We start from the raw sequence: 56,765 nt of genomic DNA, 5'->3' as shown, positions 1-56,765 counted from the left end.
CGATTCATGATGCTCTGATTCATGATGCTCTGATTCATCAGAATCCTTATCATTTATTTCTTCCAAAATATTTTCTGCTATTTTGGGTGCATCATATATTTCAGCTTTCTTCTGTTTCCTAGGATTCTTATCCTTAGAACCAACAGGTCTACCACGCTTCAGGCGTGTTTTTGGCTCTCGTGTGCCATCCTCCTTTTCTTGTTCATTTGGCATTTTGATACGAGCAGGAGCATTTGCAGCTGGTATATGAGATTTAGTTACCGTCTTGGTATCTACAAATGCATCAGGTAGCTGGTTAGCTATACTCTGTAAATGCATATTTCGTCGAACTTCTAGTTCTGACTCTTTAGTAGGAGGATCAAGATATAACAATGATGGTACACTCCATTTTTTAACACTTTCAACATTTTTGTTTTCTCCCCCTAGAACTGGGAATACATTTTCGCCAAAATGACAATCAGCAAAACGTGCTGTAAAGACGTCACCAGTCTGTGGTTCTAGGTATCTTATAATTGATGGGGAATCAAAACCAACATATATTCCCAATCTTCTTTGTGGTCCCATCTTTGTACGTTGTGGTGGTGCTACATGCACATATACCGCACAACCAAAGATTCTAAAGTGGGAAATGTTTGGTTCTCGACCAAACGCTAACTGTAGTGGGGAATACTTATGGTATGCACTCGGTCTGATCCGAATGAGTGCTTCTGCACGTAAAATGGCATGTCCCCATACAGAGGTTGGAAGTTTTTATCTCATGATCAATGGTCTTGCAATCAATTGCAGACGCTTAATTAAAGATTCAGCCAAACCATTTTGCGTATGAACATGAGCAACCGAATGTTCAACTTCAATTCCCATTACCATACAATAGTCATTGAATGCTTGGAATGTGAATTCACCAGCGTTGTCTAGTCTAACTCTTTTAATAGTATAATCAGGAAACTGTGCTCGCAGTTTGATTATCTGAGTTAGAAATCTCGCAAATGCCACATTTCGAGATGATAATAGACAAACGTGTGACCATCTACTGGATGCGTCAATTAATACCATAAAATAGTGGAATGGTCCACAAGGTGGGTGTATAGGTCCACATATATCGCCTTGAATTCTTTCAAGGAACTTTGGTGATTCTTTATCGATTTTGGTTGGCGATGGCCTTACGATCAATTTTCCTAGAGAACATGCAACACATGTCATTTTATTCCCTTGAGAAATCTCCTGGATTTTCAGTGGATGACCACGTGAACTTTCTATGATTTTACGCATCATTGTAGTTCCTGGGTGGCCAAGGCGATCATGCCATAACGTGAACTCTTCTGGGTTCCGTTCTGCTACAAGATTTGATTCGATCTCATCGATATAAGTATGATGTAACCCCGAAGGAAGCTCTGGAAACTTTTCCAATATGTGTTTTCTGCCACATTTCTCAGAAGTTACATACATGTATTTCTTTCCATCCTCAGTTGCAGACTGAGTATCATATCCATGGAGATATATGTCTTTAAAACTCAACAAATTCCTTTTAGAACATGGAGAATATAGAGCATTATTTATGGAAAATTTTGTTCCATTCGGTAAAGGAAAGTTTGCTTTACCAGTTCCTTCAATCACGTCTGCAGGACCTGATATTGTATTGACGACAATTCTTGTCGGTTTTATATCAGAGAAATATCTCTTTTGTCTCAGAATAGTGTGCGTTGTTCCACTATCTGGTATGCATATTTCACGAATCCGTTTCTTGGATTTTGCTTCATTAGTATTCTGATCTATTTCTGAAATTGTCATAAATATTAATAAAAGAAAAACATAAAATTCATTCATATAAGGAAACACATAATAATTATACAATAAGATGACGTTAAAAACATCATTATTTGTTTAAAACATGAAATATAATAATTATACATGGTAATACTGAAAACTATTCAATACTCTTATCGTAGGCATTTCGATTCTCTTCAGGAGTAATCTAGTCCAGCTCATTAGCGAAGTCGGAGGATTCAAGGTATGAGGTCCCTTCAACATTTTCCGTGAGGTTCACCTCTTTAGCCTTTCCTTTTATGGACTCTTGATATAACTTGCACAAATGTGGGGGAGTACGACAGGTACGGGACCAATGTCCTTTACATCTACATCTGTAACATACAGTCTCACTTTTCTTTGTGGTATCCTCTTCGGTTTCTTTGCCTTTAGGAGGTTGTTCAGATCTAACTCATTTGTTAGATCTAATACTTTTAGGATAGTAAGGCTTTCCACGTTTGTTGTTGAAACGCCGACCACGACCTCGGTTGGTCTGGTTTCTCCTTCCCGAATATTCTACCGCCGTAGCATTCACTTCGGGAAATGCCTTGGCTCCCGTAGGTCGGGAATTATGGTTTTTGATTAGTAACTCATCGTTCTTTTCAGCCAACATGAGTGTTACCATCAATTCAGAAAATTTGGTGTACCCACATTTTCTGTAAATTCGGGATAAGACGTTGTGTTCTTTGTGGAAAGTATTGTATGTCTTGTCAAGCATTTCTGCTTCGGTGACAGGATTACCACAATATTTTAATTGTGCAACTATCCTCAAGATAGTGGAATTGTAATCTCTAACCCTTTAGAAATCCTGAAACCTCAGGGTTTTCCACTCTTCAAGAGCGTGAGGGAGATTGATTTCCTTTTGATTATCGAACCTATCTTTCAAGGCTTGCCATAGTACGGTTGGGTCCTCAACGTCTCCATAGTCGTGAGTTAGATTCTCATCTAAATGCTTCTTCAGGAAGATTATCGCTTCGGCTATATGCTCGGGTGGCGATTTGTTACCGACTTCTGTCGCTTCAGTTATCTTTTTTATTACAAGATAAGGTTTCACATTTGTGACCCATCTGACATAATTTTCGCCGGTTACTTTCAGAGCCGGGAACTGGAGTTTCTCGATGTTTGCCATTTGTATTTCTAAAACACAAAATAATAATTTTATTAGAACTTCATAATTTAAAAACCGTTTACATTAATCATGCAAGCAATTACAAGGAGAAGTGATGTAAAGAAAATTAAACCGATATTCATCTTAAATTCACTCGGAGTAAATTCTCCAACGAATAAACCATAAATAGAAACACAAATAAAAATGGCACATAAAAACAAAAGTGCGTGAATCATCTTTCTTGAAATGAAAAATCGGAGGAGAGCGATTTGAAATTTTTGAGAGAAGATGAAATGTTTTGGATGATGAAATGGAGTGAAAATGAGTTGTATTTATAGATAAAAATTACTGTTCATGACCGTTGGAGAAAAGAGAAAATTTTTGAAAAATTTTCTTTGTGACCGTTGGGGTCAAATCGAGTGCACTAAAAATCAGTCTGAAAATATCGTATTAAACAGTCAATCAAATCTATAAAATTTCATAAAAGTAAAAAATTATGGCAATGAAATATTTATGTTATGACAACAAATCATGTGACGGCTCAGCCGATCAATGCAGAGTAATAAATAAATTATACGGCGGCTCGGCCGACCAATTAGCAATAAACAAAATATAAGGCGGCTCAGCCGACCAGTTAACAACAAACAGAAAATAAAGGCGGCTCGGCCGTCCAGTTAACAATAAATAGAATATAACGCAGCTCGGCCGACCAATAAATTAATTAAAATATTAATAAATAATATAGGCGGTATTCCGGCCATTAAAACATAATATAAATAATAGTACAGGCGGTATACCGACCGTTATAGCAGGGTATATATGATACAATAAATTTTACCGAATTGCAGAACGATCGTGCTGATAACGTGTTATAAAAAGAACTGAAATTTTATTATATCGCAGGAATTTAAATAAGGAAATATTTTATACCCGTAGGAAGAAGATAACACTGATAACAAGAAAGGATGTGTTATTGAAGGAGAAGGATAGTGTGTAATACAATGAACGAAAAACGTTAGTATATATAGAAAGAAATTCATTGTGCAAATAGTGCAGCGGATCCCACATCTTTTATATTTTCTACAAACACGGCTGCTCCTTTTTCTTGACTTTCATAACAACTACTAGTTTATAAGAGAAAAAGCAGAGAGAAATCTCAGTTGTACGTTGACGGCTTCCACGTTCATAATGATATCAAATGAGATCATTTGTATGATTGTAGTGGAAAAGACATGACGAACTATACCGATATCCTAAGAAGATAAGGTTTTATAGTTCTTTTTATATGCGATATTGCTTATTCTTACAAACTCGCATGACTACATAAGTAATTAATAATGTATGCATTATAAAATCATGATGTAAACATATTTAGATGTAATATGTACGCATGAAAGAGCTACGTTGTTATTGTTTTTTTATCAACATATATAAGATTCGTGTGGTCTTTTTACAATTGGCGCTATATGACTAAAATTTGAGTGTACCTAAATTCTAACGACTATTTACTTCTTCTTTTTTTTTTTTTAACATTACTATTTACTATTTAGACCACCAAATAACACAAGCTTTAATATTAGTCCGTGGTCTCCGACTCTTTGATAAAAAAAAGGATAATTTTCTACGGCAACGCATATTCTTAAGGGTGAATTTGCTGAATATTCATAAGAGACAAAAGAATGAAGAATATAGCCATTATACAGTAATTTCAAGATGGATGGGACAATTTGCGCAAAACATGACCAAAATCTCCCTCCAGGCGCGTACGCTTGATGTTGAAATGCAGAAGATAAAATTATCATACTATACTACACACTATTTAGTATAGTCACACAAATAATTTCACTCTAACTATACTATATTTCATTTAGAATAGTACGGCAATTGATGTTGGTTACCAACATAATGAAACACAACCAAATAAACCTTAAACCAGCTACCTAAACCCAAGCTCTAAACACTAAACCCTAAACCCAAACTCTAAACTCTAAACCCAAACGGTAGACCCTTAAACCCTAAACCCAAACCGTATACCCTAAACCCAAACTCTAAACCCAAATTCTTAACCCAAACCGTAAACCATAACGGAGCTACCTAAACCCTAAACCAAAACTCTAAACCATAAACCCAAACCCTAAACACAAATTCTTAACCCAAACCATAGACCCAAACGGAGCTACCTAAACCCTAAACCCCCCTAAACCCAAATTCTAAACCCTAAACCCAAACCCTTAACCCAAACCGTAAACCCTTAACCCAAACCCTAAACCCAAATTGTAAAACCAAACCATCGCCCATAACAGAGCTACCTAAACCCAAACTGTAGACCCTAAACCCAAGCCCTAAACCCAAACCCTAAACCCAAACACTACAAGAAAACACGCCGAATTCCGACGGAGGTTCCGACAGACATCAATGTCGTCGGACGTTTGTGACGGATTACCGACCAATTTCCGACGAAATCCAAAAAATTGAAGTCGTCGGAATTCCGTCGGCCATTTCCGACGGAATTCCGACGAAACAAGGGTTGTCGAAATTTTCCGACGACTTTTCGACGACATTCCGATAAAAAATGTAACCGTTGTAGTCGTCGGAAGTTCGTCGGTATATTCTGACGAATTTCCGACGACATTCCGATTAACAGTAAAGTCGTCGGAATTCCATCGGAATTTTCTGCGAATTTCCGACGAACCATGTGACCGTTGCCGACAAATATATATGGCCGTTGTATAGCCGTTTGAGATTGGACAATACCGACGGAATTCCGACGGACTGCTTTACATCCGTCGGAATTTCGTCGGAAAGTCGTCGGAGGGCCGTAAGCAATTTCCTATAAATACAACCCCTCCTCATTCAACTCATTCACACTTCATTCTCTCTTCATTCTCTTTAGTCATAACAATTCCGTGAAAATCATGTCTTCAGAAGTTTATTATCGTTCGTGGATGGATAAACCTCATTTGGATCCGAACACCAATTTGCTTACGGAAGAATACGTTCAAGGGATTGGAGAATTCATGAGGCTTGTTCAACAGCAACCGGATGCAAAAAGTGGTATGTTAAGATGTCCCTGCTCTTCTTGCAATAATAATAAGGTTATAAAAGAATTTGATGTTTGGACTCATTTGTATATGAAAGGGTTTTCACGTAATTATAAAGTTTGGTACCTTCATGGGGAAACTGGTTATGAATATGGTAGTACTAGCGAACCTCAGCCTGTTAGTGAACTTCAGCCTGATATTAGGTTAGAAGAATCTAGAACGGATATAGATTATGGTGTAGGTACTGAGCAGATGGTACATGATCATTATAGAGGGGAAGAACAAATCCCGAATCTAGGAGATTTTTTGACATGTTGGATGCAGGAAAACAACCTTTGTATCAAAATTGTAGAGATGGTCATTCAGTCTTATCATCTGCAACTAGATTAATGGGTATTAAGACAGACTATAATTTGGCTGAAGAATGTATGGATGCGATTACTGATTTTGTCAAAGGTATTCTACCTGAGGATAACCTTGCACCGGGTTCATACTACGAGGTTCAGAAACTTGTTGCCGGTCTTCAACTACCGTATGAAGTGATAGATGTATGTATTGACAACTGCATGATCTACTGGAGAGCGGATGAGACACGGAATGTATGCAAATTTTGTGGGAAACCTCGTTATCAGGAGACGAGGGGAAGAGTTCCGATCCCATTCAAAAGAATGTGGTATTTGCCTTTGACGGAAAGATTGAAGAGGTTGTATCAGTGTGAGCGCACAGCAAAAGCAATGAGATGGCATGCAGAGCATTCCACAAATGGTGAGATTAGACATCCTTCAGATGCGAAGGCTTGGAAACATTTCCAGTCAACATATCCAGAATTTGCGGAAGAGAGAAGAAATGTTTATCTTGGATTATCTACTGATGGTTTCAGCCCATTTGGAAAGCATGGAAGACAGTATTCTCTATGGCCAGTTATTGTGACACCGTACAACTTACGGCCGAGCTTGTGCATGCGACGAGAGTTTTTGTTTCTCTCAATTCTCGTCCCCGGGCCAGATCATCCTAAAAGATCACTAGATGTGTTTCTTCAACCACTGATATATGAGTTGCAACAACTATGGGCGCATGGTTTTGAGACATACGATGTTTCGTGCAAAGAAAACTTTCAGATGCGGGCAGTACTTATGTGGACAATAAGTGACTTTCCAGCATATGGTATGTTATCTGGATGGACAACACATGGGAGGCTATCATGTCCATATTGTCAAGATGACACAGATGCTTTCCAACTAAAGAACGGAAGGAAAACGTGTTGGTTTGACTGTCACAGACGATTTCTACCACCTGATCATCCATACCGCAGGAGTAAGACTTCGTTTACGAAGAACAAGCAGGTGTTTGATGGTCCACCTGAGGAAGTTAGTGGGAAAGATTTGTTGAAGCAGTTTAGGTATTTTGATGCAGAAAGGACGCCAGATGTAGGTGGACATGAAAACATTCGAGTCAATGCGGTTGGAGAGCTACATAACTGGCACAAAAAGAGTATTTTCTGGGATCTGCCATATTGGGAGAGTCATCTATTGCGGCATAATTTAGATGTCATGCATATTGAGAAGAACTTCTTCGATAATCTGATGAACACAGTCCTTAACATCCAAGGTAAAACGAAGGATAATTTGAAGTCAAGGTTGGATTTAGTCGATATTTGTGATCGTTCTGAACTTCACGTTGATGAGAACGGTACGGCCCCTTTTCCCATTTATCGGCTGGATGGTGCTAGAAAAGAAGAGTTTTTTATTGGATTGCAGATAAAGTGAAATTTCCTGACGGATATGCATCAAATTTGGGGAACTGCGTTGATAGAAGCGAAGGAAAGTTTACTGGCTTGAAGAGTCATGATTGTCATGTAATTATGCAGCGCCTCCTTCCGTTTGCTTTTTCAGCATTATTGCCACGTAATGTTCATGAAGCAATTGCAGGTATATTATATTTTTACAATTTAATTTATTTTTATATTTAACAATTATGCTTATAAAAACTTAATACTTACGAAAATTATGTCTTTTATCTATGTAGGGATTAGTGTTTTCTTCCGCGACTTATGCAGCAGAGTAGTGACTGAAGAGGGTATTAATAATTTGAAGACAAACGCACCAGTCAGCATGTGCAACCTTGAGAAGATATTTCCTCCATCATTCTTTGATGTAATGGAACATCTTGCTATTCATCTCGCAAGAGAATTGGAACTTGGTGGTCCTGTGCAGTACAGATGGATGTATATTTTTGAGCGTTATATGCATCATCTGAAGAAGATGGTCAAAAATCAAAGCAGGGTGGAAGGATCTATAGTGGCACAGGTGATCAATGAAGAAACTGCAATCTTTGCTGAAAATTATTTTCCACCAGAAGTGCATACAAAACACCGAAGACCTGCTCGGCATGATGATAGAGGGGAGAGAGCAACATATCATGTTACTGTCCCAAGCATGTTCAAGGAAATAGGACGACTTAGTGGAAAATTCACGAAGCGGAGACTTACGGACACTGAGCACGCTCATTTGCAAACATATTTGCTCACCAACTGTGAAGATGTTCTACAATATGAGAGGTAAAAATATTTATTCATTTATTGTTAGATTAATATTCAATAAATTTATTTCATATTGATAATATTTTTGTATATAGTGTATATATGGCGGAGTTGCGTATGACTCACAGGCATGCAACAGAAGATGAGCTTCGACAACTTAGAGATAACGGATTTGCTGCGTGGCTTCGTAGTTATGTGAGTCATATATCATATTACCCTATGCAAATGATTAGTTTAAATTTAATATAAACTAATTAACTTTTCAATCATATATGTTTTTAATTTATAGGTGAATGATGGTTTGGCCAGAGGTCTTGTGTTCGATGATTGGATACGCGAATTTGTGCAGGAACCAAACTATGTGGTCAAATCATATCCTAAATTTTGTACGCGAGGATATGCATTCACAAGGAAAGGTCATTCTAAGACAACATATGATGCTGGTGTTTCATCTTCTTCCGGTGACGATGTCTACTACGGCAACATAAAAGAAATATTGGAAATCCAATTTCCTGGAATGGTTGGATTGCGTTGTGTAGTATTCTATTGTGATTGGTATGACACCACCCCAGATAGAGGAGTGAAGATTGATGCGTTTGGTGTTACATCAGTTCATTCGCGGCGGAAACTTCAATATTATGATCCCTTCATTCTTGGTTCGCAAGCTGATCAGGTATGTCAATCTATTCATAATTTTTTACCAATATAATTAATTAATGTTATATATTTTACTAATACTTGTATAATTGATATGTATAGGTGTGCTACATCAGTTACCCTCGGGTGACGTACAGAGACGATCCATGGGTTACTGTAACGCAAATCAACCCAAGAGGACGAGTGGATGGAACTTCTGATGATGATGAACCATTGCAACCAGAGTCTACCAGCAACGCCCAGGCAGTTGAAGATTTGGAAAATGTTCAACTCGTTGAGAATTTGACTGTGTTTGGACATGATGCTGTCGTACATTCGGAGCCAGAAGCCGAGGTTGGGGAGTTTGATGAAGATTCAGAAGATTCTGATTAGTTTTTTTTTTTTTTTTTTTATTGGTCCGTCGGAAATCCCTCGCAATATACCGACGACATAGCGACGACATTGGGTTTCATTGAAATTTGGAAAGGTCGTCGGTAATTCGTCGGAATATACCGACGACATGTGTTTCTAAAAAATTTCAATCATAAAAATCTATAAATTTAGATGCCAAAACTATGAAAATAACACATAATAAGTGTTTAGTATAGTATTAGATCGCAACCGTTCAAATATAACAACTCATTAAAATATTTATGTATGCATATCATTATTTTCATAACATCTCATCTTAACATTATATACTTATACAATTATATTCATATAAGCTTACACTACAAAAAATGTTGTTGTGTAAAATCGTGTTATAAAACATTTTTATTGTTAAATCTTTATGCAAATACTATATATATTATCAAAGATTTGGATTTTGCATTTAGAAACTTGAAATCAACACCCTAAACACTAAGTCGTCGGAATTCCGTCGGATTATACTGACGAACACATTCCATCGGAATATACTGACAGACACATTCCGTCGGAAATTCAATTTGCCCGGGAGAACCAAACCGCTTGAAAATTTTCGCGAATCGGCATTTGGTATATTTTAATTATACCGACGGAATACCGACGAACCCGTGTCCGTCGGAATCTTCAGATATAATAACCCTCCTTCTTCCTTCTTCGTTATTTCCGCCTCTCTCTCTCTAAATTCCTCTCTCTACACCGGCGATTCCTCCCTCTACACCGGCGATTCTCCCCCAAACCCTAAATCATGTAAGAATCATCCCAAACCTTCTTTAATCTCAATTGTTTAGGGTTTTGGAAGTTAGATCTCAGATTTTAGGTTGTTTAATTGATAGTTTAGGATATATAAGTTAGGATTGTTGTTTGGATTGTTGTTTTAGTTTTTTTTGGAACATTTTTTTGTTTTTAAAAACGTTTTTTGATTTTTAAAAACTTTTATTGATTTTTTAAAACGTTTTTTTGATTTTTAAAAACGTTTTTCAAGTTTCCACTAATGAAATATATATAATAAAACGTTTTTAAATTTTTTTTAAAATATTTAACAACATTTTTCTATATTTATAATTTTTTTATAATTTTGTATACATATATATATATATAAATCATGTATAATAAAAAAATTAAATTTTTTATAAGTTTTTATAATTTTCCACTAATAAACTATGTATAATAAAACGTTTTTTAAAAAAATTTATAAATATTTAACAACATTTTTCTTCATTTATAAATTTTTTGTAATTGTGTATACATATATATATATATATATATATATATATATATATATATAAATCATGTATAATAAAAAATTTTAATTTTTTTTATTATTTTTTATAAATTTCTAGTAATAAACTATGTATAATAAAAGGTTTAATAGTTTCTTTTAAAACGTTTATAAAACCTTTTATAAATATATAAATGAAAACATTAAAAATAGAAATGATTTGAAAATATGTTTTGATGTATTAATTTTTTTTTTTAGGGCCGAGGATGAACCCCGCCCCGCACCCCGTCTTCGACGTAGTTCGGTGAGCAGTTCCCGTGCATCGGGATCGTCTCATGACTCGGTTCCCGCATATATTCCCGCTCCAGCTCCCGCTGCCCCTCACGCTGCTGCTCAACAGGATCCGGGGGTCATGCCGGTTCATCTATTGGTTCAACAACCAGGTCGAGAGCATCTCCCGGTTCTCCAACCCAACCCACGACGAGGCCATAGCACTTGGTTAGTATTTTTTTTATTTGTACCGTTATGTTTTTTTCCTTTAATTAACTTGCTAACTTGTATTTTTTTTAAAGGTTCACCAAGTCGAAAAATGGCATTAGCCGGAGCATCAACCAGATGATGTACTCCATGCTCCGTTTTGGATATCCAAAGTGGAGTGTGATCCCTTCCGACGAACGAGAGTTGTGGTTTCGTCAGTTTGCGGTATAGTAACTCTTCATTTTTTTAAAGTTTTTACATTTTTTTAAATATATTTACTTATTAAATTGTGTTTGTTTTGTAGCAAGAGTTCAACTGGCACTCCGATCTTACGGAAACAGTCCGTAAGAAATTCAACGAAAAGGCCATGGACTCTTATACAAAGCAGATAAACGCGTGGAAGACAGTTTGGCAGAAGAACAAGAGGCCACGGTTCATCAACGGGACGGTGTGGGAGCAGTTGATAGCTCATTGGGAGAAGGAAGAAACTGCAGAGACGTCTTCTAGGAACTCCAAGAACCGGAAGAGCGATCGTGGCGGGAAAGGTATGTATGTGCACAACCTCGGCGCTTGCTCTATGTCTACTAAGGAGGATGAACTTGTAAGTTTTTTATTATTATTTATCTTTATATTTTTTAAATAAATATTTTATATATTCCTTGGCTAATAATGGCGGTTTTTTTAGATCGAAGCAAATGACGGTAATCCCGTTGATCGTCTCCAACTCATTAAGGTGGCTCACACTAACAAGACGACGGGTCAAATTCAGGACCCCGTGATCAAAGGTGTCGTTGATTTGGTGGAAGCTGAAATAGTATCTCAATCTCAGCCCCTCTCTGATGACGGCGACTCTACGGGAGCTTCAACCAACTTGTCTCTATTGCAAATAAATGAGATGGTTGAAAAGGTAATTTTTTTATTAATATATTTTTTTTATAATGTCGATTACTAACTTGTCCATATTTACTAACTTTAAATATTTTTGTAGGCGGTTCCTAAAAGGAAAGGAGGCCGTTTAGTTGGGTTGGCCCGCCGTGCTTCTTCGTATCCGGCATCTTCTTCGCAAGCTCCGTATGCCGATCCCATGATTCTCGAGGAGCTACATGACAAAGATGAACGGATTAGGGCATTGGAGGAGCAGAACACCACTATCCTTTCGGAGAACACCACTATCCTTTCGGAGAATGCCACTATCCGTTCGGAGAATGCCACTATCCTTGCTGAGTTGGCATCCCAGAAGAAGTTCAACACCGAGATAATGCAGAAGCTAGATCGTTTGATGTCTTTGAGTTCATCTTAGTTTTTTCGGCTTTTTAAAACTTTCGGAATGTTTTTTTTTCTATTTCGGTTTGTATGAATTTTAAACTTTCTGAATGTTTTTTTTTTCTATTTCGGTTTTTTTATGAATTTAAATTATATAATATTATTAGTTTTAAATTTCTGATTTTTTTAATTTATTAATATAAAAAAATATATAAAAATGCAAAATTAATTCGTTTTTAAAATTGATATATTCCGACGAACTTTGGGCGTCGGAATATACCGACGGACAAATATCCGTCGGAATTTACCGACGAACCAATTTCCGTCGGAATATACCGACGAACAAATATATGTCGGTATATTACGACGACCAATGTCCGTCGGTATATTCCGACGCCCAAAGTTCGTCGGAATACACCGAGGAATCCACTACGTCGGAATTGTCCGAGGAACGTTCTCCGTCGGTACATAGTTTTTCCGATGAACTCTGGTCTCGTGTGTCCGCATCGTAATATCGTCGGAAGTTCGTCAGAATGACGTTTCTCGGTATTCGTCAGAAAGTCGTAGGAAGTTCTGACGAAATTCCGACGAATTTTTTTTTTCCGACAAAACGATACCGACGGACAGGTTCGTCAGAAATTCGTCGGAATCGGTCTATTCCGACGAATTTCTGACGATTTCGGCCATCAGAATCCCCCTGTTTTCTTGTAGTGAAAACCCTCCTAAACCCAAACTCTAAACCCTAAACCCAAACCATAAACCCTTAACCCAAACCCTAAACCCAAATTGTAAAACCAAACCATCGCCCATAACGGAGCTACCTAAACCCTAACCTTGAAGATCTAAAATATACTATATTTCATTTAGAATAGTATGGCAATTGATGATAGTTACTATATTGATGAATGGGAAAATGAGGAAAATGGAGAGGTGAGGAGCAGGAGGGAAGGAGGAGGAAGGAGGAAAGATAGAAGTATGGAGGAAAGGAAGGAGGAATGGAGAAAGAGACCGGGAAAGGGAGGGGAGGAGAGAAAGAGTAGGAGGGAGTATAAGAGTGAAAGCGACATAGGAAGAAACTATACTATTTTGATGAATAGATTAGTACACTATAATGTTATGTTTATTCAAATATTGTATGAAAGCTATATAAACTGTCAATACAAACATGTATGTGAATCTCCATTAACTTAGAGCATTCATTCAACACAATAGCAAAATAATACTCTTTATAAAACATGAAATTCCAAAACGCAAATACACATCACCACTCAATGTATAAATTAGGTGAACTACTCTATTTTAATACAGTATAGTATAAACTTCTGTCGAAATATTTAAAATATCCGATTAAAAATTTTCAAATTATGATATATGTAAAAAAAATATGTATGTTTTTGCCGGCATAGTTATTTGAATGAATTATGTTTGACATAAAAGCTACATACCAAACAAAATTGACAGGAGGAGAAGAAAAACAAAAGAAAGGAAAGAAGAAAAAGAAAGATGAAGAGATGATCAAACGGTTGAGGATGATCAAGGGTAAGTGATGTAATATTACATAAGATATATAGAATATTATAGCATGCTTGATACTATGCGCATAAACCTAATTTTTTTCGTCTATGGATATGTGTCCTAGTTCCCATATTCTTAACATAACTGAGATTGCCGTTTTTCAAAAAAAAAAACTGAGGTTCGATACAATTTTATTTTTAAAAATAAATTATATTATATAGGAAAAAATACAGAATATGACAATCAATATGATGAAATAACAAAAACAAATTAGAGTTGGTAAGGAAATGAGATCAGTATGTCACGTTGACGTACCGCGTACAAAATCTAGTCTATAATTGCGTGATTAACAAAAGATGATAGAATATCGTGAATCATATTCAAAAGTTATTCAAAAAGGATCTTATTATTCTTCGTGTAAAACAATCTATATGTGTTCCGATATGTTGGCTGCTTTGTTCCTGTGGAAAGAAAAACAAAATGTGTGAACTCTTCGCTTTTACTTTTATGTGATGAACTCCCTCCATAAAGTAGTTTGTTTTCACATTGGAATATTTTTTATCAAGGTTTACAACATTTTTTTTGTTTTATAATTAGCATTTTGACAAACTTTACTTCGACAAGTTATTATTATACAATTTTAAAATTACATTTACGAGGAGAGGCGAGATGCTTTTGGTATCTCATACATTCATACTAACACTATACTCCTTCTGTTTCATTTTAATTGTCACTTTGGATTTATGCTTACATATTAAAAAAAACAATTAATTTGGTATATTTCCTATATAAAAACACAATCCTCTTATATATTAATTGAAAAGTTAATTAAGTGATTTCTGCTGCCGTGTTGATCATAGGAGTACTTTCTAATTAATTGTTATAATTTGATTGGTTTATAATTTATAATTTTTAATTTATTTAATTAAAGTTTTTAAAAGTAAACTAAGCCTAGAATTACTTAATCTAATATTTGTTTCCAAATACACAATTAATCATCTTAAATATAGATGAATTAATATAATTTATTTATAGAAACAATTAAATATCATAGATTATGTTATATAAACTGTGAGTACCGCTACCTGGATTCGAATCCCAGCCACTGGGGAATTAACATTTCGGCATCGCCAGGGACAGAGTACCGACACGTGGCAACACGTGACTAGTCTGGATCACTTCTGTGGGGCCAGGATACCTCTGTATAATTCAAAAAAATATATTATATAAATTGATAATATACATTTAAATACATATGATACTACATAAACAATTATAAAAACAGTTTTTAATATATTTATATTAGTAGTGAATACAATAAATCATATATTCCAGAAAATTAATTAATGTAATCCTAATAATATTAATTAAACACACTCATTCCCTATATATATATTTTAAAATGTTTCAAATGAATGCAAAACAGTCAAATATATAATTTTTAAAAATTCTCATCATTTGCCTATGAAAATGTGATATCATAGATAAGGTATCACTTTTACAAATGATTAAAATACTCATATATATTAATTGAGAAGCCACTTAAGTGATTTCTGCTGTCGTGTCGCTCATATGAGAGCTTTCTAATTAATTGTTAAAATTTGATTGGTTGATGGTTTTAATTTTTTATTTATTTAATTAAAGTTTTTAAAAGTAAACTAACCCATAATTACCTAATCTAATATATGTTTCCAAACATACAATTAATCATCTTAAATATAGATGAATTAATAATAATTTATTTATAGAAACAATTAAATATCATAGATTACATTATATAAACTGATAATATACATTTAAATACATATGATACTACATAAACAATTATAAAAACGGTTTTTAATATATTTATATTAGTAGTGAATACAATAGATCATAGATTCCAGAAAACTAATTAATGTAAACCTAATAATATTAATTAAACTCACTCATTCACTATATATATCTATTTTAAAATGTTTCAAATGAATGCAAAACAGTCAAATATATAATTTTAAAAAATTCTCATCATCTTCCTATGAAAATGTGATATCATAGATAAGTTATCAATTTTTGAAATCAAATAACACAAGTAATATTAAAATAATGATTTATGGTAACTAATTGTAAAATTTGAGAAATAATATATACATATGTTTTATCAATTTATTTTTCTTTATCAATTATTTATATATAATTAAATAAAATACTTTAACTTTTTTTATTGGAAATTTTTTAATGGTTATATATTCCTATATAAAAGAATTAGATTTGTAGGTAAAGAATTATTAGAATTTTTTATGTTTTCTAAAGTCCAGACAAAAACGTTTACAAAATATCTTCATGATAAAAGCTTCTGATCATTGTATTGGTCCTACACAAAAAAAATCTCTCTTTTTTATTTCTTGAAAGCTAGAGTATTCCCAATTTTTTTACGTGTTAAAATAAAATATATAGTAATTCTACAACCAATTATCTGAATTAATTATAAGCTGAGAAATATTTGTAATGACTAAGGTTTACGTTGTTGAACTATTTTAAATCTCACAGATCTTCTAAAAATATATACTGAAATTTTGATTATCCTTTGAAATTAAGAATTTAAAATTTAAAATTTTAATAATTATTCAAAATTTATAGCAATGTAAACATAATATATATTTCTTTATATAATATAATCACCCGCAAAATTGTGTGTAAACACCTAGTTATCTATACATCTAACCATATTTCAACCAATTGAAAAATAATTTTTTTTGTATTGAAAGTCGAAAACGATACTTATTTTGTAACGAAAAATTTTATCCACGATGATACTCAACAAAGGGAGCATAAGATAACTAATGGATAATGCTTGCGTATTTAATAAGGTATAGAATGCATATATATGTGAGCGTGTCCTTGACAAAGTAATTCCGCCGGCACATTTACATTAGAAAATCATTGAGAGAAAATAAAATATTTGACAAGATATAGCTAATAAGTAAAATGACTTACAGAACTGGAAATAAAAGGACTTCTAGAAGAAGATGAGAACATTTTTTTTTTCTTGTCAACCCCTTATAAGAAGATGAGAACATAGTTATGACGTATACATAACAGAAATATATAAATGCACATGAAAGTTTTCAGTAGAGATACATTTTTTTTTGAATAGACTGTAAAATTTATTCAGAATAAAAAAAAAGTATTTTGTGTTTACAACTTGTGGCACTCTTTGCTTCTAGCTAGAAAAACTGAAAACAGAGATCAGTGGTGTAGAGTGGCCAAGACAGAGGCAGAGATTTATGATACATAATTGTTTATATATACATATTGAAGTATAATTATATATACATAATGGAAGTTGCATGTTTGAAAAGTTGCATTTAAGTTTAAGGGAACGTGCTTAAAAACCTTGTATTTTATGGGTTTTATAATTCAGTGTTTTTTTCATTCAAAAAAAAAGTCAGTGTTTCTCATTTTTTAACTAGTATTGAAATATGTACACTGCTATTTGATTAATTTTATAATAATTTATAATCTGGGATTTCAAATTAGGCGTAGGCAGAGATGATTGCGGGTCAAGTTAACCTCCAACTGTATTTTGCATATGAGCAGTTAATATGATTGATATTCAATAAATATTACTTAAAAGTATACCCCTCAAAATAATATATTGGGCCCTCTTCTCAAAGGGTTTAATATTTCTCCTTTCATTTTTGCATTATCATTCCTGTTATAAATCATTAAGTGGATGACTCATAACCAAGACCAAGACAAAGCCCAGCCGTGGCCAAAGGAGGAGAGAGAGTCGGCGGCCAAGATCCTAGTCGGCCAAGATCCTAGTCGGCCAAGACTCCATGTTTTCCATTTATCCGTTTTAGATCTTTTCCTATTTCATGTTATATTAGGTTTTGGATAATTTCTTTTTTTCCTATACTTTGTAATCCTTATATAAGTAACTTCTATTGTTCATTAATAATATACATACAGTTTTCCCATTCTTTTACAACAATTCCTCTGATTATTGTTTGAGTTGTGGCTTATTCACCATCGTAAATAATTGATTTTAAACTTTAGCTTTAACTTTGAGAAATTTTAGGTTCGGATAAAATACTCGATACCAATCTAGTTATAAAATATATTCATATATGAACGTACAATTATTCAAATACGATGGCCACTGAAAAAAGAGGCTGATTGATAAAACTCCTAAAGAAGAGTGTAACCATCAAAGTCAAACCAAACTAAACGTCGGTCGTGAAAAAGGAGTAGCTTGGTCTATCTCATCCACCGAGGGTATATTAGGGATTTCAGTATTAATAACCTCGATGGTTTGAAAAGAAAGTACACGGGGGGCTTTGTGTAACACAATCAAACACTTCATCTATTTTTCAACACATCCATCTATAATATGATCCAATCACGAGAAAATGTCTTTAATCAAATGATAAGAATTTTTCTCTACAGGAATTCAATTTCATTAAATTGATTTGCCCCGCATTATAGGATTGGCTAAGGATCCAACTGATGACAAAAAGAAAATGATTCGTCACCTAGAACACACATAGCAATACAAAACCCAAATTCAAATTTAATAAGCCACACAAACAATCATGACACAATTTAAAGCAGTTTAGTTTTCAAACATTCCACAAACTTAACAACAAAAGAATAATAATATTCATCATTCTGTTCCAAGATACAAATATTTACAAACGATGCGTTGGAATTGGTTTTATTGTGCCCATGGTTCGCTTCTCGTTGGAAGGGCATGTGTTTATTCCCGTTACCAACTGCTGCGCCTGGTCCGGGAAGATTAACCGGACCTAAGGCTTGGATCACCTCTCGGTTATTTAAACAAAAAAAATACAAAGATTTTCTCTACAATCTCAATTACATTGGTCTTCTCCTTCTTCTTTGAAAAGTCAAGAGTCACAAAGAGTTGGAAATTTTTTAGAACATGTTTTGGCTGAAAAGACACAAGTGGTCGGATCTGTCGAAAAAGTAATTGTGACGGTCACAAGAGGCAAACACAAAAAGGAAACCGATTTGAAGTAAATATTATAATTAAGACAGTATCATTCATCTCTCTGCTAGTCTCTGTTTCAACCCTAGTTGTCGACTTCCTCCTACTATCAAAGACCTTTAATCAAACACCATTGAATGTGAGACTGAGAGCCAAAACAAAACCAGAGCTTTCCAACCCCTAAAATGATCCAACTCCTGAGGTTTTAATCGAGTTCTCTCTCCTTCCACCGTCTGAAACTCGTCAGAAAGTTTGTAACAACGCGAAGGGGAGCGAGTGTTCTTATCTCTTCTTCTCGGGTCTTACAGATGCACCTGTCAGGTCTCTGAGTTTTGTCTCTTTTTTTTTTGGCAATATTTTTTTATGTTTCTCAGATCCATCAACCTCATCCACACACACACACACAATAGTTTTGATCTTTAATACTTTGTCTTGTTGTGTAAAATTCAAGCCATGAGAGGCTTCTTCTTCTTCTTAACATGTCTAGCTTTCTTCCTTAATCCTCTACACGCCGGTGTACCGTACAACGGAAGCATCGCTCGAGGGTTTGGAGGATCTCAGATGAATTACATCAACAACAATGGTATCGTCCTCGAATCGATCAACAAAGACTTTGGTTTCGGTTTCATAACCACACCAGATGATGTCACTCTCTTCACACTCAGCATCGTCCACAAAAGCAGCTCGAGACTGATCTGGTCGGCGAACAGAGCTTCCCCTGTTTCCAATTCCGACAAGCTTCAGTTCCAAGACGACGGGAATGTGGTGCTGCGTAGAGAAGAACAAGGAGGAGGAGGAACAGATGTTTGGAGGTTGGATAATTCAGGCAAAAACGCGTCAAGAATCGAGCTCCGTGACTCCGGGAACCTCGTTGTTGTTTCCGGTGCGGGAGCTTCGATATGGGAGAGTTTTGATCATCCTACTGATACGCTTATCACGAATCAAGTCTTTAAAGAAGGCATGAAGCTCACTAGCAATGCTTCTTCTACAAGCAACATGACTTATGTTCTTGAGATCAAGTCAGGAGATATGTTTTTGTCTGTGAACAGCTTGACACCTCAAGTGTATTGGTCCATGGGAAAAGACAGAGGAAGGATCATTGATAAATACGGTGGTGTAGTGACTTCATCGTCTCTACTGGGGAACTCGTGGAGGTTCTTTGATGATAAACAAGATTTGTTATGGCAGTTTTTGATTACAGATAATAGAGATGATAACGGTACTTGGATCGCGGTTTTGGGAAACAACGGTGTGATCACCTTTACAAGTCTTGGAAGTGGTGTGTCTGCGGCTGATTCTTCCAAAAAAATCCCAGACGATCAGTGTGCGACCCCTGAGTCTTGTGGCCCTTACTACGTATGCTCCGTTGGTAAAGTGTGTGGATGTGTGTCCGGGTTGCCACGGGCTCGGGATTGCAAATCCGGTATCACTTCTCCTTGTAAGAAGACCGAGAACAATGCAACGTTGTCTGTGAAGCTTGTAAATGCTCGAGACAAGGTTGACTATTTCGCTCTAGGGTTTGCTTCTCCCTTTTCCAAGAATACTAGTCTTGATAGCTGTAAAGAGTTCTGCAACAGCAACTGCTCGTGCCTCGGTCTTTTCTTTCAGAACAGTTCTGGTAACTGCTTCTTGTTTGATTGGATTGGTAGCTTTAAAGCCTCTAAAAATGGAGGTTCTGGTTTTGCGTCTTACATCAAGGTGGCAACTAATGGTGAGAGAGGTGGAGATAAGGGAGAAGATGATGGGAAACGTTTTCCATATATAGTGATTATTGTCTTGGTGACGATTTTTATCATCAGTGTTTTGATCTTTGTGGCGTTTCGGATTCTTAGGAGAAAGAAAACGGTTTTGGATGATGATCAAGATCAAGAACAGAGTTCAGATGAGGATAACTTCTTGGATAATCTATCTGGGATGCCTATTAGGTTTACTTATAAAGATCTTCAGTCAGCCACAAATAACTTCTCTGTCAAGTTAGGTCAAGGAGGGTTTGGATCGGTCTATGAAGGATCTTTACCTGATGGTTCTCGATTAGCCGTTAAGAAGCTTGAAGGAATAGGCCAAGGCAAGAAAGAGTTCAGAGCCGAGGTTAGTATCATCGGAAGCATTCATCATCTACATTTGGTGAGGCTCAGGGGTTTCTGCGCTGAAGGGGCTCATAGGCTTCTAGCTTATGAGTTCCTGGCGAAAGGTTCCTTAGAGAGATGGATATTTAGTAGAAGAGATGAAGATATACTGTTGGATTGGGACACAAGGTTCAACATCGCGGTCGGAACAGCAAAAGGTTTAGCTTATCTACATGAAGATTGCGACGCAAGAATCATCCATTGTGATATTAAACCTGAGAACATACTCTTAGATGATAACTTCAACGCCAAGGTATCTGATTTTGGACTAGCTAAGCTCATGACACGCGAACAGAGCCATGTCTTCACAACTATGCGTGGGACAAGAGGGTACTTGGCTCCTGAATGGATCACAAACTACGCGATCTCGGAGAAGAGCGATGTTTACAGCTACGGGATGGTGTTGCTGGAGCTGATAGGAGGAAGAAAGAACTATGATCCATCAGAGTCATCAGAGAAGTGTCACTTCCCTTCTTATGCTTTTAAGATGATGGAAGAAGGAAAGCTTTTGGAGATTGTTGATGGGAAGATGAAGAACTTTGATGTGGATGATGAGAGAGTTCAAAGGACGATGAAGACTGCGCTTTGGTGTATACAAGAAGATATGCATTTGAGACCGTCGATGAGTAAAGTTGTTCAGATGCTTGAAGGAGTTTTTCCTGTGGTTCAGCCTCCGTCTTCTTCCACTTTGGGCTCGAGGCTTTACTCTAGTTTCTTTAAGTCAATTAGCGAGGAAGGTGGTGGTACGTCATCTGGACCGTCGGATTGTAACAGTGAGAACTATATCTCCGCCGTGAGACTCTCCGGTCCGAGATAGGTTAGCATGTTAAATAGGTTTTTTTTGGCTCACCATATGGTGTTGTATATTGTGTTTGTGTTTAAATTAAGAGAATAGTGTTCTCTCGGTTTTGTAATGTTCCAAGTTCTACATAAACTTCACCAATGGCTATATAAAACTAGTCATTCTGAGGCAAATGGAAAATGTCATGATGATTCTAATTTTATCTACATGAAGATTGCAATGAGATACCAGTTATGTGTTTTAGCCAAATTTTCGTATCTTAACTAGGTTTTTGGCTCACCATATGCTGGTGTATATTGTGTTGTTTATTTTTGTTAAAAAAATAGTGTTCCCTCAGTTTTGTAATATTCCGAGTTTTATCATCTGCCACGTTACGAATTTGTCCTAATGACAAGGTTTTTAGTTCTTTGATTCTCTACAAAATTTTTTTTTTGATATTTCCAACACCATATGGTGAGCCAAAAATACCTATTTAAATACAAACACAATATACAACACAATATACAAAGAAAAAATTACACTTTGACATACTTTATACTCACTCTTTATCATTCTGGCGTACTTTCCACATGTCATGGATTTTTTGCTGTGTCAATGTCCAAATTAACCCTGTCATTGAAAGTAAAGGAGTTACTTTTTTTCCATCGAAAATCAATTCCTCGGTACCCTGATTTCAAACCTAGTCACTGACACATACATAATTTCTCCTCAAACTCATATATTGTAGCTTGACGAATCTTTCTCAAATCCTACGATGTCAAGTTTCCACTCCATCTAGGTCGCCTCTTTCTACGACGGTGAGTCGAAACTTGTGCGCCGTCACGGACCCTTGATAAGTTCTTGCAACCCCTCTGTTTTGGATTAACCTAGATCTATTTTCCATTTTTGCAGTTGCAGAGTAGAAAACTTGTGCGCCGATACTTTCTCACAGCCGAAACTTTCACAATGAAAGATATTTCCTAGTTACATATCGTTTTCATTTTTACTATCCTTGATATCAAGTTCTTGCTTAAATTGAAACTTTTGATTGAACTAGACCACCCCCTTTGTGAACGATGCTGTGACTGATGAACAGTTGACCACAACTCCATCTCGTCTAACCACAACACCTCTGCCCCTCTCCCAACACCTATTGCACCTATCCACGAAGCCATTGACCACACCAACATTGTCTTTAACCTCTTCCTCTCCACCAGGCCACAATACATACCTATAGCTGTCCAGCTAAACGCTACTTACCATGACCACATCTCCATGTCGCCAAAACACAACACCTCCACCACTCCCCACATCGCTGCTGATCCTAACCACGTAACTTTCACTCCTGACCATGTAACATTAGCCTTTCCCACCAAAACCTCTATCCATGACCACACATCCTTATCCTCTCATCACAATATCTCAGACCTTGACCACATGAACACAAGTTCCTCCATCCACAAAAAAAACTATTTTTAATCTTAGCCATTAGATCAAAAATATAAATACCCAATCCAACGGTTCCTGGTGAATTTCTACAATCCATAAAACTGTCAATTGTGAATTGCAAACGCTAATTCTAACTATTGATTAAAACAAAACCAACGAGACATTGTTTAATCAGGATTCTTCTTTTCTTGTTGGAGGTATTTTCGACCAAAAAGTTAAAAAGTAAGTCAAAAGTACACCTCATCTCTAAAGTACCTCAAAGTGTTATAATGGAAGCCCAAAGTATGTCAAATGGTAAAGCTCTCATATACAAATTCGGTAAAAACACTTAATTAGTAATTCAATGTAAACTTCTCTTCGAAAGTTTATCATAATGTAGGATGCGGTTTAGAATGTTTTCCAATTAATGTTGGATATGTGCTGTATCCAAAGCTCAAATGTCCCAGAGTTGTGGTTTTTGTTTCAAAGGATGCTCGAACCAGGAGAAATGTCTTAGCACTCTACGGTATTATCATCTGCCATGTTCCAAATTGTAAGACTGGGATTATACCTTTACATATTTACCTTATTATGGCTCCAGGATACAGCCAAAATGACAAGCATTGTGGGGCTTCCTTCGGATCGTTCCCTCGTGGAGGAGGATCAGTGCTTAAGGCTTCTCTTCTATATAAAGTTGTTACCTTATCATTTCTCTAACTTTCTCAAGTAACAATTTTTTTTTATAACCTGGGGTATCTGGCGGGCCGAGATCCAACCGATTAGTTTTTTTGGAGCCTGACCACCGGCACCAGTCAGATTCGGTTGCTCGCAAGGAGAATTAGATACCCTGTCGCCTGGCCACATGGATGGGTAAACCTGAGTTGGCTCAGATTGAGACGCTATATGCCACTCGACTAGTTAACTCAAGTAACATTTTCAAGTAGAGTGGAGTCACATGTGCTGAACACTTGGAGGATAAACATTCAACTGATATAAGCTTTGCGGTTTGATGATGCACACAGGTGGGTGAAACGATATGGGGAAAATCAAGACACGTTCTTCATAGTCTTGGCCAAAACTTATACATCAAACGAGTCTCTGGGGACAAATGGAAAATGTTATGATGATTCTAGTTTTATCTTTTCTTAGTTCAGAAGTGTTTGAAAACAAGCCTGAATTAATTATATTATACGTTCTTTTTCCTTATCATTATACTACTTACGTTATTCACCTGCTTTCAGCCTAAATTGTTTAGGAAATATTATTTGGAAATACATAGTTTGTTTGATAAAAGTAGGTTCTTTATTGGTTAACTAGAAGATAACCCACGTGCATGCGCGCGGGTGTGAGTTCTTATAATAATGTTTGTTTATGAAATGATTTTAACATTTTGCAACACTACAATCTTTATCGATTATAAAATGATGAATACAAATGTTGGTCTCTTAAATATATCATCGTTGTTGAAGACTTAATGTATTACATCTCATTTTAATTATTTTTAAAACTTCATATGCACCAAAAGAAATTAAATTATGACATAAATCACCAAAACCAAATAGGCAACATCGATTGTATAATGACGAAAGAAGATTAGGTTTTATGCTCTCCATTTGTTTACTATAGACTCTCCATAAGTGATTTCATTTTCTACCTCTATAAACTTGTGCTTTCGTTCTCGTCTTTGTTTCATTGATATGAGTTAAGTTTCATTTTTAACTTCTTTTATGAATTCAGTGAATTACATAAGTGTCAATTAAAAAAATGGACATCTGTAAAAATTAGTTTCACTTCATATACATATATAAGAATCAAAATTTTGAAAAAAAATCTTTGGCAAACTATATTAACAGGTTAGTGTTCAAATCTAATATATCAAGTTGTTATAGAATATAAATGCAGACTCGAAATATAAATGTTTGTCTAGTATATATTCACCAGCTCGGTCTAAAAATCATCTAATTAGAACAACGAAACAAATTACTTATTTCACGAGTTCGGGTAATATCTAAATCCGAAAGGGTAATATCTGAACCCGAATGGATATCCGAAGATAACTAAACATAAGTATACTTAACTCTATATTTCTAGTTTATTTCTCTCATTTTATTCAAAATATTTATATTAATGATTCTTATTGCTCAAAATTAGATGATATACATATAATTATGGACAAAATCATCTGCTACTCACTTAAAATACATATCAAGTTCTTGTTTCTTGCATTAACAAAAGTTGCATCTAAAATTTCAAAACAACAACTAAATTAGTGTCTTTCTATTTTTAAAGTTTTATCTTCAAACCTATTAATAGTTTAATCTTTTAAAAATTAAAAATAACAGTTAAGTTAAAATATATTTTAAATACAAAAAACTTAAACAATGAATAATTTATTTATTTTTTCTTCAAAATTTAAATATCCGAACCCGACCCAAAATATCCGAACCCGAACAAAAAATACCCGAACCCTATTAGAAGTGTAGAAATACCCGAACGGGTTCTATACTTTTATACTGAAATATCCGATACAAACCCGAACGTGTATCCGAATGCCCACCCGTGTGATATATGATCATTTTTATCTTGCTTGAACAAAAAAAAGTTAAACCATTGATCACAAAAATTTTAATGTGAGACTTTTACCATTTTTAGTAATTTATAGTCGTTTTAAAAAATTCAAAATACAACATGTAAGAAAAAAATCTAATTGTTTTTATTATATGCTTAATGTGATTGTTTAATTTATTTTAATAGCATAAAATTAAACAAAAAAGAGAGAGGTTAGAATTTTTTTTTTATCAAATATGTATTATTCATAATCATTAATTGTCATATATATGTTAACCATATTAGGTAATTCTGTAACTCTTATTTAAGGAAAGAAAAAATATTCTTTTGTACACTATTAATTAATTTGATAGTTAGTTTAATAAAAATATAGTACAGTGAAACTTCTATAAATTAATAATGGTGGGACCACACCAAAACTATAATTTTTTTATTAATTTATAGAGGTATTAATTTATCGATATACTAATTGAACCAAAAACTCAATTTGGGACTATAAAATTATATTATTTTATAGAAATTTTTAGTGTATATTAATTTATAGAGTATTAATTTAAAGAGATTATACTGTATATGTTTATATGGACCAAATTACTTTTCTAACAATTCTAAGAATCATTCTCGTGTTGACACGTGGCTACGAAAATATGTTGTAATGCTTCGGGATTAATATATAGGGGATATTAATAAGAAATCATTGAAAAACAAATTAAGAAAGTAATTGGGATTAGATGGAAATGATAGATAAGAAAACTTTCTTGATTAAGAAATATTAAGAAAGGAAGGGTGTCACAGTTGTACAAGTATCTTATCCTAATCACTGGACCAACTTGTCCTTAATAAAAGTGGGTTGTGTGTCTAATCACTTTGCTTCCTCTGTAATCACTCTCTCGTTTAGTGCTAATCAGGATAATCATACATCTTTGTTAATTGTTACCACTTTCCTACAACAGGAAATAGGTTCTTTTCAATTATTATAACCTCAAGATTTCTTAGAGAAGTTTGCATTTAAAAACTAAAATATAATATACATTTTTTTGACTAACTTCTTTAAAATTCAAAAACCACACATGGTGTATGATGTTGGGAAGAAAAGAGTTTGTGAGCAACATCTTCTAAGCTTGTTAATTGGTTTTCTAGTCGTTAATTACTAACAATAACCCATGGACTATAACTAATAGTTTATTAGTTCCTACGTAGTCAACGAAATAAGTACAGTTAACTTTCATTTGAATTAATTATTTTGGCAACCAAAAGCTTTCGGTTAGGTGTATACATGTGGGTGCATGTAGGCCTGAGACTTTTATCCGAGATCCGGATTCGATCCAGTTCCGATCCGAAAATCCGGATATTCGGAGGGGCCGAATCCGGATCCGGATAGTAAAATGTTGGATCCGTCAAAACCGGATCCGGATATCTTAATTTTTAAGTCCGGATATTCGGATCCGTAAGTTTTATTAATAAATATTTCAAAAATAGTAATATCTATATATAAAAATTAATTTTATTTAATATATTTTCATTTTTATAATAGTATATATAAATTTTATGTAAATTTTATAATATTATACATAGAAATAATTAAAGATATTAAATATATTTTTATTTTTAAATTATTGTTAATATTTTATATATATATTAATATCATTTTTTTATTTATTTAAGGATCCAGATCCGGATCCGGATATCCGCCGGATATTACAATTTTTAGAAGGATATCCGACACCCGGATATCTGAGAACCCCGGATCCGGATAAATATAGTAAAATTATGGATCCGCCGGATAAGGATTGGAATCCGGATACCTTAAAATTGTCCGGATACCCGATCCGTCCCAGGGCTAGGTGCATGTATTTAAATATGAACTAAGTCAAAAGAAAAAGTACTTAAATAAGAAACCCTGGTGGTCTTTATTTGCATAAAATTGGGGAATACCGTAAGATTTCATGAGCTGGCTTTCATATTTATGATTAAATGCGTTAATTAACTACATGATTAAAGTATTTTTTCAAAAAAAACATGATTAAAGTTTACATTTAATAGCAAAGTGTATGTGTTATTAAAAAAGCAAAGCATGTTACTATAGTATGGGGGATAATATGGTACACCTTATTAACTCTACCAATATAACTTGCAAGATTTGCGCCTTACACAGAGTTAGACAATTCTTAAAATATTAATGCTCGGTAATAATCTACGTGAGGTGTTTTATAAAATATTTGTTAAATAAAAAAGTTTTTTAGAAATTTTTGAAATAATAACAAAAGATATGTAAAATATATTTTAATAATTTGATCAAATTAAAATTGTAAAAATATTTGATTTTATCAGTTTAAAAAAGATACATGTTTCCAAAAGTTTGTAGTAAAAATATTTATATATAATTTTATATGCCATATAGTTTAACTTAAACAATATTAATATAGATATATATTTTTCATTTGAATATATATATATATATATATTAAATGAAACTTCCTACTCGTATATATTTATGATCATTTGTCTTTTTTCTATGACAAAAAATTTAAACCATTGGTTAGAAAAATATAATTGTAAAATTTTTAGCATTTTTAATAATTTATAGTCGTTTTAAAAAATTTAAATATAACATATATAAAATATCTAAATTTTTATTGTACGACTAATGTCATTGTTTAATTTATTTTAATAATTTATAGACATTTTTAAAATTTAAAATATAACACATACAAAAAATATAAATTTTTTATTATATGACTAATGTGATTATTTAATTTATTTTAATAAATATAAAATTAAACAAAATTTATAAGTGATATACAGAGATTGTTACCAAAACTTATTTAAACCGTTTGATTAAGAAAATGCGGAGGTCTTTTTTAATAAATTTACATGAATGGACATCGGAGGCGGCCATGTCTTTCTCCTTTGTTATTAAACCAAAAAAGAATATAAAAGCAATCTAATCATATCTAAACCCCCCCGATATCTGGGTTTCTTTTTCTTATAACATATAGTACTCATTTGGACTTGTTTCCCACTTATGTTTCCTTTTTTTTTTGGCCAACCAGTCATGTCTTTCTTAATCCCAAGCTTTTCATATCTTTTTCTAAAATCCCCCATCTAAGTTCAGTTAGTGGATCTTACTCAAAAGTGAAATATGACTCTGTACATTAAAAAAGGGTAATGTGACTCTGAATAAGATTCATTATATTTCAAGGTTTTATTATGCGCATATCTATTAAAAGATGTATTGATATGGATTTTACCCTCTATTCTGCACTGATTCCATTCAAATTCTTTCAAACTTATCTATATTAGCAAGTAGTTACACTCAATTCAAAAACTTAAAATATTCATTTCAATTTAAACAAGTTACATGATGGAGAAGATTCTATTATGTAGGGATGGAACTTATTATACAGGATCCGCTCTGAAAATAGGATATCTAGGATGCCCAGATCCAAATAGTAAAATTTCAGACCCGTCACAGCCGAATATAGATCTAGATATCTCGCTTTTCAAGTCTGGATATCCGGTTTAGTATTTTTAAAACATATTAATTTTTATCTTTATTAATAACTACATTTGATATATTAATATTTATACATAAAATTAATCTTATAATATTATGTTCTAACTTTTTTTATATTATATATATATATATATATATATATTTATTTATAAATATTTTATAAATATTTAATTTATCTATTATTTTAATTTTTTAGTATTTAAAAGAAATCATTATTTTAATTTATTTTACGGATTCGGATCCAGATACCCACGGATAGTATAATATCTACACAACGGATCCGGAAACCACGGATCTGGATACCCGAGGGATACCTTAAATTTTCCGGATATCCGGATCCATTCCACCCCTACTATTTTGTACATATATTTATTTTACTATTCCTCCACTGCTTAGATATATAAATTTGAAAAGCCACCAAAACTGAATTCAGTTTATTTGTTTTTAAAGGAAGTGCATGTGGTTTTGTTTTTATTTTTATTTCTCCAAGCTGCTATGCCTTAAGTTCAAAGTTCACACAATATATTTTTGTTGCAATTAGATTATAAATTCTTAGAATAAAATAATGGAAAATTACCGCAAATACCACATTCATAGTATCACTTTTCATGTTTACACTAATCACTTTTACCCTCATTTTTAATAAAGAGCAAAATACAACTATACTCACAGGATTAACTAATTTAGACTTAGGCTTTATAGTTGAGGGGTGGGTAGGGTTTTTTGAACGTAAAATTTAAGATTCTAATAAATATATAAATAAATACTTAAAAAATATAATTTAAAAAAAAAATAGTTTCAAACATAATTTTTGATTTTCAAAAATAAATTTTGGAAAAAATAAAAAAACTTCGAAAAAAATCAAAAAAAAAAATTTATAAAAAAGTTTGAATTTGAAAAAGTATAATTTGAAATTTTTTTTTTTTTTTATTTATTTATTTAAGTAATCATTTATTATATATATAGATAACAAGGGTATAAGAGTCTTTTGCCACTTCATGAAGAATGTATTTTTGAAAATGTTCATATAGTGGTGGTAAAGATGAAAAGTAGTAGCATAAAAGTGGTAAACATAAAATTTCTCCTAAAATGATGTAGAATGAATTGATGTTTAAATGATTTATTCCATTAATTTTATTTCTTTACCATTTAACTTGAATAAATTAGAACACTTATTTGATAAACTAAAAAAAATATAAAGAGAAGCATGCCTAAATATTCATCTTCAGTTTTGATAAAAAAATATTGGAGAGAATATATTTTATTTTAACATATTCTATTCATATTATTATATTAAAATTTATTTTATTATTCTATCTCATCGTTATCATTAGAGTTTTATTTTGTAGACTTGTGGTAAAAAGAAGAAAACTGCGTACTTTATTTTTATCATTTTTTTTTAAATTGGATGATATTCAGTTGTAATAAAAAAACTTATTAGATTTTATAAAATATTAAAAGTATTAGTAGTGGAAACATTAAAAACTCCCCATCACTCCCACGATTAAAATAAAATAATAAAACCGTCGAGTAACCGTAACTCCCTGATGACGTGGCAATTAGAGTTCGGACAGCCACTGTAATAAATATTAAAACATTTTATCATTTTTCTGACTTCACAAAAAAAAAGCTTTCGCTTTGTTTTTTTTTCTAATTCACTGACAGAATCAAAGACCGAGAATTCATCCACTCAAGAACCACTCAAGAACAAATCGAAATCTCACACTCTATGAAACCTCGTCCTTCTCGGTCGATGTTTGCTTCAATGGATATTTGATTTGCTCTGGGACTAAGTCTGGTGAGGAAGATGTGCGTCTTAGTGTTCTCATCTTCTTTCTTTTTTCTTTTTTTATATTTCTTCTTTGTTTGGTTACTTTGTAAACTGGAGGAAGTTCTTATGAATCTGAGGAAACTTGTCTACTTGTCCGTTTTCATTGCTTTGGTCTGAGTGTCGGTAGATCGATGTTTTTTAACTCCCATTTAACCGATTTGCTTCACTGCCATGGTTACTGAGCTCAGTACCACGAGATTTAGGTTTAAATCTGATTAAGATATGGGTCTGTTTCTGGATTAGCTTTGCGTTTACTTAGATCGATTCAGGAAAGTGTATGTGAGTAAGCTGATTGAGTATTGTCTATGGATCCATTTACATATATCATATATGTATTAGAAATGGCTCGACTCTGAAAGTTTTTTTTTTCATGTTTCAAACACTTTTAGAATGTAGCTTGAGTCTTGGTCACTGCCACAATATTGATTGACATGTAAATTTCACTTCCTAAGCCCTAGAAACTCAACTCACTCTGGTTGTGTGTGGAAAATGTTTGTTGTCTGTTGATTAATTTATATAACAATGCATGGCTCAAGGGAATGATTTGTGCTGGTGCTATCACCCTTTTTTGTCTCTTCACTTACATCAGTTAGTTCCATATATGTTGTTTTTGTAGTTTACTATGGATCCTGAAAGTGTCATCATGGTGGCTGATGGGAGTGAACCTGCTCTTGTAAATGGTGGTTTAACAATGGAAAGTGTTGGTATTGAAGTAAATGTTTTTGCTTCCGGCGAAACATTGGATGCTACTTCAGAAATTCAGAATGAGAATTCAGGAGATAGTTCCACTTTGGATGCAATTGAACACTCCAAAGAGGTTGCAGCTGAGGTTGGTAACTGGATGGTTAATCTACTCGCCTGTCAGATAAACGGTTTTGTTCTCACTTTTTTTTCTTTGGTAGGGTACACAAGTTGAAAATGTAGATGAACCAAAGTGTATTAAAGGCCAAAAGGCTCAACGGAAGCTAAAGAATGAGAAAATCTCAGGTGGTAAGAGTGTTCCATCATCGGTTCATATCAAAAAGAAGAAAGAGAGGAATGGTGCAGATGCTAAAGTTGCAGCATCAAATGGTTCTGTTGCTCCTAGTGCACACACAACAAATTCTCTAAAGAGCACGCCATTAAACGGTAGAGAGGCTCAAGTCACGGAGGTAATCATCCCTTACCATCTCCTTCTACGTTTATCTGCTTTGGCTCGATTCATTTCTGATTTTTTGTGACATATCAGCATGGAAAACAAGAATCTGCACCAGCTGAAAGCGCCACTGGGTACTGAGTCCTCTTTTTTTTAAAAAAGTTCAGAGTTTCTTTCCTTAGCGTCTTGAAGACTAAGCATTGGTGCTAAGTATTATCATTTATCTTTGCCTCTCTTTGACACAGGGACAAGGTTAAAGCGAAGCCTCAGAAGAAACAAGTACATGAAACATCTGAAGATGATACTCAGTCTTCTTCTAAGTATTTGTTTCACCTTTATATTTTTACCACCTCTTCTTTCCTGGGGCCTTTCTGCATTTTGCCTCTTATTTTTAGCATTTATGTTGATTATAACTTTTTTATGGTTTCTTAGTAGCCCGCAAGCAGACGATGGCAAACCTCGCAAAGTTGGTGCACTTCCAAATTATGGGTTCAGCTTCAAATGTGACCAACGTGCTGAAAAGAGAAGAGAGGTCTGCTTTTGGAACAACTTGCTTGTCCTCTCTATAGAAACATGTTTTAAAAATAATCATACTTCTGATTTCATATGGTGCAGTTCTATGTTAAGCTCGAGGAAAAGACTCATGCGAAAGAAGAGGAGATTAATAACATGCAGGCCAAGTCCAAGGTTACCTTCCCAAACCCTCTTCTTTGTCATAGTGTTCTCCACCTACTTTTGCTGAAACAAAACTCTTGCTACTCTCTCAGGAAACACAAGAAGCTGAGCTTAGGAAGCTAAGGAAGAGCTTGAACTTCAAAGCCACACCCATGCCTAGCTTTTATCAAGAACCTCAACCTCCTAAAACAGAGTTAAAGAAGGTACTTATGCTCTCTTCAACAACCATCAACTCACTCTTTTCGTGAAGTACTACTTCTCATTGTTATTTACTTCCAAGTAGATACCACCAACAAGACCAAAATCTCCTAAACTCGGGAGAAAAAAGACTGACTCTGAAGAAAGTCAAACTCCTCGCCTCGGTAGACTGAGCCTAGATGAGAAAGCTTCTAAAGATAACTCAGCTTCCAAGGGAATTGTGCCAACAGTTGATCACAAGAAGCAACCGTTGCGCAAGTCACTTCCAAGATTGCCATCTCAGAAAACAGCTCTCCCTGATGGAAAACCCTATGCAACATCAGCAAAGGTGAAACCTGAAAGAAAGAAACCTGAAAAAGATGCAGAAACTTCACATCTCACAGAAGAGGAAGCACAAGTGACTGTATCATCATCTAATGCTAATGTAGAAGGCTCAGATGAGATTGTATCTTCAAGGATGGATGAAGAAAGAGCCGAGTCCATTGAGGTATCTGAAGTGGTTGCTGTTGAGCACTAAGATATACTATTACACTCTCAAGACTCATCTTGCATTAATTAATGAGGAGGACAAGAGGAAAAGAAACCGTATGATATTTATATTTATATAATATCTTGGACCAAAACTTTATCTGAGAAGAAATAGGTAAAAAGTGTGAAAGGAATCATATGGGTTTGGTTCTAAAGGTTGCTGCTTTCAAATACTTCTGTGTTTGATGGTGATGTTGCTTTAAGTTGTTTTTTTCATGTCAAGATCTTTTTCTTTTTGATGCTTTGATTTTAAAAGATGAATATTCAGGAGATTATGTGTTCGCTCTGTGTATTCTTTCTTTCTCTATTTTGGTGCAATACTTTTTGTTATGTTCCACAAAAAAAAAATGCTTGAAGATATGGAAAGAAAAGTTCAACGTACATAATCACACCCTGCATTGCTTACTACACAGGTATCATCATTTTTAAAAAATCTCCCAACCAAAACCTATTGAGATTTCAGATTTTATTTCACTTTAATTATATCTTTCTGGTAAAAATATACTAGCTACGGTAATATACTGTATTTTACAAAACAACAAAAGAAGGGCAAATCTCCAAAATAGCACATTTCTAAGTTTATATCACAAAAATAGCCCTTAAAAACTAAAATGACCAAAATAGTATTTTATCTTTCGAAAAATTTAATTTAATTTTATTTTTCAAAATTTAAAATCTTATTCCAAAACCTCACTCCCCAACTCTAAACCCTAAATCCTAAACCTTAAACCCTAAATCCTAAACCCCACCCCTTAACTCTAAACCCTAAACTCTAAAGCCTAAACCCTAAATTCTAAACTCCACCTCTTAACTCTAAACCCCAATGTCTAAATTAGTTTACCATTGGGGTATAAGTGTATATTATCTCTTTTGTTAAAACATTAAGTGCTATTTTAATCATTTTTATTTTTAAAGACTATATTTGTGACAATTTTTTTTAGTGCTATCCTAGTCATTTTCTCACAAAAGAATCACATCTCATAAGAAGAGAAAGACATATAAGTTGTGTTTATTTGCCTTTCTTATGTATAAAACATTTTGTTAGAGTATCACATGTACCCTCCCAAACGTCAACAAGAAAATGCACCATATCCTATAACATTGCATCATCATCATCGATTTAAATTAGTTTTCTTATCAATAATAACACTAGATAGAAGTAATTCGATCAATCTTGTATCACCAATTAAAGGTGTCTTGACTCTTAAGCAGGAAATAAACCACCTGAAGAGGTATCGGTCGAGGAAAAGGCTTGTTTGTGCTCAGTAAGCTCTCATATGTCGAGTCCCAGCTGAAAATTTATCATAGAGTATGAATTAGAAGTACGGGTTTCATCTTAACATTGAAAAGTTATAAGAAACCAATCATATAAATTCAATATAGAAACAAATACTTCTTTTTGATATTTATTTCCGCACATTTTGTACTAATAACCCCTAGTTACAATTTTTCATTAAGAAGATTGTTCATTGGTTGTCACCTTATAGCAGGTTCCAAAACTCGACATTGTTGGCTGGTTCTGTATTCACGCCATTGTTCTCTTGCCTGGTTCCATTGATTAAGCCCTTCAATGAGAAGAAATGAAGAAGTAATATATAATATATTATGTATGTTGTGGCCTAACTAGTCATAGTTCCAAATTTTAGCAAAAAAAAAAGAAAAACTAGTCATAGTTTGTATGCCGTGAATGAGTCACTCGAAAGCTTGATGAAAAAAAAAATTGGTTCTAACTTCCAAGATATGTATATGCGCTTAATTCAATTCATTGAATAAATAAAACTTGATCGAACAATAATATTACTTGCTTCTGTAAAAAGAAACTTAATGGCCCGATTGGTAAAAACTGTAGCTTTAATTTTTTTGCCGTAGAGTTAATGCTGTAGAATTTTTGCTGCAACTGTAGACCTTATTGCTGTAGATCTTTGACGGTAGAATTTTAGGTATAGATTGTTTCTTTTAAAGCATGATTGGTATAAACTAGCTGTAGATTATCTGAGATAACAAACGAAGTCTCACATTGGAGAATTAGACAAAGAGTGTCTAATATATAAAAAGATGTCCAACTCTAATAGTACGAAGCCTTTTGGGAAGAAGCCCAAAAGTAAATCCATGCGGGACAGCCAATTAGGTCCAAAGTGAACAATATCGTATTAATCGAACAATATAGAGTTGGACACGGGATTACACAATTCCAACAATTGGTATCAGAGCGGTTGACGAGAAATCTGCAAAAGACCAATATACCCTTCAAGAGATGAATGGTATCCTATGAGTTAGGAATGAGAGGTATGTGGCAGAGATCAAGTCAAAAGATTCTGGAAGTTAGTTGTAGAACACGAGATGAATGTGATCCTTAGTTTGAGGAGGAGAATGTGAGATAACAAACTAAATCCCACATTGGAGAATTAGACAAAGAGTGTCTAATATATAAAGATATGTCCAACTCTAATAGTACGAGGCCTTTTGGGAAGAAGCCCAAAAGTAAATCCATGCGGGCCAGCCAATTATGCCCAAAGTGGACAATATCGTACTAATCGGACAATATAGAGTTGGACACGAGATTACACAATTCCAACAGATTAATATTTATACATATATTAAACAACATATTAATATATACAATTTTTTTATAATAATTATAATTTTATTGAACAAATAAAAAAATAGTAATCCTAAAAAATCCCATAAAGTAGATTGTTCATCTTTAAAAAAAATTGGTATAACAATAAATCAATAGTTAGGTTTACCCACGAGTATTCTATAAATCTATTGCGATTTGGAAACTGATTTTGTGTAATCGAATTTGCCTATATGCCCTAAACTATATAATTTTAAAACCAGTGCATGTTCAAAGTATTACTATAGAAAAAATATATTTCATACTCAATTAATAAAAATCTAATTACTACGACAAACAATCTAGTATACAACTTATAAACTAGTTCGCAATCAAATTAATATGACAGAAAAGCTAGTTCATTAATCAGTTTATAAGTTAAGATTAATAATATAGAAGAGAGAAATAGATGCGTACATATGTTTTGCTTCTGTTATCTTATTTTTTTTATTAAAAGTTAAATAAAATATTATTTTTTTCTTTGGAAAGCACACAAAACTGAGTTGTAGAAATTTAACTTTCTAAAGCACTTACACACACGTTAGTTTTCAAAATTGCTGTGGAGACGAGAAACAAATTAAAGCTTAAAGCTTGATTACTTTAGATTTACTGCTGTAAACATAAATACTGCTGTGCACAGCTCCTACAGATATCAAACGTAAAAGAAGGAAAAAGCCTTTCAAAAAAACATGAAGGAAAAATTAAACGTAGAGTTTTGTTTTAATATAATGTTTGTGTAATCTTTTATCAAAAAAAAAAAAAAAAAAATATATAATGTTTGTGGTCTGCCATGCATATGTAATTCACGTAATGCAGCCGGTTTAGAATTTGATTGCTTTGCGTTTCCTATTATGCTTACTGTGTAATTTGTTTCTAATGAACTTGCTAGCATTTACACTATCCACGGAAAGAATGAAGTTTTTGTAAAACAACCGAGGCCTCACAAGTCACAACACCAAAGATAGATTCAAGAGTTACCATGGTTTACAAATAGGGTAGAGTTGCTTGTGCTGCACCGGGGATCAAAAGGCGGGTTTGATGATTGTGATCGAATCGTGACATTGTGTTCCATATCACATGTACTTGTGCTCCCGAAATTGTCTGATGAACCACCATCCTTTTTCACAACCTTCCCTTGGATGTTGAGTCTCTTTGATAGCTCATCGACTTCCACTTTTGCGGTATGCAAAACAGTTTATGCTCTACATACAAAAACCATCATAAATATATAAAAATATTAACATTTTAGCAACTTTTGCTACGTTCTAACATGTTTGATCTATTGGTTCTCTGGTTGGCTCACATTGATGAGAGTTTTGCATTTTGACTTTAGAGATTCCATGAAGCAAATAGAGAGAGCGTGGAAGTAAGCTGCGAGGAAATGGAAGAACGAGGAACAGCTTGTCTTACTAAATCGTGTTTGTGTTTTTATCAAGAAGGAAGAAATACAAGAACACATAGCTAGCTAATTCCAAGGACAAAACAAAATGAATATAAAAGAGTAATCGAAACTCAAAAAGAAAAGATTAGCATAGAAGTATAGTATGACTCATAAGACAAGCAAACACACACATAATAAATGATTCCGTACGCTAGAATTTAGAAGCAAGTAAGGCATAGTTACAACATAAATTTTTTAGGATACTCTTTTTGTCACAAAAATAGCATGTTACAAAAATAGCATGTTACAAAAATAGCATTCAATGAAGAAAATAACTAAAATAAGTTTTATTAAAGGGTAAACAATGTATTTTTATCCTATGGTTAACTAATCTAGACTTATGGTTTACAGTTAAGGAATAGGATTTTGGGATACAATTTCAAATTTTAGAAAATAAAAATTAAAATAAAAAATTTCAAAATAAAAAAGCTATTTTGATCATTTTTTTTATGGCTATTTTTGTGATAAATTTTTTAAAAAAAAATATTTGAGAGAATTGTGCTAGTTACAATGTTTAAGTTGAAAAATAAAAAGTTTGTGTCTGGCCTTTATTACATATATACATTCACATGGTTTATTAATAGCACCCAGAAAAAAAAAGATAAACAAACAAACAAACAAACTTTTTAGATCTTCCAAAAGAAGGATACTATGAACACTCGTCATTATTATTTTGACTAGGGGCGGATCCCTGCGCAAGCGCGGGGTTGTTGAGTTGGATATTTTTTTTTTACCATTTGTTGCAACAATTAGACTACTTGGATCGAATGCAAATTTTTTTGCTAACTTTTTGTCATAATTGCATGAATCATATCGTCTGAAACGAAGATATATTGTTAGGCCGTAAAAGATTTTTAATTTAACATAAGTTTAAGATAAATGCATAGTTTAAATGGGCTTGGAGTTATAAAATTGGGCCATATATGTTCATTTTCTCGGTGGTGAGGGAAATCGAATAACTGTTTATCTTTGACCAAAAAAATAGATGTTTCTTTTTCGAGCTTTTTAGCTGTCCGCTGTGAATTTGAAATGAAGGCGACGTTCCTGTTGTAGAATTATTTTTGTTTTTAGTAAAGAATCAATACATGAAGGTGTTTTTATTGTAATTAAATGTTTATCTTGTTGCCTGGTATTGACGCAGATTAGAAATGTTGGCGAAAGTCTCATCGTCTTCATTTAAACCTGCAAAAGTGAGTTTTGTAAAGGAGAGTGTTTTTTTATCTTAATTTTGTTGAGGAGAAGAGAAGCAGAGTTGGTGTATGCAGTCGTATATAATAAAAACAATGCATGTCTTTACTAAAATAAAGCTTATGGTAATTGTTTGTGCAGTGTATTCATATAGACCATGATAATGTGAAGACAGTTCAAGTTTAAACCTAGGAGACACCTTAATACTAAATGGACAAAGCCCACCTTATGTGCAGCTTGCTGCATGATTATGCAAATTAAAAAAAAAAAACTGATTCTTCATTTTAAGAAACATTTGGTGCCCAAAGTGGAGTGATGGTAGCTCAAGTTGAAGAAAAAAGTGGAGTAAAACACTGGAACTTGAATATCCCACCAGTAAAAATCTACAGCCCTAAGTCACTCATGAGTCTTCCAATATGAGAGCTTGGTGCTGGCATCCCCGCTTACATAAGTCGCACATACTCGCGACTTCAGAGATGAAGTGGTGTTAACATAACTTTCTTTGAAGGTGGTTGAGGGACTCGTACATAAGTTGATTATGCACCAATGAGTCAAAATTGTATTTATTCATATGAGACAAACACTATACCATGATCTATAACCATTGTTTTCATTATGAAGAAGAATCTTTCTAAATCACTTACAATAGTTAAGCATATATTTATATGTGCACAAATTCAAACATCTTACAGAGATGTGTGTGTGTGTATGTGCCCATAAGAAAGATATACATATACTATTCTGGAGCAAATGTGTTTAACAGAAGTGTCCAGCTGTTACTCTAGAGTCTGGAGTTCCCTTGCGCAATTGATTCCAAATCTTTTCCCACATAATGCCCGCAATGAATCAATATCATCCGCACTATTGTTAATCCCCAATGTTAAGTAAGAAAATTAGAACATTATTTATACATGTTCATTACTAAAATGTATTAGTACCTTTGGTTCCTCTCCAAAAGATCAACCATAGCCTTACGCTTGCTATATTCCATTGACCTATTCATTTGTGTATACACAATTAATTCTCAGTTTGTAAGACAATTTGATATTAAGATATAAACATACTTTGTGGGAATATGGAGCCTTTACATGTTTCTCGGCGTATGAATGCCTCTCGCAGCGTTTTAGAAACATGGAAAACAGTCTTTTACATGGTTCATCTTGTTCATGTAAACATAAACCTTTTTTAATGGAGATCGTTTATAAAAATAACAAAGCAGTACGCAAAATAGAGAAGAATATATAAGAACCACACCGTAAACTAAACAAAAAGTTTTAATTTCTAGATGCAAAAAGTCACCAGCAACCTGGAAAAAAAACTGGAGTACATAAATGATCGAGTAAAGCTATAAGAATCTGTTTGAATCTCCAACCTAAACTAAACCAAAAGAGTAACTTTTATAACGTATTGAACTGAAAGATACAGTCAGACCATAGCAAAAAGGTTTCAACTATCTCTAAATTGTGGTGAAGGGAAGAGCTCAAAATTGAAGAGTAAGTAAAGAATAATGATATACCAAGCGGGAGAGAGAAAGGATGGTTCCACGATTTCTAAGCTTTGAATAGTCTCTAGCTCCGCAAGAGGAGTCGTAGAAGAAGGAAAATAACATCTCAACGGCTTTGTCGCAGGAGGAAGACAATCTTCTTCTTTGGTCACCATTTGATACCTCAAACAAAGATCTTTGAGAGGAAAAGATTATAAAAGAATCACAAAAATAATGTTCATGGACTTGTAAGAAAATGAAACTAAAGCAACTCCAACGTGAATAAAGATATATTCTTTTCTCTTTTCATTCTCTGGTTTTACACATAGAAAATAATCAGGCTTTCACCAACTTGGAAGGTCACCAACAGATTCCTCGAGTGACCCAATAAATATAATTATTATCTAATTGTACAGTTTCAAGAACACACTATTCTCCAAAGAGATTTGAATGAGAGAAGCACTAAAGATTTAAACTTGTCGTATATTTAAAAAAGAAGACAAAGATGATCAAAAGGTTTGTTTCTTCTAACTTTCTTAGCCTCAGCTTCAACAACTTTCTCTGTCTCTCTCGCTCTTCTTCTTCTGCGATCAGCTTTGCTTCCATTTCATCTTCCTCCCTTGCGATTCTCGCACTGCATTTATCAAATCAAACACAAACCGTTGAGCAATATATATAAGAAGAAACAAATGATTGAAACTCATGATCAAGATATTGATGTTACCTTCGTCTCTCTTCCTTCATGATATCGTCAAAGCAGGCTTCCAGGTCTCGGTTATCATAGCCATGTCCAACATAACGATTAGTACTGACATTAAAACAATACAAAACTCATAAGTGCAGGAGAAAAAAACTAATGAAAATGTAATGGGTGTGAGCATAGGAGAAAAGTTAGAAGCAGTGCTTGAACATTTGTCTAATCATGCTCAATGCTTTAGCATCCTCTGACATTGTTGCAGGCTTCTTCTTCTTCAGTGGCCTCCGATCATCTACATCAGGTTGTGGAGGTCTATTGGGCGCTGTTTACTCATCATCTGCGAAAGTTAGTTCATAGATTAGTGTATTTGCTAGTTTTTTTTGTTCTTGTCTAAAAAGGAGATGAGAGAAAAAATCATGATACCTGGTGTTTTGAGGTAGACGTTGATTGTTTTGGGATCATTCGGGATGGAATTCATCAAATGGTTAACGCAGATCAGTAACTCGATAGATCTCTTTGGGCTTCGTAGGAAGGAAATTGCAGAAAAAATCAATCATACCTGTTCGTCGAGGATGAGCAGCTCCCTCTCCAATTGAAGATAGAAGATAAACTGAGAGCGTCTGTGAAGATCCATCCAGCTATCAACCTTCTCCAATTTATACGGGTTGAAGTGAATTTTTTGGTTTCATTGTATCAGAAGGGAGAAGGAGAGTTTAAGATAGTAAATGGCTTTAATGAAAGAAAACCATTTATTGTAAAATTTAAGAGGTATACGTTGAATACAATAAAAAGAATTAATAGATATGAAAAAAGTTGTAAGGTAAAGAGTTGATTAAGACTCGTTTTTCCACATGATTAGGAAAAGCAGCAGGGTTGGTAAGATTGAAGGGTCGAAGAAGAAGAAACTTCTGAAAATCTAATCATTACTCGTTTAACGAATAAAAAACGGCACACTTTTCTCGACAAAAACATAAAACGTCAGACCTTTTTTTCAAAATAGGCCATATAACTAAACATTGGCCAAATGGCCTTACACCCGACTTGGGCTTTTTATAGAACTTAAACCGAAATCATACGTGTACAGAGTAAACTCTCCTATCATAAATATATATTAGTTTCGGCCACCAATGTACAAAGAATCCTTTAGCTCAGTGGTATAAATGGTGGTGTTTATATTTCAATAACCTGGGTTCGAGCCACAATCTCGACATTTTTTTCACATTTTTTAAAGTGGGACCCACAGACCGCTGACGTGTCGCCTCAAAAATGATGCAACTGTCTCATTATATTATAGATTTTATATTTTTCTATGAGAAAATTACTTAGATTGACCCTACTTTATTGAAGTATTAGACTCGACGCTGAAAGTTCTCAAATGGGTTCTTGTTAGATTTATATCTTATATATTAAAATAGAAGTCACAACCTTGTGTGATTTTTTTAAAAAATGGACCTATTCCTATAAATAATGTTGCATTTAATCTCTAATCTTATCATTTAAATTTTGGGCCTACAAAATTTTTTTATTGGGCTATCAATAACTGGATTTAAACAAGAACAATACTTAGGTTCACCCCTATGGTGAATGGTTAAATTCACCACACTCTTCATAACCAACCAAAATGCCATGTAGGAATAGTTTAAAAAAATAATAAAAATAAAAACTTAAATAGTTGAAAAAAAACAACACCGACATTAATTAGCGCCATCTGCAAAATTTTAAATTCTAAAAACCTAAACTCTAAAACCATAAACCCTAAATCCAAAACACTAAACCATAAACCCCAATCGTAAAATCTAAACCCTAAATCTTAAACCCTAAACCCAAACTCTACACAATAAACCCTAAATCCTAAAATCTAAACCCTAAAGCCCAAACCCAAAACTCTAAACCCTAAACCCCAAATCCAAAAATCTAAACCCTAAACCCAAAACTTTAAATCTTAAACCCAAACCCTAAATCATAAACTCTAAACCCAAAACTTTAAATCTTAAACCCAAACCTCTAAACCGTAAACCTTAATCTTATAAACTAGCAGATGGGTTTACGGTTTAGAGGTTTGGGTTTAGGGTTTAGGATTTAGAGTTTAGGGTTTAGGATTTGAAGTTTTGGGTTTAGAGTTTTGGGTTTAGGATTTAGGATTTAGGGTTTAGATTTTAGGGTTTATGGTTTAGAGTTTTGGGTTTAGGGTTTAGATTTTAGGATTTAAGGTTTATTGTTGAGAGTTTGGGTTTAAGGTTTAAGATTTAGAGTTTGGGTTTTAGGATTTGGATTTAGGGTTTAGTGTTTCGGATTGGGATTTATGGTTTTAGAGTTTAGGTTCTTAGACGGCGTTAATTAATGTCGGTGTTGTTTTTTTTTTAGCTATTTTTTTATTTTTATTGCCTTTTTTAACTACTTCTACATTGCACTTTAATTGGTTATGAAGAGTGTGGTGAATTTAACTATTCACCACAGGGGTGAACCTTAAACCAATGAATGAAAACAAATTCTAAACTATATAGTTTATTTTAAAAATTAAACAAAAAATAAATGTTTAATTATTTACTCGATAATATAAATCTATGAAGCGAAAAATTTAATTTTTAAAAAACTTTCTAAATTTGTGAAATGTTACAATATCTTTGAATATGATAATAAAACAATATTTTACTAATCTTTATATATAGTTACGATTTTAATAATGAAATAATAATCCGAAAATATATATATATAGAAGAAGATACAAATACATATGAAAGTTTGAAACAATCTATTCAATGAAAAAATATACCGTAAACTTATTATATTTTAAAAATTGATAGACACATATATATTATAATATATATCAATTTAGAATTGAAAATAAAATATTTATATAAAAATAAATGAAAACAAAATCCCGCGCGGTTGCGCGGATCGAGATCTAGTTATTGTTATAATTCATATTATTTATCGCTTTAAAATTTATTTTGTTTTAAATATGTAAGCTAATTATAAAATGACCGTTGTATTTAGAATATCTAGAGGAGTTCTAATGGTTTCTCTTTTGAGAGACTCTTGTTCTACGTTTTTCATATATTTCCTTTTTCTATTAATTTTGTTCTTCAGTTTTTAGGTGAGAAACTACTGATGTAGCTGCTTACTAAGCTAACTCTGGTAGGAAAAACTTTTACAGGTGGTGGTTTCATTGTCCACTATGGTAGGAAAAACTTTTGGGATGCAAGAGAAGATGGTATATATATCTCACATGGTAAAGATTCTCCCAAATTAAAGTACAACTGGTCCACCCAAGCCCTTTCACCAATTTATTAAGTGGACAAATTAAACATATATGTAACTTATTGCTCAATTGAGACTTTCGATGTCTCTTTCTTATAAAATAAATAAAGACATATTATATAATTTTAATAAATGAATTAAATATAATTATATTCACTTCATTTCATATTCATAAATTTGTTCCTATGACACATTAAAAACACGTTAAATTTAATTATAAATACATCAAAAACGATTGTCAATTTACAATAACATTAAAACAATAGTAATCAAATAAAATTAATTAATTTTAACCAAACATGCAAAATAAATTAAAAATTATAACAATAGTAATTTTTGCTAAAATTGCAACAACAACAAAAAAATCTATCAAAATCGCAAAACATCAATTTGTTTTGTAAGAATCACAAAATTAAGTTTTCCAGCAAAACTTAACCATGTTTTTTCTAAAAACTACAAAATCAAGTTTTTCTGTAAAAAAATAGCAAAATTAAAATTTCTCATAAAACAGAAAAATTGAGAATGTTTTTGTCAAACCTACAAATTCATGTTTTTGTCAAAAACACAAAAGATTGTTTCCGTCAAAACCGTCAAATTGATTTTTTTTTTGGAAAGCCGCAAAATCATATTTTCCATAAAAACAATAAATTATGTTTTTACATCACAACCGCAAAATTTTATTTTTTTCGTTAAAATTTTCATAATTTTTTTTGTACCAAAATGACAAAATCTTGTTTTTCGCCAAAACTTAAAAATGAAATTATTTTTATTTTTTAAACCGTAAATTAATTTTTTCACCAAAACTGATATTTTTTTTCCCGCAAAAATTCATGTTCTTGTTTTCCTTCGAAACCAAAAAAATTCATGTTCTTGTTTACTTAAATCTATACTAATAAAAGGGACTAATCGAAGCTACAGAGAACGCCCACATCGTTTTAGAAACCCTCTTCGAAAATAAACCATGTGGCATGACTAATATTATTACATTATTACATTAAATTACATTACCATACTACACATTATTATCATATACACATTAAATCATACGAAAATATAAGTAAATATATAATATACGAATTATATATACAATAATAGTAAATACACAATTTAAGAAATATATAATATATGAAAATAATATTAATAAGTAACTAAATAATATTAAAAATAGAAAAAATATATTAAAAATTTATCATAAAATGTAAATACACAATTTAAAAAAAAATAGAAAACATACATTAAACCTTAAACATCTATCTTAAAATGTAATATATATATATTAAGTAAACATATAATATACGAAAAATAATATTAATAAGTAAATACATAATATAAAAAATGGAAAAAGTACATTAAACACTAAACATCTATCTTAAATCTATACTAATAAAAGGGACTAATCGAAGCTACAGAGAACGTCCACATCGTTTTAGAAACCCTCTTCGAAAATAAACCATGTGGCATGACTAATATTATTACCTTATTACATTAAATTACATTACCATACTACACATTATTATCATATACACATTAAATCATACGAAGATATAAGTAAATATATAATATACGAATTATATATACAATAATAGTAAATACACAATTTAAAAAAAATATATAATATACGAAAATAATATTAATAAGTAAATAAATAATATAAAAAATAGAAAAAATATATTAAGCATTAAAAATTTATCTTAAAATGTAAATACACAATTAAAAAAAAATAGAAAAAGTACATTAAACCTTAAACATCTATCTTAAAATGTAAAATATATATATATTAAGTAAACATATAATATATGAAAATAATATTAATAAGTAAATACATAATATAAAAAATGGAAAAGTACATTAAGCACTAAACATCTATCTTAAAATATAAATAAAAAATAAAGAATGAAATATTATATTAGACATCTATCTTAAAATATAAAAAATTAAATACATGTAAATACAAATTTAACTATGTAAATATATAATATACAAAAAGTAATAATAAGTAAGTACATACGAAAATATAAGTAAATATACATTTAAATACGTACAAATATAATAGATGAACTATATATACAATAATAAGTAAATACGAAATTTAAAAATATATAATATACAAAAATAATATTAATAAGTAAATACATAATATAAAAAATAAGAAAAGTACATTAAGCATTAAACATTTATCCTCAAATGTAAATACACAATTAAAAAATAGAAAAAATACATTAAGCCTTAAAAATTTATTTTAAAATGTAAAATATAGATATTAAGTAAATATATAATATACGAAAAATAATATTATAAGTAAATACATTATATAAAAAATGGAAAAAGTACGTTAAGCATTAAACATCTATCTTAAAATGTAAATAAAAAATGAAAAAATATAAATACTACATTAGACATCTACCTTAAAATGTAAAAATTAAATACATGTAAATATGCATTTAAATATGTAAATATATAATATATAAAATGTAATAATAATTAAGTACACATATTAAAAAATGAAAATACTACATTAAAAGTAATATACAATATAAAAAATGTAAATACTACATTAGTCAAAATAGAGTTGGTATAAATTAATTTATCAATAATAGGAAGGGCAAATCTCCAAAATAACATCTTTCTAAGTTTATATCACAAAAATAGCACTCAAAAATTAAAATGACCAAAATAGCACATTTTTAAGTTTATCCTTTGAAAATTTTAATTTTTTTTATTTTTCAAAATTTGAAATCTTATCCCCAAAACCTCATTTCTCAACTCTAAACCATAAACCCAAAACTCTAAACCATAAACCCTAAAATCTGAACCCTAAACCCTAAACTCTAAACCCTAAACCCTAAACCCTAAATCCTAAACCCCACCCTTTAACTCTAAACCCTAAGTTTGTGACTTTTGATAAAACATTAAGTGCTATTTTTGTGACTTTTGACCTTGAGTGCTAGTTTGGGAACATAAACTTGATTTAGTGCTATTTTTGTCTTTTTCTCTAATAGGAATCCAAAAAAATGTAAAAGAATTATCTTTTAATTGTAAACAATGCGTTAGTTTTTTTATGAAATTTTTAAATTTATAATAATTTATCATTTTATAATTAATAATCTATTTTTCATATTAAAAGCTAAGTGTTTTCCATAGACCGTCCACATAAATATAAAAATCAATTTTTCAAAAAAAGCCACATGGTATTAAAAATAGATAATAAATAAATATACAATATAAAAAATAATAAGTTAATATATAATATCAGAAACATAAATATTACATAAAACTTCTATCGTAATTTTATCATTTGATATCAGAAAAATAAAAATATATAATAAGTAAATATTCAATACAAGAAATATAAATATTACATTAAATCTATCTTAATATTATCATTTAATATAAAAACAAACAAATTAAAATAAGTAAATATATAATATTAGAAGAAATAAGCAATAAACAAAAATACAATATAAGAAATATAAATATTACATTAAACATCTAGCGTAATATTAAAATTAGTAAATATACAGTATTGAAAAAAAAAAATAAATATATAATATAAGAAATAGAAAAAGTACATTGAAAATCTATCTGAAAAATATATAATAAAATAAATAATAAGTAAATATTACATTAAAAGCCTATTATAATATTATCATTTGATATAAAAGCAAGAAAATTAGAATAAATAAATATACAATATAAGAAGAGAAATAGCATAGGATAGCAGTAAAGAAGTTTTGGTCACAAATATAAACTCTAAGGATCAAAATGACCAAAATGTTTCATTAAAGAGGTAAATATACATTTATACCCCTATGATTAAATAATCCAAACCTTAGGATTTAGAGTTAAGGAGCGGAGATTTGGGATTGAAGTTTAAAATTTTATAAAATAAAAAATAAATATTAAAAATTTGAAAATAAAAATTTTAAAAATAGTTTCAAAAAGTATTTTCGAATTACAAAATAAATTTGAAAGAAAAAAAACTAAAAAACTAATTTCGAAAAAAGCCTTAAGATAAGTTGCTGAGTAAGGTAAGTCAATTTAATAGCCTTAAGATAAGTTGCTGAGTAAGGTAAGTCAATTTAATAGCAAATGATTTAAACTAAGTAAATTTGGTGACCAAGTAAATTTGGAGACTAATTTAATTTGGTGACTAAGCTAAATCAATTTGGTAAAAAATGGCAAAACTAAATTTACTTGGTGAATAATCAAATAAACCTAGCGACAAAGAGTTAAATATTAGTAAACTTGGTGAAACATGTTTAAGTTACTTTGTGACTTATCTCTCCATTAAAGATACACTAGGTGTGTAAGAAATATTTTAAATCTAACTTATATTTAAAAATAAATTTCATTAAACATTATAGAGTTTACTATTTTCTTACTAATATTTAATATATATTTGATATATATTAAATCAATTTGTATAAAACTAATAAAAATAATATAACATTGTATAATTATCAAAAATTTAGTCTAAACAATATTTATAAATTTGTAGGTATATAAAAAATTAATGATCTTACGATTAGATATTTAAATTTTTACAAAATTGTAGAAATTTTTGAAAGCTTTAGTAATACAAATTGTATAATTATACAAAAATAATAATATTTTCAAATTTGAAATGTTATATATGAATATATTTATTTTATCGATGATGTGTGAGCTATTACCATATTTAAGAAAAGTTTACCAAAAAAATATCAATATTTAATGTAATATATGAATTATTACCATATTCTAATAAGTTTGCCAAAAATATAAATCAACATTAAATGAAATTTTCCATGTCATATTTTACGGAAGCCATGTCATCAATTTCAGTAGCCATAGCCATGTCATATTTTTTTGGAAAATTGATTGTAGAGAGGATATGTGGCAAAATCACTTCGCAAATATAGTCTAGGGGATAGAGATGTATGAAGATAATCTTCCATAAGCTTCCATACAATCTACACAATCATTTTTCCGTCAACACCTCTTAGATTTTTTAGAGTCTCGATAATATAAAATATATATTAAGTTCTCATATTCCTTTTTTTTTTGCTACGAACGTTAATATCATATAAATGAATAAAAGATCCTACAGAGTTTGAAAGTCCTATGATAATGTTTCCCAAGCAAAAAAAATAAAACAAAGAAACATTACAAAAGAAGTCTCGTAAGAGAATTTGATTACATCAGCCATTTTGCCAAGAGTGGCCTGAAGTTCTTCTTTGATCTTCTTCCTAAGAGGGTGTTACGGATGTCTCTGTCGATCAGCCTGAAGACGGTGCTCGCTGGGATGAGGATCTGATTGTGAAGCTGGTTTTTTCGTTGCCTCCATATGTTGTAGATCGTAGAGTGAGTGGCGACCTTCCGCAAGAGAGAAGGAGCTGATGTGGAGTCGCTTCTTATCCAAGAAAGGAGCTCAGCCCATTCAGTGAAGCCTGTGTGAATTTGTTTCAGTCTGGCCATCACGCATCTCCACAGTTCTGCGGCATAACCGCAATGTAGCAGTATATGATCCCTTGTTTCCTCCCCAAACAGACAGACTGGACAAGAAGTCTGTTGGGTTACACCCCAGCTAGCAAGTCTTGTTCGCGTTGGCAATCTATCCAGCTGTGCAGTCCATAGGTTGAAAGCTTGCTTTGGCACGCAACCCTTGAACCAAACCGTAGATGACCAATCTTTCTTAGTGGCTCTCGGTCTGATGATATCCCAAGTCCTTGCAGAATTGAACTCTCTTGACTCGATCCCGTTTGCTACCCAAACATACTCATCCTCTACAGTGCTCAGACTAGGTAAATCAATCACAGTAAGATGAGTATGTAGTGTTACCTCTGCGTCAGATCTTGGGGAGCGAAGGTTCCAGCCCACAGTCGAGCAGACTTCTGAAACAGAGGCGTTGGGTGGAATTCTGAGATGGAGTGGGCCGCTTTCACCGATGAGTTTGATAATAGGACCCGTAGACAGCCATGAATCATACCAGAAGCTTGATGTTGCGCCATTCCCCAAGTTGCAACGTATGAAGAGTTCAGCTAGGGGACGCAGCTTTAGGATAGATTTCCAGGTCCAAGAGTCAGTCTCCGCTGGAGAGAGAGCCCAAAAGCTTGAGGTTCTTAGGTGGTGATGTGTGTGCCACTGTGCCCACAGAGATCTGGTTCCAGAGAAAAGCATCCATATATATCTGAGGCAGAGAGTTGGGTTCCATGCTGAGAGGCTCCTAAGCCCTAGACTACCTTCATCTTTGGGGAGGCAAACCTCTGGCCATGCAACTTTCGCATTATAGTGGCCTTCTGCTTTACCGGACCATAGGAATCTTGCGCATAGGGATTCAATTTTCTTAATACAGCCCTTGGGGAGCAGAAAGGTGTTGATCCAGAAATTGATGGTGCCTGCAATGACCGTGGAGATAAGCAAAGTTCTGCCTGCGTAACTCAGAGTGCGCACCACATAGGCTGTGAATCTGCGAATCAGACTGTCCAGCAGCGGCTCATACTCAGATATTCTCAGCTTTCTTGACATTAGGGGCAGACCTAGATACCGGATGGCTAATGAGCCCATTGTGAACCCATAGCAAGACATGGCAAGCGATTCAACCTGGTTTACTCCTCCACAAAACAGCTGAGATTTTGCTGCATTAATTTGAAGGCCTGACCAGGACGCGAAGTAATCAAGAGCCTCACTAACACCATGTAGAGAAGAGCTTCCTCCATCAAAAAATATCATCACATCATATGCGAACATCAGGTGAGATATCTTCAAGGCTGATGTCATTGGGTGATAGTGGATGTAACCCGCCTCGAATCTAGACTGTAGAAGGCTGGAGAAGACTTCCATTGTTAAGACAAAGAGGTATGGAGAAAGCGGGTCGCCCTGTCTCAGACCCTTTGAACTTGCAAACTTTCCACCAAAACCCCATTCATCGATACCGAGAAAGTAGGGGTGCATATGCAGCTTGCGATCCAGTTAATGAAGGTAGGTGGTATCTCTAGAGCCTCCAGCGTAGCTAGAACAAAATCCCATCTGACTGAGTCGAAAGCTTTCCGCAGATCCACCTTAAGCATTGCTCTCGGGTCAATGTTGCTCTGGTTATAACCCTTTACAAGCTCTGTGGCTAGTAACACATTCTCACCAATCAACCGACTTGGCATGAAAGCTGATTGTGCTGGTGAGATTACGCTGAGGAGAACCTTGAGAAGACGCGAGGCAAGGAGCTTTGATATCACCTTGTATAAGGTATTCAAGCAGGAGATATGTCAGAAATCAGTAGTGGAGGAAGCATTTGTAATCTTAGGTATGAGGACGAGTGTTGTCGCATTCCATTGCTTCAAAATGTCTCCTGAACTGAAAAATTCTTGGATAGCGTCACACACTTCTGGACCAATGATATCCCAGCAGGCACAGAAGAACTCAGGAGGGTAGCTGTTTGGACCGCATGTTTTATTACGAGGAAGCGCAAAGAATGTATCTCTTATTTCATGTCTGGAAAAAGGAGCATATAACAGTTGCTTCTGGCTGGATGTGCACTTGTAAGGTAGCAGCAGGGCCAGATCCTCATTTATGAACATTTTTGGTTCAGTGGTACCTCCCAGAACAGAAGAGAAATATTCCACACAGTGCTCCATGATATCAGACTGAGTTTCAATACCGTCTCCATTTGGAGCCACAAGGAAGTGAATGTGGTTTATCGCTTTCCGGGAGGCTACCATCTTATGATAGAACAGTGTGTTACTATCACCTTCAACAGACCAAGTGACTCTGGAGCATTGAAAGAGGAAACTTTCCTCCGCTTTCGCTAAAGTAGTCCATTTCTCCTGAGCCTCAAGCTCCAATCTATCATTCATTGTTGTCGGATTATCCAGAGTCATAGCTTGAATCTGGAGCAAATCCGCATGGGCTTCCTGCACTCGCAACTCAATACAAGAGTAATTGAGCCTACTAAAAGCTCTGATCTCCTTCTTGAGCAGTTTTAGCTTTCTGGAAAGTCTAAACATAGCAGAACCCACCACATTGATCGAGAACCAGTGATAGCAAATCATTGGCAAGAAGTCCTCGTTCTTGAGCAACAGATTGTAGAACTTGAATGGGCTTTTCTTCTTCAAGCACTCAAGTTCAAGGACCACACCACATGAGGCATGATCAGAGAAGCCACGTTCACCAAAGAGCGCATAGGAGGAAGGGAACGTAGTGGACCATTGATCATTCACCAATATCCGATCAAGCTTCTTTGCTATAGGCTTGAGAGGGTTCATATTCCACCAGGTGTAGAGGCTCCCACGATAAGTCAGATCGAGGAGTTCCGCTTGAAACAATCATTCCCTTAGCTCACGCGTTTTCCTGTCAACGTTCAATGTAGGTGGCTTGGAGTGATCATCAGGGTGCATAACTTGGTTAAAGTCCCCTAACACCATCCAAGGACGCCCAGAGACTGAAGACATAGTAGATGTTTCTACAATTTCCTCCCATAAGGTCGTTCTTTCTTCCTTAGAGTTAGACGCATAAACCACTGAAATCACATACCAGATTCTTGTGTCCGGTAGAAGAACTTCACAGGTAATCATCTGCAGTTATTTCCTGATGACATTTACCTTGACACTCGGTTGCCAAACAACCCAAATTTTTCCTAACTCCGAAAAGCAGTAATTATCTTCATAGGACCAACCATGCAAGATCTCAGAGATGAACTTTGAGCTCTTTGGCTGTTTGACATGAGTCTCTATGATTCCTCCAAAAATATTTTTATTTTTCCTCATCCATTTTTTATATCCGCGTCGATGACTTGCTATATTAAAGCCCCTGCTATTCCAGCAAAAAAGGTTTGTATACATAGAAAAATTATTGAGATTTGGGGCCCTTGCCCCGCTTATTCTTCTTTTTCTTCTTCCTAGTTGAGACCTCGGTGAAACCCATTGAGTTGTCAGAGCTCAGCGGGGACTTGGCTTCAGGGCTCCTTGGCGATTGGACATCAGAAGAACCTGATTCCACTCCAGAAGAGCTCTGAGAAACAACTGTCTTCTCCAAAACATTGCTGGGATATGATTCTGAGACTGCGCTTTCCCACTGCCAGCGAGACTACTACCTTCGCCCTGATCCAACCCAGCTGATTTTCCCAACGAAGACTCCGCGAAGTTGATGACCAAGGACTTAGTTGATCCTCCAGTAGTTGGGTTAGATTTCTCCTGCCATTCTCTACTCCTCGCTCTTTCCCTCCTGGAGGTTGAGGGGTTCTTTTTAGAAATGGCCATTGGGCATTTCTCCTCAGAATGGGAACCAGAGTTGCAAAGCTTGCAAAGGATCGGAGCAGCTCTGCAATGCTTTAGGCTATGACCAACCTCATTACAATGTTGGCACACCGGGTGCATCCAAGGGCTCGATACCTTTATTCTGCTAACTTCACCAGATTCGAATTGAGCATTGACAGCTTCCGGGAGAGGCTTTCTAGGATCTATGATGGTGAGAACCTTGGCCACCTCCATATTTGATTTATTAGCTGTGGAAGGATGAAGACATTTAGGATGCCCAACCAAACTCGCAATGCGCTCGAGACAGTCATCATTGAAGAACTGCAGCGGAACATCACGCAGCTCCAGCCAGATTAGGGCCGAAGATAGTTCTGGTTTTGCAGGGGTAGTTCCTGGTTCCCAGTCTGCGACAAACATAGTCTGGCCTTCAATCTGCCATAGGATTTGTTTGATAACCCTTCTTTTTGTGTTTGCATTTGGGATTCGAAACAGGAAAGCGTTTCCCTCCATCTTCGAAACACTAATGTCACGATACTGTTTGCTCCAGATACCATTGACGATATTGTGAATCGTGCCATGCGATGGGGGTTCATGGTAGAACTGTCCGATTACGAAGCATTCCCACGATTTCTTGTGCTTCTCGATGACTGAGTTCGGGATTTTAACACAAACTTCACCTGATGGGAGCTCGAAAGCTTCACCTTTCTTCTGGAGAGAGTTAGGTGCGTCTTTGAAGAGACCGGTCCATGGATCCTTGGAGGAAACCACTTGTTCCTTAGTTGAAACCGGAGCCGCCTTTGTTGAGGCTTTCACGGGATCTGAGTGCGAGAGAACTTGTTCCTCTGTTGACACCGGAGCTACCTTTGGTGAGGCTTTCACGGGGTCTAGGGGTGGGGATTCTATTTCCATTTCGTCAGACTGAATCGGAAAAGCTTCAATGGGTGATTGCTCTGGAGTGGTTGCGGAGGCAACTGTCATAGGGGCTGGGGGTTCGAGGACGACGTCAACAGATGGAGGAGGCGGAGATTCGGAATCTGGATCGGGAGGCGGAGGGGGAGAGGGAGACTTGAGCGGCGACTTGTGAAGCTTTTTCTTCCCCATGAGGTGGGGAGGGCCTTTTGGACGGGGGGAGGGGGTGGGTTTCCGACGCCTCGTGCGACGCCAGTGAGCAATGAACGCGGACAGGTTGGAAACGGCGGAGGCGCCTCCGAAATCGCTCTTTAGGGTCAGTTTATTTGTGAACCTTTTGTTCTCATATTCTTGTTTGGGCCGGGTAGATTCTAATCGAATGTGAAGAAAAATGAAGAATATTTGGACCACATTTTGCCAGCCAAATTGACTAAGTAAAATTTTGTATTTTATATGGAGAATAACAACTGATTTTACAAGCTCATAGGCCATGTAAATGTTAGAATTGTCTGTGGACAAATAAAAAAGTTTTAAGCTAAGTCAATTTGCTGACAAATGATTTAAGATAAAAAAAGACTAACCTAAATCAACTTGATGACAAATGACAAAACTAAATAAATGTAGTGAATAATCAAAGTAAACTTAATGACACTTGATAAAACTTAGTAAACTTAGTGAAAATATCTAAGTTACTTTATGACTAAGCTCTCCATTAAAAGTACACCAAGATGTATGAAGATAAGCTTACATGCTATCTAACTGTCATTTTTCCACCAAAATCTCTGATTTTTTTTAGTTTTTAAAGTATAGCATAAATGTTAAGTTTACAGATTCGGTTTTTCAGTCTTAACCGAGGCTTGTGTCCCGGTGGTGATTAACTTGATGGTAAAATTCCAATACGGTGAAGCCACCAGGGTTCGAGTCCCGGTCACTGGGGAATTAACATTTCGGCATCACCAGAGTCAGGGGACCGACACGTGGCAACACATGACTAGTCTGGACTACTTCAGTGGGGCCAGGATACTCCTATATAATTCTAAAAAAAAAGCAAAACAGTCTTACATAATTTTATCATGGGGCTCAAAAACTTATATAAACCATATCACCTAAGGACAATTTATTGAATTAAAAATAGATCAAATATTTATTTCACGTGTTCGTCTATTAAAATTTCAAACGGTTTTTACGTCTTATATTGTCATTTCCAACTCGTTTTGTTTTGTAGTTTTAATATGGATTCTCACCTGTTAGCATAAATATTGATAAATACAAGCATTAAAATAATATCAGTAACGGTAATATTAAATTCAATGATACTAAGAAATTTACAAATAAGAATGCTACACTAATTTACAAGACTTCAATATTTGTATATAAATTAAAATTTTGAAAATATTTAATGCTTAATAAGTAAGATATTTGATATCCAGTGTAGTAATATGATTACAAAAATATGAAAAAGTCAAAAGTATCTTGCTAAGTATTAACTATTAAGGGCCGACTGGTTTAAAAGCAGCGGTTGCGGATGCGTATAGTCGCAGTTTCAAGCGTTATTAAGTGTTTTGTATGAGTAGTACAATGTTTGAAAATTGTTACATTTGCGAGATATTTGTGACTGATTGATTATAAGATATTGCAGCGGTTTAATAATAAATTACCCATATTAACATATTATAATATTAAAAAAATATTAAAAAAAACAAACTATTGTAATAAAATATAATAATTATCAACATAATATGATTAATAAAAATATTATGTTAATTAGTTGAAAGTTATAATTTTAATAAAATTTGTTTAAAAGATTTATATTAAAAAAAAATTTAAAAATTTTTATTTCATTTTATATATGGGTATACCTTTATATATTTGTGTATATAAATGTTTAAAAGTTCAAATAAATAGTTAGTTTAAAGTTTTTTTTAAAGCAAATTATGATATTGTTTGTGAATTTTAATTAATATTTTTGAAAATAATTTTATATTTATTTTTCCACCCGCAACCGCAAACGCTAGCTGGAACCAACTTTTGATTGTAAGAGTCAGAGCAGTTTTGAGCGATTTGTACCGATTTGTATGATTGTTTCGAAATGCTGTCAATCGTTACCAACCGTAAAAGCTGCGTTTGCAGGTCATAAC

At 33.5% G+C, this 56,765-nt stretch overlaps 2 protein-coding genes, 1 long non-coding RNA gene and 1 pseudogene across 6 annotated transcripts; 2 read left to right on the top strand and 2 right to left on the bottom strand.

Moving 5' to 3' along the window:
* Positions 1-18,819: 18,819 nt before the first annotated feature.
* LOC125583465 (G-type lectin S-receptor-like serine/threonine-protein kinase SD2-5) lies at positions 18,820-22,168 on the top strand. Its single transcript, XM_048750438.1, has one exon. The coding sequence runs from the start codon at positions 19,471-19,473 to the stop codon at positions 21,958-21,960; it is 2,490 nt and encodes an 829-aa protein (XP_048606395.1). The 5' UTR covers positions 18,820-19,470; the 3' UTR covers positions 21,961-22,168.
* Positions 22,169-31,039: 8,871 nt separating this feature from the next.
* On the top strand, positions 31,040-34,090 carry LOC111204753 (protein WVD2-like 5). 4 transcript variants are annotated; one of them, XM_022700136.2, is made up of 9 exons: positions 31,040-31,246; positions 31,885-32,097; positions 32,171-32,419; positions 32,497-32,537; positions 32,649-32,723; positions 32,839-32,935; positions 33,019-33,090; positions 33,171-33,281; positions 33,362-34,090. In XM_022700136.2, the coding sequence occupies exons 2-9, from the start codon at positions 31,891-31,893 to the stop codon at positions 33,791-33,793; spliced, it is 1,284 nt and encodes a 427-aa protein (XP_022555857.1). In that variant the 5' UTR covers positions 31,040-31,246; positions 31,885-31,890; the 3' UTR covers positions 33,794-34,090. The 4 variants fall into 4 exon arrangements, with proteins under 4 accessions (XP_022555857.1, XP_022555855.1, XP_048606394.1 ...); XM_022700134.2 differs by having other exon boundaries at positions 32,836-32,935; XM_048750437.1 differs by having other exon boundaries at positions 31,044-31,235.
* LOC111204131 lies at positions 33,956-40,291 on the bottom strand (annotated as a pseudogene).
* A 231-nt stretch (positions 40,292-40,522) lies between these two features.
* LOC111204130 lies at positions 40,523-43,067 on the bottom strand. Its single transcript, XR_002656546.2, has 3 exons — positions 41,654-43,067; positions 41,258-41,567; positions 40,523-41,167 (listed from the first exon to the last, which is right to left on the bottom strand). It is a non-coding gene; the product is annotated as an uncharacterized LOC111204130 (long non-coding RNA).
* Between the last annotated feature and the right edge of the window lie 13,698 nt (positions 43,068-56,765).

The sequence above is a fragment of the Brassica napus genome, chromosome C3, assembly GCF_020379485.1.
Source record: "Brassica napus cultivar Da-Ae chromosome C3, Da-Ae, whole genome shotgun sequence".
In the NCBI taxonomy this organism is placed as follows: domain Eukaryota; kingdom Viridiplantae; phylum Streptophyta; class Magnoliopsida; order Brassicales; family Brassicaceae; genus Brassica; species Brassica napus.
Note: the sequence above shows the minus strand (reverse complement) of the source record. Positions and strands in the feature narration are given on the sequence as shown.

Coding starts and splice junctions, on each gene's coding strand:
- LOC125583465 (XM_048750438.1), top strand. CDS start 19,471: ATGAGAGGCTTCTTCTTCTTCTTAACATGTCTAGCTTTCTTCCTTAAT.
- LOC111204753 (XM_022700134.2), top strand. CDS start 31,891: ATGGATCCTGAAAGTGTCATCATGGTGGCTGATGGGAGTGAACCTGCT. Junction 32,420..32,496: donor GAGAGGCTCAAGTCACGGAG/GTAATCATCCCT, acceptor GTGACATATCAG/CATGGAAAACAAGAATCTGC. Junction 32,936..33,018: donor GTGCTGAAAAGAGAAGAGAG/GTCTGCTTTTGG, acceptor CATATGGTGCAG/TTCTATGTTAAGCTCGAGGA.